General features: G+C 44.2%; 1 protein-coding gene and 1 long non-coding RNA gene across 9 annotated transcripts; both read right to left on the reverse strand.

The window, feature by feature from the left end:
* Positions 1-32,534: 32,534 nt before the first annotated feature.
* On the reverse strand, positions 32,535-33,597 carry LOC124683944. Its single transcript, XM_047218358.1, has 5 exons — positions 33,401-33,597; positions 33,211-33,298; positions 32,839-33,117; positions 32,694-32,759; positions 32,535-32,618 (listed from the first exon to the last, which is right to left on the reverse strand). The coding sequence occupies exons 1-5, from the start codon at positions 33,529-33,531 to the stop codon at positions 32,535-32,537; spliced, it is 648 nt and encodes a 215-aa protein (XP_047074314.1). The 5' UTR covers positions 33,532-33,597.
* A 7,669-nt stretch (positions 33,598-41,266) lies between these two features.
* Positions 41,267-47,945, reverse strand: LOC124696282. Of its 8 annotated transcripts, XR_007000674.1 has the most exons (4): positions 47,603-47,934; positions 47,103-47,166; positions 44,945-46,803; positions 41,267-41,927 (listed from the first exon to the last, which is right to left on the reverse strand). It is a non-coding gene; the product is annotated as an uncharacterized LOC124696282 (long non-coding RNA). The 8 variants fall into 8 exon arrangements; XR_007000666.1 differs by having other exon boundaries at positions 44,945-47,779; positions 47,861-47,945; XR_007000671.1 differs by having other exon boundaries at positions 44,945-47,166.
* Positions 47,946-63,300: the final 15,355 nt, after the last annotated feature.

Raw genomic sequence — 63,300 nt, forward strand, 5'->3', positions numbered from 1 at the left:
ATCATCTCGCTTGCCGACGGCGCCCTTCATCTTCACACTCAAGGTTCGCATAAGAAGAGATATCATCTTCTTTCTTCTCCGTCGGCACATATGGAAAATCGCCTTTTATGATGCCGAACATATGGTCTTCAACGTCCGGATCATAGTTGTCCGTAATCGGGTCAGCTCTATCGTCCGCCATATGTCGATCCTGAAAACATGTAGTCAAAATAAATTAATTGTGTATATGCCAGCATTATCATATCTCTTCTACATATAAAGAGAGAGGGCGACGAGGGAGGCGAGAGGGGGGACGCAGTGATCGCGTGACCGAGAGAACGGTGGTGGTGGCGAAAGGGGGATGCAAGTGACCGCGTGACCGAGAGACCGGTGGCGGTGGCGAAAGGGGGACGCAGAGACCGGTGTGGCGGTGACCGAGAGACCGGTGTTGTTCTACATTTTGGACGAAATTCACTACGTATGATGTGTGTAATTGTTGTGTATGAGATTAATTGTTGTGTATGCAAGATAACTCGTGAGTAAATTAACAATGTTAACAATGTAAAATCAATAAGTTTACAACATTAATTTGTTCTACATTTTGGAAAAAATACTACATATGATGTTGTTGTGTATGCAAGAGAACTACTGTAAGTAAAAATAACAACGTTAACAATGTAAAATTTATAAGTTTACAATATTAGTTTTTTTGTATTAATTAATTAGCAACAAAAACAATTTTGTTAAGTTAAGTTAAATTTTTAGTTAAGTTAAAAAAACAAAATTAACAAAATTTAACAAAGTTTACGATTGTTAAATTTGTTAAATTTTAAAATTGTTAAATTTGTTAAATTTTGTTAACTTTGTTAAACTTTACGATTGTTAACAATTGTTAAGTTAAGTTAAATTTTTAGTTAAGTTAAAAAAACAAAAAACAAAAGAGAGAAGGTGGGGCGCCGCCGCTCTCTCTCTCTCTCCCCGCGCCCTCGATCTCTCTCTCCCCGGCCGGGCGCAGCGGGCGGCGGCGGCGGGCAAGCGGCGGGCAGCAGCGGCCGGCGGCGGCGCGAGCGGGGGGCGGCGCGCGCGCGAAGACCGGCGGCGCGCGCGGCGGTTGCGGAGATCGATCGGCGCGACGGGCCGGGGACGCGCGAGGATCGACGAGGGCGACGCACGGCGGCGCGAAGCGCGGCGACGGCGGCGTTCGGGCGGCGGCTCGGCGCGGCGACGGCGGCGTGACGACGGCGGCGACGGCGGCGAGGCGACGGCAGGGCTTCGGCAGCGGAGAAGGAGGCGACGGCAGGGCTTCGGCGAGGAGTCTGTCGCGCGGAGAAGAAGATGGCGCGGCGGCGGTTCGGCGCTGACATTTATAGTCCCCCCCCTTTAGTCGCGGTTGGGGAGGCGACCCGCGACTCAGGGGGTACTTTAGTCGCGGTTGGCCTCGCCAACCGCGACTAAAGGTATTTCGGCGGGTTTTCCCCGTTCCGCGCGCTAGAACTTTAGTCGCGGTTGGCGAGGCCAATCGCGACTAAAGGTATTTTTTCAAATTGCTTTTCTTTTTCAAAATCATAAAATACAAATAATATATCAAAAAAATCAGAAAAATAAAACTAATTCAATTCAAAATTTTAAAAATACAAATTATATATCAAAAAAATCAGAAAAATAAAACTAATTCATTTCAATATGTTAAAAATACAAATTATATATCAAAAAGTTAAGAAAAATAAAACTAATTCAATTCAATATGTTAAAAATACAAATAATATATCAAAAAAATCAGAAAAATAAAACTAATTCAATTCAAAATTTTAAAAATACAAATTATATATCAAAAAAATCAGAAAAATAAAACTAATTCATTTCAATATGTTAAAAATACAAATTATATATCAAAAAATTAAGAAAAATAAAACTAATTCAATTCAATATGTTAAAAATACAAATTATATATCAAAAAATTCATAAAAATAAAACTAATTCAATTCAAAATGTTAAAAATACATATAATATATCAAAAAATTCATAAAAATAAAACTAATTCAATTCAAAATCTTAAAAATACAAATAATATATCAAAAAATTCATAAAAATAAAACTAATTCAATTCAAAAATCTTAAAAATACAAATAATATAACAAAAAATTCATAAAAATAAAACTAATTCAATTCAAAAATTTAAAAATACAAATTATCAAAAATTCATAAAAATAAAACTAATTCAATTCAAAAGTTCGTTGGCCCCTCTTCCCGCCTCTTTCCGCCGACCCCCTCTTCCCTCCTCGTCTTCCCGCCATTTCTTCCCTGTCTTCCCGCCTCTTTCTTCCCGCCAATTGTTTCCCGCCACTTTCTTCCGGCCTCTTTCTTCCCGCCAATTTTTTCCCGCCAATTTCTTCCCGCCACTTTCTCCCCGCCTCTTTCTTCCCGCCTCCCCGTCTTCCCGCTCCCATTTTTCCCGCCATTCGTCACTACATATAGGTAGCCCGGCTTGGCCAGCATCACATCTCTACAATCTCTCATCACTCTCTCATGGCTTCCACCGCACCCACTCTAACCTACCAGCAGGTGGAGGAGCTTTGCGCCCTGAACCACCCTTGCCCTCCGGCTACCGCGGTCCCCGCCGGGCCGGAGCCTGAGCGCCGAGCGGCGTGCCGGTCCCTCCCGTCCCTCGTGGTACCGCACGCCGGCGGCCATCACGAACCACTACTACCTCGACCTCACGCCGGAGCAGCGGATGAATCCCCGCCGGCATCCCGATAACCAGCATACTTGGGACGCCTTCTTCATCAATCGGCGTGAGAGGGCGCCGCTGTGTGAGGAGGACTCGGCTCGCCTCCCGGAAACTTCCACGAGGCCGGCCGTCGGCTATGGTGGTACGGCCGGACTCGCGCAGCGTCATGGACTACATCACGGCCGGCGATATCCCCCGCCCGCGCTACCCTCGCCCGAGCCACGAGCGCCGCCCGACGACTTAGCCGACGACAAGCAGCGACGACGACGCACGCAACTTAGAAGGCGACTGACTACTGCACAACGGCGGCGGCTATGAAGACTACGAGTATGCATATTATACGCCTAGGCAGGAGTATGACTAAATCACTCCAAATTTCATGTATGCGTGGAGTATGACTTAGTCACTCCAAATTTCCTATATGCAGGAGTATGACTTAGTCACTCCAAATTTCATGTATGCATGGAGTATGACTTAGTCACTCCAAATTTCATGTATCATCGCTGCTATCTCGAGTCAATTGAATCATTCGAAAATGGACACCAAACACATCACTGGTAATATAATTCACATGATTCATTCAACAAAGTTTGGTACAATAAATTATTACACATCATTTCTTCCTTGTGTCCCTCGCTTGCTTACGATTGTGCCGTATCCATGGAGCATCCTCATCATTTAACTTAATGCTTGGGTCGGTGTTCACTTTGAAGGGCGGAATTTCAGCAAACATATTATAATCTTCCGACATGTCCGTCTTGTCCTCCACTCCCACGATGTTTCTTTTCCCCGAAAGAACAATGTGGCGCTTTGGATCATCGCATGATGTACCGATCGTTTTCTTATCTTTCCGTTTCCTCGGTTTGCTACTCATGTCCTTCACATAGAAAACCCGAGCGACATCTTTCGCTAGGGACGAATGGTTCGTCAAGGTAACCAAGATTGTTGAAATCCACCATTGTCATTCCGTATTGCTGGTCCACCTTTACCCCACCTCCTCGTTAGCTTGAACCATTTGCACCGAACAAAGGGACCCTAAAGGAGGGTCCATAGTCAAGTTCCCATATCTCCTCTATGTAACCATAATATGTGACCTTTTGCCCATTCTCAATTGTCGCATCAAAGCTTTACACCACTGTTTTGGTTGGTGCTCTTTTTATCTTGGGCGATCGTGTAAAATGTATTCCCATTTATCTCGCACTCTTGGAAAGTCGTTATAGTCGAAGATGGTGTCTTGGCCAACATGTACAACCTGATCTACAACCTTATTGTCACTCATTAAATGTTTTCTCAACCAACCGCCGAAAGTCTCCATGTGGGCCTTCCTAATCCAGGATTCGTGCTTCCTGTGGTTGTCCGAGCGTAAAATATTCTTGTGTTTCTCAAAGTACGGAGCCACCAAGCTGGAATTGGTCGAACCGTGTGGTGTGCTTCGCCGAGAATGGCCGTCCATACATATCATTGATTTCCTTCCGATCGTGCCTTTTCCACTTAGTCTCCTCGAGCCGCGATTGAGGAAGACCAATCGACTTAAGGTCAGGAACAAAGTCAACACAAAACTCAATTACCTCCTCATTTCCATAGCCCTTGGCGATGCTTCCTTCATGCCTAGCACGGTTACGAACATATTTCTTTAATATTCCCATGAACCTCTCGAAGGGGAACATATTGTGTAGAAATACAGGACCGAGAATGGAAATCTCATCGACTAGGTGAACCAGAGGTGCGTCTATAATATTGAAGAAGGATGGCGGGAACACCAACTCGAAACCGACAAGACATTGGATCACATCGTTCCGTAACCGTGGTAGAACTTCCGGATTGATTACCTTCTCGAGAGATTGCATTGAGGAATGCACATAGCTTCACAATGGGCAGTCGAACATTTTTCTGCACAGGAGCCCCCTCAAAGCAACCGAAGCAATTGCGTCATAATCACATGGCGCCGTGAGACTTCGTGTTTTGGAACTTTTTCTCCGCCATGTTTATTATTCCCTTTATATTGGACGAGAATCCTCGACGGGACCTTCATATCGCTTCGTGCATTCAAAAAAGATGACCTTCTCTTCTTTGGTCGAGCGTAGCCGGCACGACCTTGAAACCGTTCCTGATGCCGGCCATCGTGGTCTTTCAAACTTTGCCGGTCCTCGCCGTGCTTCCTTTGTATCATTTGACTTCCCATACACGCCCAAGAAGCTTAGGATGTTCACGCAAATATTCTTCGTAACGTGCATCACGTCGATTGCGTAGCGGACTTCTAGGGACTTTCCAATATTCTAGCTCCCGTAATATAGATTTCTTCTTCCACATGGCTACGTGCTCCGTCAGCCTTCCTTCGAACCGATTGTCCGCCAGGACCCTTTCCAAAGATGACTTTCAAACCCTTGACCATATCAAATACCTCAGCACCAAGCAGTGTTCCGCAGTCTTCGGCCGGTGATCTCGCCTTGCCGTTGAAATGCTTGCCTTTCTTTCTTACCGATGACCTTTCTAAGAAATCGACGATGCCCAAGGTACACGTTCTTCTTACAATTTGGCAAATGTACACTTTCGCCTCATGTAAGCAGTAGCGTGCATGCATTGTATCCCTTATTTGACGGTCCCGAAAGGTTACTAAGAGCAAGCCAATCGTTGATGGTTACGAAAAGCAACGCCGTAGGTCAAATTCCTCTTCTTTGTGCTCATCCCACACACGGACACTGTGTCTGCCCCACGAACTCGTAAAAGTTCATCAACTAATGGCCTTAGGTACACATCGATGTCGTTGCCGGGTTGCTTCGACCTTGGATGAGCACTGGCATCATAATGAACTTCCGCTTCATGCACAACCAAGGAGGAAGGTTGTAGATGCATAGAGTCACGGGCTGTGTACTATGGCCGGAGCTCGCTCACAAAAGGATTCATACCATCCGTACTTAGACCAAATCTTATGTTCCTTGCGTCAGCTGCAAAATCTTTGAACTCTCCGTCGATCTTTCTCCATTGCGTTCCATCTCGCGGGTGTCTCAACTCCCCGTCCGACTTACGGTCCTCTTTGTGCCATCGCAACAACTTGGCATGCTCTTTGTTCCCGAACAGACACGCTTCAACCGTGGTATTATAGGAGCATACCACATCACCTTGGCGGGAACCCTCTTCCCGGGTTTCTGGCCCTCAACATCGTCACTCGTGGTCATCGCCCGATCTTATAACGCAATGCAGTGCATACCGGGTATTCATTCAAATTCTCGTATTCACCGCAGTAGAGGATGCACAAGTTGATGCATGGCATGTATCTTCGTAACCTCTAAACCTAGAGGGCGGACAACCTTCTTTGCTTCGTACGTAGTGGCGGCAACTCGTTATTCTTTGGAAACATATTCTTCAACATTTTCAAGCAAGTTTTCAAATGCCGAGTCACCTAGCACCTGCCTCGTGCCTTCCATCTCAAAGAAACTAAGTAGTAGCCCAATTTTTCGTGACCATCATCGCATCCGGTACAGCGCTTTCCCGTGATCCTCTAACATGCGATCCAAATTCTCCCTCTCTTTTCAGCTTCGAAGAACGTCTCCGTGCATCAGCAATGGTCCGACCAAGATCATCAACGGATCATCACGTGCCTCTTCTTCACCTTCCCCTTCACCTTCAAAGATCCTTCATGAAAGTATCACCGAAATGAGCAAGATAGCTTTCATCATTGAAATCATCCCCTTCTTCATCTTCTTCCATTATAACCCTCTTTCTCCATGCTTGGTCCAACAATTATAGCTTGGCATGAAACCGTGCCGAAGCTGTGCATGTGAACATCGCTTGAGGAAGAGTAACCATTCCGATTCTTACATTTAACACATGGACAGATAACAAAACCCCCTCGCTTTGTTCGCATTGGCCACTACGAGGAAATCTTTCAAACCCGCACCGAACTCGCCGGAGAGTCGGTTACCGTACATCCATTGTCGATTCATCCGCATTATTATAATATAAAATATATAATTAACCATCATGCATTTGTTAAACTAACTAGCTACAAACAATATAAATTAAACAATGAACTACACACACATGCACATTTTATCAACAGTACATCAAAGGTTCAAGTTGCTAACCGCGATCGAGGAGGAAAATAAATGAGAAAGCTCAAGTGTGGCTCCAACACTTCATATCATGTTTGTTTCATGCTCTTGGGGCATTTCATCAAACACCTTATGTGCATAAGAGGAACCAAAAGCAAAACCTAACACCCACTTGTGAAGCTTGTGAAGAGAATGGCACCAAATGGCTAAGTGTTGGTTGCTGGATGGGTATATATAGGGGAGGGCTTAGCCGCGTTAGCCCGGCCAACCGCGACTAAAAGCCTTCGGCAGAGCCAACCGCGACTAAAGCCCCCCACGTGCACCAGCCCGGCCACCGTGCGCCCCGGGGCCATGCTTTGGTCGCGGTTCGCCAGACGAACCGCGACTAAAGACCCCATTAGTCGCGGTTCCTTTACCTTCGCGACTTATGGGGCTTCCCGGAAGCCTGTTTTTCCACCAGTGAAGGTGAAGCTGGATGGCATGGTGGGCAAGGATAGAGGGGAAGGAAGGGAGAGATAGCATGTGCATGGTGAGCATGGCCGGCATGGCATGGCATTGCCATGTCTAGCCCTTTCTAGGGCTGGGCAGCAGGGGCATTTGGTGTTAGAGGGGACCAGGGGACAGGGTTGAGCAAGTGGAACCAAAATTTGGCCAAACACTATTTGAAATAGTGAAGTTTGGATTTGGTTTGATTTTGCTCACAAGGTGTTTGACAATATGGCCGCATGAAATAAATTTTGAAAATTTTGAATGATCTTTGGTGGACTTGATTCAAATAATCAAGGACACACAATGGTGGTGGCGGTGTTCAAAATTAAATTGATTTGTGAAATTTCAAATTTAACACTAACTAGAATCTGTTAAAAAGTTCCAACTTTGCTTGAGCATAACTTTTGATATAGCAAGAATTTGCAGGGGTGTGCTTTACCAAAGTTGTTCACCTTGATGTGGTCTTGGATGAGGTGCAAAGAGTTGGATTTGTTTGGTTTGAAAATCTCCTAATACAGAGGCTCAAAGTAGGCATCAGGCTAAAATTGGCAGTTTTGATCATTAGTGCATGTGAGCACAATTTGATTTCAAATTTGAGTTGATTTGAGTTTCTTTGATTCCAAAAGAGCTAATAACTGTTTAGTCACATTCTCCAACCATTGGTGCAAGCCAAAATGGTCTAGGTTGAAGATTTGCAAAAATGGCATAAACCATATGTGAGGGTTTTGTGATTTTTCTATTTTATTTCTTTTCTTCCTTTTTGATTTTCTTTGTGATCTTCAAAGGATCAAGTTAGGGTTTTAGGTTGTAGCACAAGCACACAAACACTCATCATGGCAATCACACAAAGAATTGAGTATGAGCACTATGTATAGCCCATGTATTAATAAAAGTTTTGTTGGTTCTAAAATTTGAGTAATTGAAATTCTTCTCCTTCATTGATTTGAAATTTGGGATGTTACAGACGGGGAGTGATAGGAAAGTACCATACCACTTTTCGAGGTACCTTCTTGTTCCCAACCTTGTACCGTCCGTGGCCGCACACCGGACATGTGGTTCTGTCCTTGTACTCGCCCCGATAAATCACGCAATCATTGATGCAGGCGTGGTATTTTTCTTGCGGTAGGTCAAGAGCGCACACGACTTTCTTGGCCTTCTCGGTACTACTTGGCAATGTGTTCCCCTCCGGGAGACGATCGTGCCAGAATTTCAAGTTCTTGCTGAAGCTGGAGTCGGTCCACTTGTTCTGCGTCTTCATCTGCAGATAATCAAGCGTTACATGCAAGCGCGTATCCTGCGGACGGCACCCAGGAAAGACCGGAGTCATCCCGTCTTTCTCCAGTTGCGACAGCTTGGTTCTCTCTCTGGTTGCAGCTCTGTCGTTGCTTGTCTCCTGGAGGAGCAGATCTTGAACATGAGAGCCCCGCAAGGCCGAAATTAGCGGGGTCGCGCCGGAATCTTCTTCATCATCATGATGATCTTCTCCACCGGTGATGAAGATACGCCCTAGGGGGCCCATCACCCAGCTCACTCGCCAATTGAGAAGAGCGCAGGACAGCCCCAGTCGGCGGGCGACTGGGCCAAGCGCCCTAGCGACTGAAGCCAGGAGCGACTCGATCTGCACAAGGCCCATGAAGGAAGCGTAGTGGCCCAAGAGGCCTTATACCTGTAAACCCTAGGTAGCTCCATATATAAAGCCACCAGGGGAACCCCCACATATCAGCTCTCAGATTAGATACAATCTCCCCCTCCGCCTCCGACTGCTACTACAAAGCAAGTCGCCTAATGCTGGCGACAGTATGATCATAGTGATTTATAGCAGGACGTAGCGATCGTCCACCGAGGGGACGTGAACCTGGGTACATCGTGTGCCACACTCGTTTCCGGAATCTCCTACGCCGTCTTGCTCCACACCTCTCATGTGCTACCCCGTAGCATCTGCTGTGGTCAAAACCTCGACAGTGGCGCCCACCGTGGGGCAAACGGAGCTTGAAGTGGTGATCCGGGCGGGATCCCTCGTCATCAACAACCATCACGATCTCATCTGGGAATCATCCACTTCAACCTCACGCGCAGCGGTATGGAATTTGTCGTCAATGTTATCAGATCTAATCTAGCAATGCAGCCCCCAGTCGCTACAGTCGCCGCGGACGTACGGCCGTCATGTGCAGTTCATAGCACGGCAGCGAGTCCGCTCGACCTGCATGCGACTTCGCATCGTGAGGAAAAAAGCTACAGGTTCCGTGCCTCTGCATGATCTTGTTCCCAAGGCTATCATGCACGCACCACTGATCGGTTTATATTTATCTTATCATCTCTCCTTATTTACGTAGTTAATCGACTACTTCATTGAATGATTTACTTGAATTGATTCTAATCTCCAAACACATGTATCTTTATTTTCTATGCATGTCTAATGGCCCTGGCATTGGTGGCCTGCCGCGGACTCGCTCGGCGCTGACTCGTCATGTTCGGGAAGTCGCCACGCTCCGTACATCGTCAATTGCTAGTCTGTCTTCTCGCCACTCGCGACGCTTGAGGACTCTCCAGTCGTCAGTCTCCGCGGCCTCACCTAAACGCGGCCTCGCCTACCGCGGGCTCGGTAGACACCATCTTCATCCCGATCGTGGCGAACACTGCTGGCTGCGTGTACGCCGCCAAAGACTCCGACCGACGCGTGAACTCGCCCAGCGTGGACCCGTCATCGCGCACTCGCCTGCCGCCTACTCGCCAGGCTCAGGGCCTCGTTCGCCGTGGATTCGTCACCACCGGTTCGCCACGCTCGGGAGATCGCCCGCCGCGGACTCGTCATTATCGGCTCGCCGCGCTTGGCGGCTCACCCGCCACGTCGACTCTACCAGCATTTAACAGCTAAGTTTATTTATATTCGTACATGTTATATAAGTCCAAAATATACTCGCCTCTTGGTTCAATATACAAAGCCGATCACGCAGTCGCCTACAACCCTCTAAGGAACTACAAAACCATAATTGAGATCGGTTTCGGTTTTGTCTCCTGCTTATTCGCGTCCGGTCGAAGTAGTGAGACTGGGTACCAAAAGGCCAACCTTGTCTCTGGGTTCAACGGCTGGCATCGCGTCCCTGTTACCCGGCAAGCGTTTGATGCTGGAGGTCTACCTACTCATGAAAATACACGCATAAATCTTTCATGCTGCTAACTGATCCATTTAACAATGCACGTTTTATCTACAAGTCGCATGTCTTTACAAGTGTTTATTATATTTCATAAATACACCTTATTGCAGTTGTACTTGTTTCTCCTTCTCAGCAAAACGGTCTGGTGTCTTCCTCGCCACCCGCCACGCTCGGGAACTCGGCGCGCTACAGACAGCGCTACTCGCCGATCGCCCGTCGCCGCTCACCGCGCTCAGGGGACTCGGCGCGCTACAGACGGCGCTCCTCGACGGTCGCCCCACCTCGCCATTCGCCACGCTCGGGGACTCGGCGCGCTACAGACAGCGTTCCTCGCCGGTCGCCCGACCTCGCCTTTCACCACGCTCGGGGACTCGGCGCGCTATAGACCGCGCTCCTCGCCGGTCGCCCAACCTCGCCATTCGCCACGCTCGGGGACTCGGCGCGCTACAGACATCGCCACTCACCGGTCGCCCGAGCTCGCCAGTCACCACGCTCGGGGACTCGGCGCGCTCCATACAGCGCCTCTCGCCGGTCGCACGAGCTCGCCAGTCGCCACGCTCGGGGACTCGGCGCGCTCCAGACAGCGCCGGTCGCCGGTCGCCCGAGCTCGCCATTCGCCACGCTCGGGGACTCGGCGCGCTCCAGACATCGCCTCTCGCCGGTCGCCTGAGCTCGCCACTCGCCGACTGGCTCACGCCGACTGGGTCTCACCGACTGGCTCACGCTAACTGGTTCACGCCGGTTTGCCTACGCCACAGTCCATCGCCAAGACTCTCCGCGCCCTGCCTCAAGCCCGCGCCGAATCCACGATGCGCTCGGGGACTACTGATGGGGATACTCCCTAGGGGGCCCATCACCCAGCTCACTCGCCAGTTAAGAAGAGCGCAGGACAGCCCCAGTCGGCGGGTGACTGGGCCAAGCGCCCTAGCGACTGAAGCCAGGAGCGACTCGATCTGCACAAGGCCCATGAAGGAAGCGTAGTGGCCCAAGAGGCCTTATACCTGTAAACCCTAGGTGGATCCATATATAAAGCCACCAGGGGAACCCCCCAATATCAGCTCTCAGATTAGATACAATCTCCCCTCCGCCTCCGACGGCTACCACAAAGAAAATCGCCTAATGCTGGCGACAGTATGATCATAGTGATTTATAGCAGGACGTAGCGATCCTCCACCGAGGGGACGTGAACCTAGGTACATCGTGTGCCACACTCGTTTCCGGAATCTCCTACGCCGCCTTGCTCTACACCTCTCATGTGCTACCCCGTAGCATCTGCCGTGGTCAAAACCTCGACAGCCGGCATCTTCTTCTTCATGATGACCTTCTCCGCCGATTTCTTCTTCATGATGATAGTCTTCGTCGTCTCGCTCAGCATGGTCTTCATGCGCACCATTTGATGGGGCCGGCCGCGCCAGGTTGTCTTGCATGAAACCGCGCCTCAGCAGGTGCTCCTCCAGTTGTCCGGAATCAGGGTTGATCCAGCGCTCGAGTTTGCATGATCGACACGGACATCTTATCTGGCGCCGATTGTTCCGAATCATGTCCTCCTTCGCGTCTATCTTGTATCTAGAGATTCGAGCGGAACTCATCGAGAGGACCATGCTTGCCTGCCAATGGTACACATCGAACATGAAATTAGAACCGCAACACATGCACACACATGCATGGGTTGTACCTCTCCTCAAGGTATACATGGAGCGGAAAAATTCGGCATGACCTCTCCTCAAGGTAGGACATATGGGTAGTGCAAAAATTTGCCAAAAAGGAAATGAATCAATATTTCGGCAAACATTCATGCCCCACACCGGCACACACAAGCGCTTCACCTGCAACAAGCATCCATACACACGACGGCCACACAAGATCTACAAGCATATGCATGTCTCCTCCAAGCATATGTATGTCACCTTGTAGATTCGATACCGAGACGAGACCGCGTTCGATGAGTTGGAGAGGAGGAGAGAGTATGGAGATCCTTCTCCTCAACACCAATTATGTGCATTGATGTCTACGCACGCTTCTATTCCTATAGACAGTGTTGGGCCTCCAAGAGCAGAGGTTTGTAGAACAGCAGCAAGTTTCCCTTAAGTGAATCACCCAAGGTTTATCGAACTCAGGGAGGTAGAGGCCAAATATATCCCTATCAAGCAACCCTGCAATTAAGATACAAGAAGTCTCTTGTGTCCCCAACACACCTAATACACTTGTCAGATGTATATGTGCACTAGTTCGGCGAAGAGATAGTGAAATACAAGTAATATGGATGATTATAAGTACTAATTGCAATCTGAAATAAAAATGGCAGCAAGCGAACATGTAGCAGAACTTGTTGGAAACGGTGTTTCAATGCTTAGAAACAAGGCCTAGGGATCATACTTTCACTAGTGGACACTCTCAACAATGATCACATAACTGAATAAATAAATGCTACTCTTAAACACTCTCTTGTTGGATAACAAACACCATTCATTGTGTAGGGCTATAAAAGCACACCTCAAGCCGGAGTAAACAAGCTCCACAACTTCATAAAGGAATCACACACGATGCGCACACTGTCACCATCACACCGTGGAGAGTGAATCCGGAGTTCATATTAAAGTAACCTCTAGAGTGCATAATAGACCGTTGCAATTTAGACCGAGTACTAACATAGCATACACACTCGTCAACAATAGCTATGAAAGGGGGAATAGATCACATCAATACTATCATAGTAATAGTTAACTTCATAATCTACAAGATATTACAATCATAACCTACGCCAAGTACTACATGATGCACACACTGTCAACATTACATCATGGAGGAGGAATAGAATACTTCAATAACATCACTAGAGTAGCACATAGATTAATAGTGATACAAAGCTCCTGATCACATAAAGATCACACCATGGAAGAGAGAGATGAACCACATAGCTACCGGTAGAGCCCTCAGCCTCGGGGGAGAACTACTCCCTCCTCATCATGGGAGACAGCAATGGCGATGAAGATGGCGGTGGTGTCGATGGAGATGACTTCCGGGGGCACTTCCCCGTCCCGGCGGCGTGCCGGAACAGAGACTTTTGTCCCCCGAAACTTGTCTTCGCGATGGAGGCGGCTACGGAACTCTTCGTGGAATATCGTCGATTGTTTTAGGGTTTTCGCGATGGAAGGAATATATAGGCGAAGGGGCGATATCGGTGGAGTCCCGAGGGGCCCACACCACATGGCGCCGCGGCCAGGGGTGGGGCCACGCCCCCCTAGGGTGTGGCCGCCTCGTAGCTCCTCTTCTTCTCCTCTTCGGTGTTCTGGAAGCCTCCGTGGAAAATAAGACTGTGGGCTTTTGTTTCGTCCAATTCCGAGAATATTTCCTGTGTAGGATTTCTGAAACCAAAAACAGCAGAAAACAGGAACTGGCGCTTCGGCATCTTGTTAATAGGTTAGTACCTGATAGCGTGTATTTCACACGTTCGTTGGGCAACCCCAAGAGGAAGGTATGATGCGCACAGCAGCAAGTTTTCCCTCAGAAAGAAACCAAGGTTTATCGAACCAGGAGGAGCCAAGAAGCACGTTGAAGGTTGATGGCGGCGGGATATAGTGCGGCGCAACACCGGAGATTCCGGCGCCAACGTGGAACCTGCACAACACAACCAAAGTACTTTGCCCCAACGAAACAGTGAGGTTGTCAATCTCACCGGCTTGCTCGTAACAAAGGATTAACCGTATTGTGTGGAAGATGATTGTTTGCAGAGAAAACAGTAAAACAAGTATTGCGACGAGATTTGTATTTCAGTATTAAAGAATGGACCGGGGTCCACAGCTCACTAGAGGTGTCTCTCCCATAAGATAAAAGCATGTTGGGTGAACAAATTACAGTCGGGCAATTGACAAATAGAGAGAGCATAACAATGCACATACATGACATGATAAGTATAGTGAGATTTAATTGGGCATTACGACAAAGTACATAGACCGCCATCCAACTGCATCTATGCCTAAAAAGTCCACCTTCGAGGTTATCATCCGAACCCCTCCAGTATTAAGTTGCTAAACAACGGACAATTGCATTAAGTATGGTGCGTAATGTAATCAACAACTACATCCTCGGACATAGCGCCAATGTTTTATCCCTAGTGGCAACAGCACAACACAACCTTAGAACTTTCTGTCACTGTCCCACGTGTCAATGCAGGCATGAACCCACTATCGAGCATAAGTACTCCCTCTTGGAGTTAAAAGTAAAAACTTGGCCAGAGCCTCTACTAGAAACGGAGAGCATGCAAGATCATAAACAACACATGTATAATAACTTGATAATTAACATGAAATAGTATTCTCTATCCATCGGATCCCGACAAACACAACATAGAGTATTACAGATAGATGATCTTGATCATGTTAGGCAGCTCACAAGATCCGACAATGATAGCACAATGGGGAGAAGACAACCATCTAGCTACTGCTATGGACCCATAGTCCAGGGGTAGACTACTCACTCATCACTCCGGAGGCGACCATGGCGGTGTAGAGTCCTCCGGGAGATGATTCCCCTCTCCGGCGGGGTGCCGGAGGCGATCTCCTGGATCCCCCGAGATGGGATCGGCGGCGACGGCGTCTCTGGAAGGTTTTCCGTATCGTGGCTCTCGGTACTGGGGGTTTCGTCACGGAGGCTTTAAGTAGGCGGAAGGGCAAGTCGAGAGACGGCACGGGGGGCCCACACCATAGGCCGGCGCGGCCAGGGGTGGGGCCGCGCCGCCCTAGGGTTTGGCCACCCCGTGGCCCCTCTTTGTCTCGTCTTCGGACTTCTGGAAGCTTCGTGGAAAAATAGGCCCCTGGGCTTTGATTTCGTCCAATTCCGAGAATATTTCCTTACTAGGATTTCTGAAACCAAAAACAGCAGAAAACAGAAGCGGCTCTTCGGCATCTTGTTAATAGGTTAGTTCCGAGAAAATGCACGAATATGACATAAAGTGTGCATAAAACATGTAGGTATCATCAATAATATGGCATAGAACATAAGAAATTATCGATACGTCGGAGACGTATCAAGCATCCCCAAGCTTAGTTCCGCTTCGTCCCGAGCGGGTAAAACGATAACAAAGATAATTTCGAAGTGATATGCCATCATAACCTTGATCATACTATTTGTAAACATATGTAGTGGATGCAGCGATCATAACAATGGTGATGACATGAGTAAACAAGTGAATCATAAAGCAAAGACTTTTCATGAATAGTACTTCAAGACAAGCATTAATAAGTCTTGCATAAGAGTTAACTCATAAAGCAATAAATCAAAGTAAAGGTATTGAAACAACACAAAGGAAGATTAAGTTTCAGCGGTTGCTTTCAACTTGTAACATGTATATCTCATGGATAATTGTCAACATAGAGTAATATAACAAGTACAATATGCAAGTATGTAAGAATCAATGCACGGTTCACACAAGTGTTTGCTTCTTGAGGTGGAGAGAAATAGGTGAACTGACTCAACATAAAAGTAAAGAGAATGGTCCTTCAAAGAGGAAAGCATCGATTGCTATATTTGTGCTAGAGCTTTTATTTTGAAAACATGAAACAATTTTGTCAACGGTAGTAATAAAGCATATGAGTTATGAAAGTTATATCTTACAAGTTGCAAGTCTCATGCATAGTATGCTAATAGTGCCCGCACCTTGTCCTAATTAACTTGGACTACCGGATCTTTGCAATGCACATGTTTTGACCAAGTGTCACAATGGGGTACCTCCATGCCGCTTTGTACAAAGGTCTAAGGAGAAAGCTCGCATTTTGGATTTCTCGCTTTTGATTATTCTCAACTTAGACATCCATACCGGGACAACATGGACAACAGATAATGGACTCCTCTTTTATGCATAAGCATGTGGCAACAATTATTATTCTCATATGAGATTGAGGATATGTGTCCAAGCTGAAACTTCCACCATGAATCATGGCTTTAGTTAGCGGCCCAAAGTTCTTCTCTAACAATATGCATGCTCCAACCATGAAGGTGGTAGATCTCTCTTGCTTCAGACAAGACGGACATGCATAGCAACTCACATGATATCCAACAAAGAATAGTTGATGGCATCCCCAGAAACATGGTTACCGCTCAAAAAGCAACTTAATAAGAGATAAAGTGCATAAGTACATATTCAATACTACAATAGTTTTTAAGCTATTTGTCCCATGAGCTATATATTGCAAAGGTGAATGATGGAATTTTTAAAGGTAGCACTCAAGCAATTTACTTTGGAATGGCGGATAAATACCATGTAGTAGGTAGGTATGGTGGACACAAATGGCATGGTGGTTGGCTCAAGGATTTTGGATGCATGAGAAGTATTCCCTCTCGATACAAGGTTTAGGCTAGCAAGGTTATTTGAAACAAACACAAGGATGAACGGTACAGCAAAACTCACATAAAAGACATATGGTAAACATTATAAGACTCCATACCGTCTTCCTTGTTGTTCAAAACTCAATACTAGATGTTATCTAGACTCTAGAGAAACCAAATATGCAAACCAAATTAGCAAGCTCTAAGTATTTCTTCATTAATGGGTGCAAAGTATATGATGCAAGAGCTTAAACATGAGCACAACAATTGCCAAGTATCAAATTATCCAAGACATTATAGAGTTACTACATGTAGCATTTTCCAATTCCAACCATATAACAATTTAACGAAGAAGAAACTTCGCCATGAATACTATGAGTAGAACCTAAGGACATATTTGTCCATATGCAACAGCGGATCGTGTCTCTCTCCCATAAAGTGAATGATAGGATCCATTTTATTCAAACAAAACAAAAACAAAAACAAACCGACGCTCCAAGCAAAGTACATAAGATGTGGCCGAATAAAAATATAGTTTCGGGGAGGAACTCGATAATGTTGTCGATGAAGAAGGGGATGCCTTGGGCATCCCCAAGCTTAGACGCTTGAGTCTTCTTAATATATGCAGGGGTGAACCACCGGGGCATCCCCAAGCTTAGAGCTTTCACTCTCCTTGATCGTATTGCATCATACTCCTCTCTTGATCCTTGAAAACTTCCTCCACACCAAACTCGAAACAACTCATTAGAGGGTTAGTGCATAATAAAAATTCACATGTTCAGAGGTGACACAATCATTCTTAACACTTCTGGACATTGTATAAAGCTACTGGACATTAATGGATCAAAGAAATTCATCCAACATAGCAAAAGAGGCAATGCGAAATAAAAGACAGAATCTGTCAAAACAGAACAGTCCGTAAAGATGGATTTTATTAGGCCACCAGACTTGCTCAAACGAAAATGCTCAAATTGAATGAAAGTTGCGTACATATCTGAGGATCACTCACGTAAATTGGCATAATTTTCTGAGTTACCTACAGAGAATTAGACCCAGATTCGTGACAGCAAAGAAATCTGTTTTGCGCAGTAATCCAAATCTAGTACTTACTTTTCTATCAAAGACTTTACTTGGCACAACAAAACATAAAACTAAGATAAGGAGAGGTTGCTACAGTAGTGAACAACTTCCAAGACACAAATATAAAACAAAAATACTGTAGTAAAAACATGGGTTGTCTCCCATAAGCGCTTTTCTTTAACGCCTTTCAGCTAGGCGCAGAAAGTGTGTCTCAAGTATTATCAAAGGGTGGTGCACCTACAGCGGGGTTTGGAGTTTTCTCAACCATGCATAGTATATTAGATACATAAGTTTCAGCGTCTCCCTTTTCATTAGTCTTGGGCTTGCTACTCTCATCAAACAAATTTTCAGGAACAAGCCAAGCATAGTTATGTTCTAGTGCATCATTCATAGCTAGGAGTTTACATGGTATTGGTGCTTTGATCTCCCCACCATCATTAACATTATTAGTGTACCTTATCCTATCCATATCCATTTTTTCAAGGAGACCAACAAAATTAGTATGAGAACCAAGCATATTAAATTTAGCAAAGACCTTTCTAGCCTCTCTTGCTAGACCACCAAATTCTCTAAGAAGGGTTTCTAAAACAAAATCTTTCTTTTCCCCCTCCTCCATATCACCAAGTGTAAGAAACATGTGTTGGATTATAGGATTTAGATTAACAAATTTAGTTTCCAACAAGCGAACTAAAGCAGCAGCAGCAATTTCATAAGTGGGAGCAAGTTCTACCAAGTGTCTATCTTCAAAATCTTCAACGGTACTAACATGGGTGAAAAATTCTTCTATATTGTTCCTCCCAACTATAGACCCTTGTCCTACCGGTATGTTCTTTGTGGTAAAATTAAAAGGAAACATGATGAAATAAGTAAAGTAAATGCAAGTAACTAATTTTTTTGTGTTTTTGATATAGCAAACAAGACGGTAAATAAAGTAAAGCTAGCAACTAATTTTTTTGTGTTTTGATATAATGCAGCAAACAAAGTAGTAAATAAAATAAAGCAAGACAAAAACAAAGTAAAGAGATTGAGAAGTGGAGACTCCCCTTGCAGCGTGTCTTGATCTCCCAGGCAACGGCGCCAGAAAATATGCTTGATGACGTGTATTTCACACGTTCGTTGGGCAAACCCAAGAGGAAGGTATGATGCGCACAGCAGCAAGTTTTCCTCGAAAGAAACCAAGGTTTATCGAACCGGGAGGAGCCAAGAAGCACGTTGAAGGTTGATGGCGGCGGGATATAGTGCGGCGCAACACCGGAGATTCCGGCGCCAACGTGGAACCTGCACAACACAACCAAAGTACTTTGCCCCAACGAAACGAGTGAGGTTGTCAATCTCACCGGCTTGCTCGTAACAAAGGATTAACCGTATTGTGTGGAAGATGATTGTTTGCGAGAGAAAACGATAAAACAAGTATTGCAGCAGATTTGTATTTCGAGTATTAAAGAATGGACCGGGGTCCACAGTTCACTAGAGGTGTCTCTCCCATAAGATAAAAGCATGTTGGGTGAACAAATTACGGTCGGGCAATTGACAAATAGAGAGAGCATAACAATGCACATACATGACATGATAAGTATAGTGAGATTTAATTGGGCATTACGACAAAGTACATAGACCGCCATCCAACTGCATCTATGCCTAAAAAGTCCACCTTCGAGGTTATCATCCGAACCCCCTCCGGTATTAAGTTGCTAAACAACGAGACAATTGCATTAAGTATGGTGCGTAATGTAATCAACAACTACATCCTCGGACATAGCGCCAATGTTTTATCCCTAGTGGCAACAGCACAACACAACCTTAGAACTTTCTCGTCATCGTCCCGGTGTCAATGCGGGCATGAACCCACTATCGAGCATAAGTACTCCCTCTTGGAGTTAAAAGTAAAAACTTGGCCAGAGCCTCTACTAGAAACGGAGAGCATGCAAGATCATAAACAACACATGTATAATAACTTGATAATTAACATGACATAGTATTCTCTATCCATCGGATCCCGACAAACACAACATAGAGTATTACAGATAGATGATCTTGATCATGTTAGGCAGCTCACAAGATCCGACAATGATAGCACAATGGGGAGAAGACAACCATCTAGCTACTGCTATGGACCCATAGTCCGGGGGTAGACTACTCACTCATCACTCCGGAGGCGACCATGGCGGTGTAGAGTCCTCCGGGAGATGATTCCCCTCTCCGGCAGGGTGCGGAGGCGATCTCCTGGATCCCCCGAGATGGGATCGGCGGCGACGGCGTCTCCGGAAGGTTTTCCGTATCGTGGCTCTCGCGTCTGGGGGTTTCGTCATGGAGGCTTTAAGTAGGCGGAAGGGCAAGTCGAGAGGCGGCACGGGGGCCCACACCATAGGCCGGCGCGGCCGGGGTGGGGCCGCGCCGCCCTAGGGTTTGGCCACCCCGTGGCCCCTCTTTGTCTCGTCTTCGGACTTCGGAAGCTTCGTGGAAAAATAGGCCCCCGGGCTTTGATTTCGTCCAATTCCGAGAATATTTCCTTACTAGGATTTACGAAACCAAAAACAGCAGAAACGACAAGCGGCACTTCGGCATCTTGTTAATAGGTTAGTTCCAGAAAATGCACGAATATGACATAAAGTGTGCATAAAACATGTAGGTATCATCAATAATATGGCATAGAACATAAGAATTTATCGATACGTCGGAGACGTATCAGTACCGGAAAATGCATCAAAATGATATAAAGTGTATATAAAACATGTAGGTATTGTCATAAAACTAGCATGGAACATAAGAAATTATAGATACGTTAGAGACGTATCAAGCATCCCCAAGCTTAGTTCCTACTCGCCCTCGAGTAGGTGAACGATAAAAAGGATAATTTTTGAAGTGACATGCTACCGACATAATCTTGATCAATACTATTGTAAAGCATATGAGATGAATGAAGTGATTCAAAGCAATGGTAAAGATAATGACTAAACAACTGAATCATATAGCAAAGACTTTTCATGAATAGTACTTTCAAGACAAGCATCAACAAGTCTTGCATAAGAGTTAACTCATAAAGCAATAGATTCTTAATAGAAGGTTTTGAAGCAACACAAAGTAAGATATAAGTTTCAGCAGTTGCTTTCAACTTTCAACATGTATATCTCATGGATAATTTTCAATACAAAGTAATATGATGAGTGCAAATAAGCAAGTATGTAAGAATCAATGCACACAGTTGACACAAGTGTTTGCTTCTAAGATAGAAAGAAGTAGATAAACTGACTCAACATAAAGTAAAAGAAAAGGCCTTCGCAGAGGGAAGCATGGATTACTCATGTGCTAGAGCTTTTTATTTTGAAAACATGGAAACAATTTTGTCAACGGTAGTAATAATTCATATGTGTTATTCATAAAACCTCCTATAAGTTGCAAGCCTCGTGCATCGAATACTAATAGTGCCCGCTCCTTGTCCTAATTAGCTCGGATTTCCATGGATTATCATTGCATTACATATGTTTCAACCAAGTGTCACAAAGGGGTACCTCTATGCCACCTGTACAAAGGTCCAAGGAGATAAATCGCATTTGATTTCTCGATTTTGATAGATCTCAACTTGAGGACATCCATACCGGGACAACATAGAAAACAGATAATGGACTCCTCTTTAACGCTTTAAGCATTCAACAACAAATAATATTCTCATAAGAGATTTGAGGATTAATGTCCAAGCTGGAACTTCCACCATTATACATGGCTTTGGTTGGCGGCCCAATGTTCTTCTCTAACAATATGCATACTCAAACCATTCAAATCATGGCAAATCTCCCTTACTTCAGACAAGACGAACATGCATAGCAACTCACATGATATTCAACAAAGGTGTAACAGGTTGATGGCGTCCCCAGAAACACGGTTACCGCTCAACAAGCAACTTATAAGAACTAAGATACATAAGCAACATATTCTTTACTACAATAGTTTTTTAGGCTACTTTCCCATGAGCTATGTATTGCAAAGACAAGGAATGAAATTTTAAAGGTAGCACGCAAGCAATTTACTTGGAATGGCAGAGAAATACCACATAGTAGGTAGTTATGGTGGACACAAATGGCATAAGTTTTGGCTCAAGGTTTTGGATGCACGAGAAGCATTCCCTCTCGGTACAAGGCTTTGGCTAGCAAGGTTGTTTGAAGCAAACACAAGTATGAACCGGTACAGACAAAACTTACATAAGAACATGTTGCAAGCATTATAAGATTCTACACTTGTCTTCCTTGTTGTTCAAACACTTTTACCGAGAAAATATCTAGACTTTAGAGAGACCAATCATGCAAACCAAATTTCAACAAGCTCTACGGTAGTTCTCCACTAATAGGTTCAAACTACATGATGCAAGAGCTTAAACATGATCTACTTGAGAACTCAAAACAATTGCCAAGCATCAAATTATTCAAGACAATATACCAATTACCACATGAAGCATTTTCTGTTTCCAACCAAATAGCAATAAATGCAGCAGCTTTTAACTTTTGCCATGAACATTAAAAGTAAAACTAAGAACACCAGTGTTCAATATGAAAAAGCGGAGCGTGTCTCTCTCCCACACAAGGATTGCTAGGATCCGAATTTATTCGAGAGAATGAAAATAACAAAACGAAAATAAAAGCACACGAGATGCTCGCAAGTAAAGCACATAAGATGTGACGGAATAAAAATATAGTTTCACTAGAGGTGACCTGATAAGTTGTTGATGAAGAAGGGGATGCCTTGGGCATCCCCAAGCTTAGATGCTTGAGTATTCTTGAAATATGCAGGTATGAACCACGGGGGAATCCCCAAGCTTAGACTTTTCACTCTTCTTGATCATATTATATCATCCTCCTCTCTTGATCCTTGAAAATTTCCTCCACACCAAACTCAAAACAATCTCATTAGAGGATTAGTGCATAATCAAAAATTCACATGTTCAGAGAGGACACAATCATTCCCAACACTTCTGGTCATTACCCAAGGCTACTGAAATTTAATGGAGCAAATAAATCCACTCAAACACAGTAAAAGAGGCAATGTGAAATAAAATGCAGAATCTGTTAAAACAGAACAGTCCGTAAAGACGAATTTTTTCGAGGCACTTAACATGCTCAGATGAAGAAGCTCAAATTGAATGAAAGTTGCGCACATATCTGAGGATCACTCATGAATTTTTGCAGATTTTTTGGACTATACTACAGAGATATCAACTCAAATTCGCAACAACTAAAAATCTGTTTCTGCGCAGAAATCCAAATCTAGTATCAACTTTACTATCAAAGACTTTACTTGGCACAACAATGCAATAAAATAAAGATAAGGATAGGTTGCCACAATAGTAACAACTTCCAAGAAACAACAAAACAGTAGCAAAATAAAAACATGGGTTATCTCCCAAGAAGTGCTTTCTTTATAGCCATTAAGATGAGCTCAGGAATTTTAATGATGCTCACATAAGGATGAGTGTTGAAGCAAAGAGAGCATCAAAAAGCAAGTATGAAACAAATTTAAGCCTAACCCGCTTCCTATGCATAGGAATCTTGTACACAAATAAATTCATGAAGATCAAAGTGACAAGCATTGGAAGATAAAACACGAGTAACTTCAAAATTTTCAGCATGTAGAGAGGTGTTTTAGTACCATGAAAATTTCTACAACCATATTTTCCTCTCTCATAATAATTTCCAATAGCATCATGAACAAACTCAACAATATAACTATCACATAAAGCATTCTTATTCACATGCATAAAAGTATCATTACTCTCCACATAAGCATAATCAATTTTATTAGTAATAGTGAGAGTAAAACTATCACAACCATCATTGTAATCATCATAAATTGCAGGCATGGTATAATCATAATAAACATTATCCTCCATAGTAGGTGGCACCAAAATACCACTATCATTATAATCATCAATGGGAGGCAAAGTATCATCAAAGAAAATTTTCTCCTCAAAACTTGGGGGACTAAAAATATCACAACCAGCTTCCCCAAGCTTAAATTCTTCCATAGCATTAGCAATAATAGTGTTCAAAGAGTTCATGCTAATAACATTGCTACAACTATTTTGCAAACAAAGTTCCATGGGTTTTTTAATTCTCTCTTCAAACACATCGTGTCTTAATTCAATATAAATTTCATAAAGATCTCTAGTTTTGTTGTTGTTTTCCATTAAGCCTAACTAGTGAAAAATAAAAAAAGAAATAAAAAGGTATAATTGCAGGATCTAAAGGAAATAGCTTCGAGCACTCACACACCGACAACAGTGCTAGGAAATAGCTTAGTAGTCGGAGGATGTGAATACCTTTTACCTTACCTCCCCGACAACGGCGCCGAGAAAATAGCTTGATGTCTACGCACGCTTCTATTCCTGTAGACGGTGTTGGGCCTCCAAGAGCGAGAGGTTTGTAGAACAGCAGCAAGTTTCCCTTAAGTGAATCACCCAAGGTTTATCAAACTCGGGGAGGTAGAGGTCAAAGATATCCCTCTCAAGCAACCCTGCAATTAAGATACAAGAAGTCTCTTGTGTCCCCAACACACCTAATACACTTGTCGGATGTATAGGTGCACTAGTTCGGCGAAGAGATAGTGAAATACAAGTAATATGGATGATTATAAGTAGTAATTGCAATCTGAAATAAAAATGGCAGCAAGCGAACATGTAGCAGAACTTGTTGGAAACGGTGTTTCAATGCTTAGAAACAAGGCCTAAGGATCATACTTTTACTAGTGGACACTCTCAACAATGATAACATAACTGAATAAATAAATGCTACTCTTAAACACTCTCTTGTTGGATAACAAACACCATTCATTGTGTAGGGCTATAAAAGCACACCTCAAGCTGGAGTAAACAAGCTCCACAACTTCATAAAGGAATCACACACGATGCGCACACTGTCACCATCACAACATGGAGAGTGAATCCGGAGTTCATATTAAAGTAACCTCTAGAGTGCATAATAGACCGTTGCAATTTAGACCGAGTACTAATATAGCATACACACTATCAATAATAGCTATGAAAGGGGGAATAGATCACATCAATACTATCATAGTAATAGTTAACTTCATAATCTTCAAGAGATTACACACAGTCAACATTACATCATGGAGAAGGAATAGAATACTTTAATAACATCACTAGAGTAGCACATAGATTAATTGTGATACAAAGCTCATGATCACATAAAGATCACACCATGGGAGAGAGAGATGAACCACATAGCTACCGGTAGAGCCCTCAGCCTCGAGGGATAACTACTCCCTCCTCATCATGGGAGACAGCAATGGCGATGAAGATGGCGGTGGTGTCGATGGAGATGACTTCCGGGGGCACTTCCCCGTCCCGGCGGCATGCCGGAACAGAGACTTCTGTCCCCCCGAAACTTGTCTTCGCGATAGCGGCGGCTATGAAACTCTTCGTGGAATATCGTCGATTGTTTTAGGGTTTTCGCGACGGAAGGAATATATAGGCGAAGGGGCGATGTCGGTGGAGTCCCGAGGGGCCCACACCACATGGCGGCGCGGCCAGGGGTGGGGCCGCGCCCCCCTAGGGTGTGGCCGCCTCGTGGCTCATCTTCGTCTCCTCTTCGGTGTTCCGGAAGCCTCCGGTGGAAAATAAGACCGTGGGCTTTTGTTTCATCCAATTCCGAGAATATTTCCGTGTAGGATTTCGAAACCAAAAACAGCAGAAAATAGGAACTGGCGCTTCGGCATCTTGTTAATAGGTTAGTACCGGAAAATGCATCAAAATGATATAAAGTGTATATAAAACATGTAGGTATTGTCATAAAACTAGCATGGAACATAAGAAATTATAGATACGTTTGAGACGTATCATGCACCAACATGATCAGATGCAAGATGTGATAGATCAGGCCAAGAGAAGCTTTTAGCATCCTTTCTTTATGGAAGTTATGATGGTGGCATGCTGGAACATTTGGATAATCAGAAATGAGAAGATTTTCAGAAGCGAAAGGAGCTCCTTCGCTAAGTGGAGAAGCAAGTTCATCCATGATATCACTTTACTGCAATATAGGATTAAAGACAAACATAGAGATAGTCTTCTTTCTTGGATAAAGTCTCTACCTTAGAGGCTGATTTCCTGGGTTTTTTAGCTTTTTGAGTTTTTTCTTAGCTTTTTCTCTTCTTTTGTATATATTGCAGACTTTTTCTCTGCTTTAAATAAAGGAAAAAAATGTTGTGGGGCTTTTACCTCACAGTACAGGGTAAAAAAAACACCAATTATGTGCAATAGGTACCCAAGCAAGTAAAAAGTATGGCCAAAATGGTATGAGAGAGAAGGGGGGACGAGCTAAATGGAGGAAGAATGGCTTGGGTAGTGTGGTAGGTGGGAGGTTGGCTCTACTTTTGTTTATCTGGTTCGCTAATTCTGTGGCGCACAGGACACAGTGCGCCACAGAATACATTATTTTTGTGGCGCACCGGAGCCAGTGCGCCACAGAATAACTTATTTTTGTGGCGCACCAATGCCAGTGCGCCACAGAATAACTTATTTCTGTGGCGCACCAAGCACAGTGCGCCATAGAAATAGTGAAACCAATGATTGAGGGTGGCAGGGTGTGAGCCCAACCTAGTTTCTGTGGCGCATGGATCCTTGGTGCGCCACAAAATTAAGCTATTTTTGTGGCGCACCGTGCCATGTGCGCCACAAAATAACTTTCTGTGGCGCATTGTTGGGTGGTGCGCCACAAAACTAAGATCTCACATATAAGGCTTTTCCTACTAGTGTTGGCCCACAGAACCGCCATGAAAGCAGACTTGTGCATGCGACACCGCCAAGGCTTGGCTGAAACAACGGACATGGAAAGCAGGCTGGAACCCCAACGACCTGGCGAACAGAGAGAGGCGGCTAGGTACAGCACCGCACGCTGCACCGCCAAGGCTTGGCTTGGCTCAGGTGCACAGACATGGGTTCCAGGAGGGCTGGGACTGCTTGTCCCGCGGAACCGTCATGAAAGGCCGGGCAAGCACCATAGCAAGACGGGCAGTCTACTTGCAGACAACAACACCTCAAGTCACTCTCTGTTCGATAGCCAGGACAACATCAAGGTACAGCAACAAAAAGTGGTTGGCATTTCGTCGAACATCTTGCCCGCGCACTATTTCTTCCTCTATGTCAGCCTACACCTTCCTTGTTGACCAATCAAACTAGTGCGCCCAGCCTCCACGGAGCACCTTAATGCCAGAGCGGACCACCACATCTTGCAGCACTCTGGGCGGGCAAGGGAGGACGAGCACGCCGACATGCACCGCACAGGCGAGACTGGGCTCAAGCGTGCGGACGCCAGCGACGCAAAGACCTCTGCCTCCTCCCCTCGGGCAGGCAAAGCGTGGGCCGAGGAACCGCCGAACCGAAGAATTTAAATGGGCGGCGGCGATTCTTCGCCAGCGTGCGGCGCGTAGCCTAGGGTGGGCTCAGGCGCACATACATGGGAGCCATGATGAGAGGAGGAGAGCTGACTAGGTCAAGGTTGGCAAAAAAGCAATGGAGTGCGCAGCCGCCATCTCCTTGAATCGCGCCACCGCACCCGGAATTCCCTAGCCCTACCTGGATTCGCGCCCCTCCCCACACCGATGGGAGTCGCCTCAGCCGCCACCCGTTGCCTGTTGCCAACGAAGAGAGAGGAGCGGCCAGATTGGAGAGCAAAGCCGCCGCAGCCGGCAAGACCAGCCAGCGGACAAAGAGAGGATCGGCCGGAATCGAGAGGAACCAAGCGGCAACCAAAGAAGAAAGACCACCATGAATCGAGAATGCGGTCAGTCAAACCCCCCACCCAACACCAACGGAAAGGATAGAGCAGGCCCGAACAGAGCATGCGTCGACCATGCAGCACGGTGTGTGGCCAGAGCCGAACGGCAGCCCACACACCGACAATGGGCCCCATGGCGAAGCGAGCACCGTCCAAACGCGAGGATGCTGGGATCGCAACAGCCTTAACCTTTTTAAAGATGTTATTTACTAGTTCCTGCATTTATTTTTGGTACCTGTAAGATATGACGCAAAATCTTCCTCTGCCCAATGCGAAGGCGAAACATGCTGTCTATGTTTCCATTCCTAGCCGGGATAGAAAGATCTATATGAACAACGCACGTACACGTATATATCCAAAAGGCCTGCTTAATCTTCTTCATACTGTTCCCTAAAGACGATCTATGCGTGTGTGGTGTCCATTCTTCGTTCTCCACTGAACCAAACATAGAGGAAAGCAGATAAGAACCATACATAGATATAAGGAAATAAAATGTATAGCTATGATTTACCTAACACCTTACGTAACACACATTAATTTGACGTGTAACAATATGTCACATTTGACATAACCAAGTCTAAGTAACAAGTAATGAGACGTCAGCTTCAAAAAAAAAAGCAAAGACGTGAGCTACATGAACTGTTTTTAAACCAAAAAAAAAGTACATATATAGTATTTCCTCCGTTCCATATTAGTTGTCGCAGATGTGGATGTATCTATACATAAAATTTGTCTAAATACATCTTTATCAGTGACACCTAATATAAGCAGAGCGACGTACATAAGTGTTGATCAATATTGTGTGTGTATGTCTCATGGCACAATAAAATGTGTCTAAGTACATCTATATCAAGCCTTATCCCAATTCCCAATAGAACTCTCATGGCACAAAAAAAAAAGAATAGTCTAGCATCAGCCGTTGCCATATTCTGCACCAACACAATCCTATACTAAATGATCATAGAGGTTTTAGTTGACTAGTTATAGTCATAACATGGTATAAGCATGCACCAAGTCAACCCAATAAAGCATTAAAGGAGAATACCACAATATTATGCTTTTATGGTGGAACCAACACATGATTCTTTCAATGACACATTATGCACTCTCAACTATTTGAAACAAGTCATGTTACAACAATAAATACTAAGCATATAACAAGAATAACATCCAACATGACATGCCAAAATCTATACCACAGTCTAGGCAAGCTCCCTTTTTGCATCACTATAGTCGTGAAACATTTTATTCGTATCTAACACCAAACAACTTATTTGAAATAGCTCTCAGAGATGAAATACAATATGGACCAGAGAGCTAATCATACATAAATAATGAATACTAACGAGCTCTAAACAAAATCCGAATGAAAGAACAAGAGCAAAACGCAGTACCAGAAAACTAGAATACTCGCAGAACAATAACAGCGAAAACTAGAGCGATCTATACAATTAAAATGGAGCGGGTGTTTCTGCAAAATAGATGTGCCAGGATCCAACATATGCTACAGCAAAAAAAACAAAAAAACAAAGACAAAAAAAACAAAAATAAAGACGCTGCAAAAACAACACATAGCGTATGAAACAATAAAAATATAGCGCATAGAGAGATGACCTGTTGCTTTGTTGATGAAGAGGGGATGCCTTAGGCATCTCCAAGATTTGACGCTTGTACCTCTTTAATATTTCATGGGGCGCAGGGGCATCCCCAAGTTTAAGCTTTTGTCCATTCTTCACCTCATCACATCATTCTTGGGTTGATTTCTAACATATACCAAACCTCTATTAAATAATTATGTACTGTAGCAACTCTTCAAAAAAATCTTTGATCAAAATAACTTAAAAAGAAAGAGATTTGAGAGGAAAATTCAAATAGTGTAGAAATCTGTCAAAACAGAACAGCAGGTAAAGATAGATTTTTCTGAAAATCCTCTCTTACTCATATCGAAAAGTGGTCAACTAACGAAAGTTAGATAATAACCTGGGGCATAAGCATTAAAAATGGCAGCTCAAAATTCCGCTCTGGCCATTTGTACGAAGTTTTATGGTGACAGCACGGAATCTGTTTTCAGGACAGCAACTTCCCTAAATCTTACTTTCTTCCTATTAAAGGCTATTCTTGGCACGAAAATAAAATAAAAATAATAAGGAGAGGTTATTACAGAGGTAATAAATTTCAAGACTCAACAAAATAAAAATTACAGTAAATAAACATGGGTTATCTCCCAAGAGTATTTTTCTTTAACGCCTTTTAGCTGGGCGCAGAAAAAGAGCAAGTATCAAGTATTATCAAGTGAAGAAGCATTAACATCATAATTTTTCCTAACAATAGAGTCATAAGGTGACTTCTTTCTTTTCCGAGGGAAGTGTTCCATACATTTCTTGAGTGGGAATTGATATTTAATAATCCCATCTCTCATATCAATAGCAGCACCAACAGTTCTAAGAAACGGTCTTCCCAACATAATTGGACAAGAAGCATTGCATTCAATATCCAAAACAACAAAATCAACGGGGACAAGGTTATTGTTAACCATAATAAGAACATTATTAACTCTTCCCAAAAGTTTCTTTGCAACAATATCAACAAGATGAACATCTAAATAATATTGTTCCAATGGTGGCAATTCAAGCATATCATAGATTTTTCGAGGCATAACAAAAAATACTTGCACCAAGATCACATAAAGCGTTGCAATCAAAGCCATCTATTTTTCATCTTAATGATGGGCTCCCAGCCATCTTCTAACTTTTTAGAAATAGAAGCTTCACGTTTTAATTTCTCTTCTCTAATTTGCATAAGAGCATTTGTAATATGCTTTGTAAAAGCCATATTTATAACACTAGCACTAAGACTTCTAGTAAGCTTTTGTAAGAACTTAGAGATATTGCAATCATCAAAATAAAACTCATTATTATCAAAAGTAAAAGGACTCCATACTCCGAAAAATTTCAGCATACTTATCAGGAGCAGTTTCAGTTGTTCTAAGCAATTTTGTATAAGGAGCAGGGACTTTTCCTACAATAATTATTTTACCATTAATAGTAGAAGAGTGACTAGCATTTGAAACTTCATTATTGCTGGTGGTGGTGATGGTACAAACTTTAGTCAAATTATTATTTGTAGCAATTTCATCTTCTCTTTCCCACCTAGCATGCAATTCCACCAACATCCTAACATTTTTATCAATTCTAACTTGAATGGAATTTGTAGTAGAAAAGGGATTTTCTCTATCTCTTTCCGTTCAGCTTCTATTTATTGTCTACGTACACACCCGCATCTTTAAAATATCGGCCTAGATTAGTGTAACATATTTTCTCTCCACTTTTTTTATGTTAGATTCAACCACGCTATCTGCCTTCCATAAAAAAAAATACCTGTAAGCTATAAATACACGCTAGCTTCAACCATAAAATTGTAGCTAGGTTGAACGTGATGAAGAATGTATGGTACGACGTATAAATTAATGAATATACCTATATGAATTCGAGTATGTGGTATACATATGTGTATTTATGATTTGGTATACCAAATATAGTTGGAGAAAACACATTTTTTTAGTTTAGTACAAAACATGCAAAGGAATACTAATGTTTCAAAAATGTATTTTCTAAGATATTTACCGTATCCAAGAGTTTGAAACTTCTCGCCGCTATACCCAAATGACCTTAAAGGACCGAAATATTCCAATTTGCCGATGAAAAGTTCTTCCTTGGAGGGGTTTCTAAATTTTCTAAAATTTTAATCATCTATTGGCTATCAGTATAAAGAACAAAATATATAAATTAAGCTTAGGTTAATTTCTACTTATATTTATGTTTATTACTGTTAATTTAAGATAAATATTCATATACGAAACAATGCACTTATTGGAACATTGAATACGCGTTCAGCATATACGTTTTTTAGATGAGTATCATGTATTTAAAACGGGTATAGAAAATGATACAAAGAAAATTTCACACAAAGCAATACCATTTCGCATTTGTTACTTGCCCTAATTGTTAACAAATGGTAAATTATTTTATATTAATTGCATCATGGAAAAATTACTTTGCTATTGTATTCATAAAATTATTACACATTAAAGATGATACATGTAACATATAGACTTACTTTTCACACAAACACTACAATTATGCCCTCGCATATGCGAAGGCCATCTTGCTAGTTTATATAGAAATAAGATCAATATAAAGCATGTCAAAGGCTAAGAAGTCACATATTTCACAAAGGAGGATGAGCACCACATAATCCAGAACAGATGTAGTACAAGAGATAAAGATAGATCTGCACAAAATACAACATTAATTCTTGGCATGCCTATTAAATACTATATGATTTTTTGCCCGCTCGGTTGCCAAGAAAACCATGACAAAGATCTTCCTACTCCTCAGGTGGACCGTTATTATTATTTCAACCGTGACATATAGAATGTCATGGTAATCTGAACATTATTATCACATAATTATCTACTTGACTTCACACTATTGGCTAGCTCATAGTTTTAGCATTAGTACAACCTACTGATATAATATCTGGTACAGTATATGATGTTCAATGAAATGACATAGCAATCATTCGTCCCAAAATTAAGATTGTTTCCAACGCAAATGATATTGCTAGCTCATAGTTTTAGCATTAGTACATTTTTGTCGGTTGGAGATATATGATTTTGCGTGTACAACATAAATACATATAAAACCATCTCTTTATTGGTAGGCCATTTTCGACACATAACAGACGATGCCCTCGCTGTGACGCGCGTAATATGGCGCCAGCAGATACACACACGAGCCTAATATGGCTTTGTTTCAAACGCCGGCCGTTGCTTTTCTATTGTACTGGCAGCTGTGTGCCAATTAAGCGTATCTTGCATATGCAAGCCAAACCCATACATAATTAAGTAGCGGTCGTCCCCCGTTTTCTCGATCGGCCCCGCTCGCTCTCACAGCTCCGGCAGCGCCTCCCTGATGCTGTGGATGCTCTCAATCGAGTGATCTGCACCGATCACACGCTGAGAGGTGCCGACCTGTGGAGCACAGACCGTCACAACTTTGCACACTGCAAATTAAAGATTCAGATAAGCAGGATATGCCTGACGTACCAGCACCGTGCGCAGCCCGATCTGTTTTCCGGCCTGGATGTTCCGCACGCTGTCGTCGAAGAAAACCTGCAGCACGCACGCATGTAAGCAAGGCTTGGTCAGCAGCACACGGCCAGGCACAAAATTAATCGCACCGAAAACGTACCGCCGTGGAGGGGTTCACGTCGAAGATTCTTAGCGCCGCCTGCATGGCGTCGACGCTGGGCTTGCACAGGACGGGCGTCTTGGGCAGCTTGCCAATCCTGCCCCCTGACCAGGCGAGATGCCCTGCGATGTCGAAGATCTCGGTTCCGGCCATGTCCCACGGCTGCAGCGGGCAAGGCTTGTTCAGACTCTCGAAACATATGATGTCCTCGAAGCAGTCCTGCAGGCCCAGCCGCTTGAGGGCTCTCACCGTATGTGCCCTGTCGCTGTTGGTAAAAATCTGAAAGCATGTGTGTCAAAACACGTTAGCTAGCCTTTTATTCTTGCTGATAATTAATGTGCTTGAAATTGAAATTAACAGGAGGACACGTACTAGCTTCCGGATGCGAATGCTCTTGAGCATGTGTTTCAGAGCTGGGTCAGGCTTGATGTTGTGGTAAGGAAGGCTTCCATGGACGAAGCTGCATGCCAGACAGAGAAGGTATTGCTCCAGCATAGTACTCGTAGTAGAGAGAATTGACACGAGGAAGGGGTTTTTGATGTGGTGTTCATGATGCACGTACCTGTGGTAGTCGTCGTAATCAAGCTTGTATCCGATCGCCCTGAGGCCGGCCAAAGTTGTTCCGTAGTTCTTGTACAGAATGCCGCAGAGCTTTTCGACCTTGCTCTCTTCTATACCCAGCTTTTCCACCATGTAACACTCGATATTCTTCCCGGTATTATGTGCGATCCCGGAGTTGTGAGGATAGATCGTATCGTCCAGATCTGCATGTTTTCGTGGCAGAGAAACGTCAGAATGCAGAACCTTCGCATTTCGTTAAAAAGGAAAATGTTAAGAGTGGCGCAGTGGGTTACCGAAGAGGGCACACTCCATGGTACGCTGAGAGGAACGACGGATCGATAGGGAGGAGGAGGTGGATGGAGTAGAAATGAAGTGCCTGGATGGGTTTAAATAGGCTGGAGTGCCATGGGAGGGAGAGGGAGAGAGCCCGGTACGCATCTCTTCCCACAGATAGCTGTCTTTTTCATTTATAAATGTATAGAGAGTCGATACATGAACAAGGATAGAGAGATATTTGTGCAGAACACAGCTGATGTTCCATCTGTTCCGCTGGAAGAAGGCAATAACCTTGGCAATTTGGGACGAGGTGCTGCTCCCCAGTAGCGCTGACCGGTACCTTTCTGCTTTGGCTACTTTCCTGACCTTTCGCTGCTTGGATTTGAATTCCATGTGCTGCTCCTGCTCGTATCTTTGCATACTAGTTTTCGTGGTGAAATAAGAACTCTTTGGTTCCACTATATTCTTTCTGGTTTGTATTGTTTTGTAATCTTTCATGGTCCCGGGCGAGCCACAATACAACACCAATTCCCGTCAGGTCAAAATGTTAGATAGCTCCTCCACTTCTTGAAATGGCAGAAACAAAGAACTCACGCAATTAGAAAATATCAAAGCACCAATCATCCAGGCTCCAGCCATAATGATGTTCGTAACAGCCAGCCAAAAAAAAAAAACTGGCAGCAACTTCAACCTACAGCTTGACCCAGGATTTGCACACAGATGTAGCGCATTAACTCTGTTCTTTCCGAGTGCATTCCTTATGGTTTCAGCACGAGTGACCAAGCAGGGCTAGACTGTTGGTTGCTACTATAAAAGTGAGTGGCAGTACAAGCCACCCAATATTCGCTTGATCCCTTGATCTGATGGTACTCCCATCTCCATATGGCCCGATATGCTAAATCCACACGGGAGTCCACCGTCGTGCCCATTTCGATGGTGTGTTCCCCGTCCTTCTACAGATCACGCTTCTTTTTTGTTCTTCTTTCTCTTCTTTAATCACTCTTTATCTTTTTTTCAGATCCAATTTGAGAAGGACGGCTAGCAGATCGACGGCGCGGAGGATGGCTGGCAGAAGGCGCGGAGGCTCGCAGATGTTGGACGCGGAGGACAGCCAGCAGATGTTCGACTCGAATGACGACATGCACATAGACATAGTCCAAGACAAAGACAAAGACACAAACTCAACTATAGAGATGCAGCGTTCTATAACTTTCCTAAATAATTTTGAGATGAATAAAAGTAACAAATACGCAGCACCCCTTTGCCTAGCTATATCACGTGCCTCTAATTTATGTGATGACTTGGAGGATGATGAGGAACATATTATTGCTGATCAACTGGATGTAGTAATGCCACAAACAAGATACAAGCAAAAACGTAAAAAAAAAATGGTCTTATGACAAGCCGAATGTTAGGAGGAGTGACCAAATTAAGTTTAGAAGAAATAATAAATAGGTTTAAATGGAAGGTGTTGTTAGACAATGTAATAGGTCTCTCTCTCTCTCCGTATACCATACGTATTGTGTATTGGATACATTATACAATGTACTTGTGTCCCACTATATAACATGCAACCCGTACCAGCTCCACGTACGGTTCCCGTGACAAAGTTCCACATGGTATCAGAGCGACTTCTTCCCTGACCTAGCTGCCAAGCCGATCGCCGCCGCCGCTGGTTATCAGCCGCCGCCGCCGCCATCCGAAATCTCTGCCGCCGCCGCAAGCCATCTGCTGCCGCACACATACACGTCCAAATTCCAAAGCCCCACAATCAAACTCGCCGCTGCTGCTCCTTAGCCGCCGCCCAAAACCCTAAACCTTCCAGACAACAAATCTGCTGCTGCTGCTCATCTAGCCGCCGCCGCCCAAAACCCCAACTCCCAGAAACCAAAACATGTCGTCACTGCTCTTCTAGCTGCCGCCGCCCAAAACCTAGACATCAAAACCCATCGCTGCTGCTCATCTAGCCGCAGCCGACAGAACCCGCCGATAAATACCCCGATCTTCGATGGCTTCGTCCTCCTCCGCAACCGCTCTGGCTGCTGCTCTGGGTGCTCCTCCGACCCAGCTTCTCACACGGGACAATGCGCTCATCTGGAAGGCGCTGGTTGTCCCTACCCTCCGAGGTGCCTGTGTTCTTGAACTAGTTGAAGGTGAAGACAAGGCTCCTGAAGAAGTCCTTGAAACGGAAGATTCCAACGGCAAGAAGGTGACTATACAGAATCCCCACTATGCCTCCTGGATTGCTCGTGATCAACAAGTTCTTCGCTGGCTGTTGAATGCTTTGTCCCCGGATGTGCTAGCTCATGTCATTGGTCTTGAAACGTCTGCTGAAGTTTGGGAGGCTCTCAACACTCATGTCTCTGCCTCGTCAAAATCCCATGTGCAACATCTAAGGACAACACTTGTTGAGACAAAGAAGAACACCATGTCTGCTGAAAAATATTTCTCCAAGATGAAGACCATTGCTCAGGAGCTTGCTGCTGCCGGAAGCCCATAGATGGTGATGAACTTGTGTGGTATGTGCTGAAGAATCTCAGTGGGGAATATAACAATTTGATCACCGCTGTCCGTGCCAACCCAAGCACCACCCTTCCTGATTTGTTTGGCCAAGTTCAGGCGTTTGACAGAATGCACAAGACAGAAGATACAAGCTTCACCTCCTCTGCCCACCTTGCTCACCGTGGTGGTGGTGCTCCATCCCGGGGCCAGGATCGGTGGCATGATGACCGTGGTGGCCAGGACAGGTGGCGTGATGATCGCCCACACCGTCGTGATGATGGAGATCAGCGTGATGATGGGTGTGGCCGTGGTGGTGGTGGTCATCGTGGTGGCTACCAAGGCCGTGACAATGGTGGTTATCAAGACCGCCACCGTGATGATGATCGTCCCCATCACCGTGATGATGGAGATCGGCGTGATGATGGTGGGCGCTGTCGCGATCGCCAGCCCACCCGCTTTGTTGACACCACTTGTCAAATATGCACAATTTATGGTCACCCTGCAAAAGATTGTTGGTGGCGTTATGAGGAGGATCGTGAGTGTCGTGACAATGGAGATCATGGCCACAAGGATGCAAATTTTTCTTCTCATGGAGTTGATACAAACTGGCATTATGATACATGCACTACTGATCACATCATTGGTGAACTGATTAAGCTTTCCACTCATGATGACTACAATGGTCGCGATCAAGTCCGCACTGCTGAAGGCACAGGTATGCATATTAGTCATATTGGTCATTCAACTTTGCGCACTCCTCATGCTTCGTTTGATCTCAATGATATACTACATGTTTCTAGTGCATCTAAAAATCTTTTATCCGTTCATAAGTTCACTCTTGATAATCACGTGTTCATTGAGTTTCATCCTTTCTTTTTTGTCATCAAGGACCAAGAAACTCGACGCGTCCTCTTTAGAGGCCCATGCTATGGAGGCCTATATCCATTGATGCCCATTTCCACTGCGTCCTCCAAGCATGCATACATCACAATAAAGCCATCATCCTCTATATGGCACCGCCGTTTAGGACATCCCTCTTCGTTTGTGGTTCAACAAGTACTTAGGAAAAATAAGATAGCTTACACCCCAGAAAGTACCCCATATGTGTGTGATTCATGTCAATTGGCAAAGAGTCATCAATTGCCATATCCTATTTCTAGTAGTAGATCTACTGTTCCCTTAGAGCAAGTTTTTTCTGATGTATGGGGTCCTGCACCTCTCTCTGCTAGGAAACATTCATACTATGTAAGCTTTATTGATGATTTTAGCAAGTTCACTTGGATTTATTTGCTCAAAAGTCGTGCTGATGTTCAAAAATATGTTGAGCGTAAGTTTGATAGAAAAAATATAACAATGCAAACTGACTGGGGTGGTGAATATGAAAATCTCAAATCCTTCTTTCAAACATTTGGTATCACTCACCATGTCTCATGTCCTCATGCTCATCAACAAAATGACTCTGCTGAACGAAAACATCGTCATATAGTCGAAGTTGGTCTAGCTTTGCTTGCAAATGCATCTATGTCTCAAGTACTGGGATGAAGCTTTTCTTACTGCCACATTTCTTATAAACTTACTTCCCAGTAAAGTCATCAACTTTGAAACCCCAGCTGAACGTCTTCTTCATATGACACCAAACTATGATGCTCTTCGAGTTTTTGGTTGTGCTTGTTGACCCAACCTTCGTCCTTACAACACTCGCAAGCTTGCTTTCTGTTCCACTCGTTGTGTGTTTCTTGGTTATAGTCCTCTTCACAAGGGTGTAAAGTGTCTAGACATAAATATTGGACGAGTGTATATCTCTGGTGATGTTGTGTTTGATGAAAATGTGTTTCCTTTGCCTCATTGCATCCTAATGTTGGCCCTCTTCTTAGGAGAGAAATTCTTCTTCTTCCATCATTCACATATGAGTCTAATGAGGGTGCAAATAATGTTGAGGATCATGTGCATATTGTGCCTATTACTAATGTGTTGCGAGTTGCATAAAATACTGATGAAAATTTCAGACAAAACAGAGTTGAAATTCCTGCAGAAAATGAACTTGAACATGCGGCAAAAGAAGACAAAATCAGCGCTGAAATCCATGCAGATTCTGCTGCAGATTTGTCCGATCACGAGGAACCTCAGCCCGAGGCTTATTCTCCCGCCGTCGGGTCGCGCGGAGATGCTCCGGCTGCGTCTGTCGGCCACACGCCCCCGGCTCGTCCTGGCGCTCCACCTGGCGAGCGGTCCCCGGCGCTCTCGGCTGCGCGTGGTGGTCACGCGCCCTCGCCCAGCCCTAGTGCGCCATCTGGCAGCTCGTCTGCGTCGCCCGCCTCGAGTGCGACGCATGTTGTCTCCCCGCAGCCTGTTGCTGATCCTGTCCTCTCTGGATCGTCTGCGGCCGGCGATAGTGCGGACGATTCTGCGGTATCTTCAGAACATGAACAAGAGCAAGATCAGCCTACACCACATGCTTCTCATGCTGTTTCACCTCCGCGCATTCGTACTCGATTGCAGCAAGGTATAAGACAGCCTAAAAAGTATACTGATGGCACAGTTCGATATGGCTTGTTTTCTTCTACAGGAGAACCATCCACTCTTTCTGAGGCACTTGATGACTCACACTGGCGTCAGGCAATGGATGAGGAATATAATGCGTTGATGGAAAATAAAACATGGCATCTTGTTCCCCCAAGCAAAAACAAGAACTTGATTGATTGCAAGTGGGTATTAGTTAACAGTAAAACTCACCTAGCTAGGAGCCTTGACAGCGTTTTGCAGCTATCAGCCGTCCGATCAGGCCTATGCACACTCGGGATTGTTCGGCCGTTCCACAACTTCGCTTACGTCTCTGCCTCAGCTAGAGAGGCTGGCAATATATATCTGGGCCGCTACTCTGCAGGCCGACCTGGACGTCTTTACATTAATTGGGCTGACTAGCTGTGAAATATGTTGGATGGGCCGATGAGCTATGTACACGAGGCCCCTGTGCTTTTTCTGTTTCTCTTCCTTCGTACGGGAAGGCGAAGTGGCGGCAGGCGGTGGAGGAGGCCATGGAGAGGCTGCCGCAATTTATGAGAGAGAATTTATTGGCGCTATTAATGGAAACTTCCATTTTCTTTCCTCCCGGTGATGGTGGTGGACTACCGTTTTATAGATGCCCTCTCTCCAATTTCTCATATAAAGGTGCGCATAAATTTTCCTCTCTCCCTCTCTTCTGGCTGTCGACCTCCCAATCTCCCATCCCCATGTTCTTCGCCTGGTTAGTAGAAGTGCGGGTGGTGGGCGAATGGCGGCGGCTGTTCTCTCGCCAAACTACGGCTGTCGCCAAACATATTCATCTTACCCTGCTGACTGAGGAAGACCGTGGAGGTGTGAATAAGATGCAACAACCATCTAGATCCGCGGCCCGTCTTAACATAAAGCTGCATCCATCCATGGAAGATGAGGCCTCTGCAATCCGTGATGCCCGTGTTATCCAGCCATGAGCCATCTGTCTTCTCAAGCTCGTTGTTTTCAGCAGTCCAAACTGGCTACCTGCATGTGTAGGGATTGGAGTTACAGTAAGTGTTTGTTTATTCTGCATAAATCTTGGTTCGCTCTCCTTTGTTAATTTCTACTAATGAATATGCTAATGTCCGTGTTATCTTCTCAAATGATTTTCATTTCTTATATTCTTTTATCTTTTGTTCAGATGAATAGATTTTTGCAAAATGCGACTTCATGGAATGCTGCATCAGATTATTCTTGTGAGGACTACTGGTGAGCTTATGTGCAACACCTCTCTACCACCCCGAGAACACAATTAGTCTGCTCATCTACCTATTAATTATAGAACAGATCTTCGTAATTAGTATTATTCTCTTCTAGAATTATTCACATGAACAAATGGAGGTCCATATGGCATGAGGAATGTTCAAGGATGCCACTCTGATCGTTGCTCAGCTGGTAGGAACCTCTGATCCTTACTTAGTTGGTAACCTATATTTATGTCTTATCAAACAAGATATATGTATTTAAATATTTTGAGCATGCTAATTTTGGTTGCTTATTTCTATTCATGGATTGGCTCATCAGTCATGCTAATTCATAAAATTGCAGGATTTGTGCATCAGTTTATGCCTAGGATGGAGAGGCATTTCTGCATCAAAATTGCAGGCTTTTTCACACGAGTTTATGACCAGGTCGGGTGAGGCATTTCTGAATCGTTTAACCATTGGTAATACTAGCAAAGGCAGGCGCGGCGGCACGCCGCGCCCTTGCTGTAGCCAATAAATGAAAATTCTTTTGTAAGCGTGATTGGTTATTGCCGCCGCGCCCTTGCTGTGGCCAATAAATGAAAATTCTTTTGTAAGCGTGATTGGTTATTTTGGAACTGGTGGAACATGTTTTACTGGCCGGTAGAGTTGGGAAAGATGGTTTAAGTTCCGTGAGATGCTATGGGCATATTTTCTATAGCAAGGCATTGGTACAATTTGCATATAGGTCGAAATAGTTGCAGAGCTGACTGTGAACACTTCAGAGATGGAAAGTGACGGACAACATGGAAGCAGATAGTAGATGGTCATATAATGAACATGGTTTCACCAAGATGGTCCGATTAACAGAATTCAAATTCTAGTGGTGGTAATGCAGTCACCTTGCTGCTGAACCTTGTATGGCCCGTGGAGCAAAAGCAAGTAACTCCATCAATATGACATTCAGGAACACCATGATGCTAATCTTTTTTTTTTGAAGTAAAAGCAAATAACTTGGTATGGCACAGGGAGCAAAAGCAAATAACTTCAATGGCACGTAGCCACATATTGATGTCTAGGAAGACAAAATCAAATAGCTTGATGTTGACTAAATATACCAACAGGAGTTGCAATCCATTGCTTCGATGAAGTGGCTCACGGGATGTGGCCGATTTCTTAGATATAGGATATACATTTTAAGATTTCTGCAATTATTCTGTGTATAAGAGGACCACTTTTTTCTGAAAAAAAAAGTTGTTCACTTTTACCTATCATAGACTGTTAGAGAACATTCGACCACAACATCAAGCGGCACATGTTAGAAGTAAAGTTGGCTTTTCACCCTACTCCGAAGTCTAAACCGTAGTACATTGCATATTGTACCTTCATTGAGGAAAGAGTTCAGAGGCACAACACATCTAAACTTAAATAACTTCATTCAGTTAAACAACCAGTAGTATTTACAATGAAAATATGTAGCATCTAACTTGAACAAACAAAGTGCTTCAATAATCTCCAGCCATCAGTGCTCTCCACAAGAAAGCAACACTTAAACTTCTCGCGTAATTGACCGATTTCTGATACCTATTGACTAATATTCATCAGCGAATGCGACACCCTGCACATCTCAACCTACCTACAGTATAATCATGGTGTGGTAACACAGTCGCTAGCATCTACAACTAAGACTAAGCTGCTTATTTCGGATTCAGTTGCCCAAGAAATTTATGCACCAAGGTCCAGATAGAAAAGCTGCTTAGTCTTACTTATTGAGTAATTACAAATGGGGGTAGCAAACTAAAGACCAAGAAATCTCACCAATAGCAGCGCATGGCACACACATGCAAATGGTCTCTGATGACGGCAATGGCAAGGCCGGCCAACAGTATGTCCCAGTCTCCTTTTATAAGTTTTATCAGCTTGCAAGATAATTTCTTCCAAGAAGATAAAAACTGCAATGAATAGGGAGTGTTGTTGCCTGAATTGCTGGTGTTGTTATCTCCCATAGTCTTGATGACCCATTGCAACCTACTACAGAAAGGGCAGAATAGTTCAGAGTAAAATGTTCCTATGCACTGTTAGAAGAAAAACCATTCTAGGTTATAAGATAAGAGGTTAATAGCTGGGAGAAGGAAGCAAAGAAGCATGCGGAGCAGGCTATTTTATCAGGTGCAATAGATGGTCTGCTGGTGCAATGAAGGTATTTTAACTATCTGATGGACCCCACAAAATGAGAAAGTTACTGAAAAATGAAAGTTCCGAATCCATACCACTTACAGCTAGCATGCATTCATGATTCTCTACATATAAGATGCGTGCATCTTCTGTGATGGCAGAATAGTGCAAGTACCCATTTTAAGCATAAGCACCAGGCTAGCTCTGGGGACTTATATGGGCATGTTATGTGGCTGCTAGGGTTTGGGAGGGAGAGAGAGGGCTGCGAGGGCGCGAGAGGGCCGGCCGGGGGCCTTGCCCACGGCCGGTGGCAAGAGGGAAGGGATTTCCTTCTTAATTCTTGCTTGATTAGATTGATACATCTCCTCTCCATATATGAGAGGTTTACTTGACTCCCAAGCAAGGCTTACTTGACCCCTAAGCAAACCATAAGACTAACGGGCCCAGACCCATGACGTACTCTAACACTACACCCCACCTGGACATGCAGCTCGTCCTCGAGCTGCAACCTAAACAAACCATGACTCGACGCAACACAACCCTAACACCTAAAAACGAGCCTTTTACATCTCGGCTTGTTTTATTACTCTCAACCTGAAATAGATTGGGACGCTTTATTGTTGACCCCTGAACATAAAGTGGACACCATCCGCCCGTCGGACGTGCACCTGTACAACCACCTGGATCCCATGGAAACCAGCGGGACAAAAGGAGCTCGCGCGGCGGCCGGCGGCAGAATGCAGTGGTGCTACACGGTGCGCTCCTGTCGGTGACACCATGCCTTCTCCCCGCTGGATGACTGTCGATGGCGCAGACTTTGAGGTCGCTGCCCGCGGGAGAAACAGCATGTCCGCCGCCCGTGGGGGAAACCGCACGCCCAAGATCCTCGATGCGGCGGACGAGATCGAGGTCCCTTGCGCAACGAGCGCAACTTGGAGGAGGCTGCAGCTGCGGATCACGCATCTCCCGCACACGCCGACTCACTAGGAGGCCGCGCGCGGCAGCACGCAGCCTCGCCGCCGCCGATGCGTGGCGGATAGTGATCCAAGCCGGAAGCGGTGACGGCGACGGAGGAAGCGGACCTGGTGGAAGGGCATCCCGGGGCGGTGTCGATGTAGAGCCGGGGCCAAGGTCGCTCCCACACCGTCGAAAGGCGGGGACGACGTCGGTGGCGGCGGCGAGCCGCTGCTGCGGTGTTGGTGGCGACGGCAGCTGCTGCTGCTGCTGTTGTTGCAGCTGCCCACCGAACGGCGAGGGACAGCGTCGGTGAGGACAGCAGCTGCAGCGGCGTTGGTGGCGGCGGCAGCAGCTGCTGTTGTTGTAGCGTCCCGGTGGGGAAGAAGGCGGCCGACTGCCGGAGAAGAGGGACCCCGGGCGCCGAGGTAGGGCCCGGCCCGAAGATGGTGGACAGCGGCAGCGGGGACTGCAGCAGCCCGACGTCGGGTGGCGGCGACGACAGCAGCAGCGTCGGCTGCAGCGGCCCGGCGATCACAGCGGAGGCCGCCTGGTGCGTCGGCTGCCACGGCAGCAGCGCCGCCGGCGGCGGCGGCCTGTAGGGACCGGCCAGGAAGAGGCGGATCTCCTGGACAGCAGTGGTGAGATCGCGGAGGGCTGCGGAGATCTCCGCCGGGGAGAGAACGGCGGGGACGTCGGAGTGCGGCGGCGGCGGGTGGGAAGAACTCGGTGGAGGGTTGGACATGATCGAACGAGAGCTATCTGATACCAAGTGTTATGTGGCTGCTAGGGTTTGGGAGGGAGAGAGAGGGCTGCGAGGGCGCGAGAGGGCCGGCCGGGGGCCTTGCCCACGGCCGGTGGCAAGAGGGAAGGGATTTCCTTCTTAATTCTTGCTTGATTAGATTGATACATCTCCTCTCCATATATAGAGAGGTTTACTTGACTCCCAAGCAAGGCTTACTTGACCCCTAAGCAAACCATAAGACTAACGGGCCCAGACCCATGACGTACTCTAACAGGGCATAACCAAATCCAGTATTTATTTGTCTTGTTAGCACAACAAAACAGCAAGTTCTAAATCTGTAAACTTACTGGACTGAAAACTTCATAACAAACATGTTTTGTATAGCTCATATATAATTTCTGTAAATATATCTAGTAGCTCGGCAGTGAGTGGGTACATGTATCAACCTAAACTACCCAAATATTTAGAAGTTGCAGTTAGTTCGTGTATTCTAGAAATGGTTATTTATTCAGCAGGAGAGGAATTTTCAGAAATGCTATATCCATACAATGATAAGAATTAATCAGTTGGATAACAAACTTATTTTTCATAATTCACATCTAATTCTGTAAATCTAGTAGGTGGGCTATTAGTGCATACATGTATCAACCTAAATAACCTAAATAGTTAGAAGTTACAGCTTGTGTAGTGTAAAAACGGTTACTTATTAAGTTCGGGAGGAAATTGCTAATGCAAACAGCCGTAGTTATCAACTAAGTATATACAACTGATAAGGTTCCTGGAACCCGAAGACTTCGCAAAGTTCAATAATCCCAGTTAATCAATTACTCATGCAGAGAAGGAACCTAGGCACAGGCAACAAACCAAATAGGAATGCAGTGCAATCAAACCATTCACAATGCACTTCCCCAATATTCATAGAAAGATTCAATATTTGAAATTACTCATGTCCTAAATGGAAAGGCATACTAACACAACCTATATAGAGAAGGAACTTGAGCAAAGGAAATACAATAAGTAGAAACGGGTGTGCCGTTTGCACATTTCTTTACTACCAAAAGTACCAATAGTGTCAAAGATAAAACGACACTAATCCTTCTCAGGAGAACATGTGGTTTCATGTATTTTTTTATGACATAGTAAACCACATGAATATAAATTATGAGTGCCTAACCTTTGTATTAGAATATCATTGGCATATTTTCACAGATTTCTTGTACTTTCCATCTTGCAGTGTATTTGCAAATGCCAACTATACTTCATCTTGCCATTGAAACACAATCAAATGCTAATTAGAAAGGAAAACGGGATTACAAAGAGAGCATAAACTCAAATAGAATCAAAGCTTGACCTCTTTTTCACCAATGGCTTCCTTTTGCGGAATAAAATATCGCACTTCTAGAGAGGAAGAAAACATTGGCATGGTCAATTTCACTGATACTATCATAATACTGAACCGAGAATATAGCTACCATTTATGATATGTCTCTCCAATCTACTTCACTAAAACTACAAATGGAGAGCCAAACGCCCAAACCTAATGTCCATACAACAACATTGAAAAATCATTAAACAATGCATAGAAAAGGAGAATAGAGGCAGTCTTCAAGATCCAAGGAGAAAATAAACGAAGTAACCAAGATCCAAGCAGACCAATGAGAACATTTTGCAAGCTAAGTTCTTATTTTCTGAATTTTTGAGGATACACATCAGAAGCATTCGCAAAAAAATCAATAAGAAACGGAAACAGCGAGTTCAGTACAGAAATGAGCATCTTGGGACATGTACAGTAAAGAGTTGATTGACTAATGAAATAAATAAAATTATGCCATCATTGTATGACTCCCTGCTGCTTCATAGCATCCTGAGAATTTCTCAGAACTAAGAGTGATTGGAAGTGCATTGTCTTGTCAAATAAACAATACTTCAGTAAACTAAGATCAAAAGGTCATTTTTCTTTGGCAAATCCAAGTCTTCCTATAAAATTCTACAAACCTTCTGCTTACACATCAAAGTACAGAAATCTGCGTAAAAATGGATATGGTAACTACCTCTGTATCAGTCCCTTTTTGCATATCAATATTGTTCCTGCATAGAGCTTATCGGGAGTCAGGCCAAGACAAAAAAAAATCAACCTAAGAGATAGAAATACTTCTTATCGTTCCTTCTTTTCAGACATGTATGAGAGCTCACTTTTGCATGAGTTAGAAATGGTGTTTTAACCACATATGCTTCAGAAAATCCATGGCGCAAAACAACCAAGATGGGTGTCTCACAGCTCTAATAGGAACAGTATGTGATGATAATCAATAGTTATTGCAGCATTGCCATTCAACCCCTCAAAATTTTAATTAGCAGATCACCATTTGCAGATCTAAAGTTACCAACTTCATGATATAGCAGATTTTCCCTTTTCAAAACCAGTAAAGGTTACGTGCTTACAGTACTATAGCCTCTTGCTTTTTTCTTTTTATAGAGTGGTAAGTTAGTGCTGTTCTAAGGAAGTGGTAGCTGTTCCAGTACACAAAGAAGGGAGATTTGTGTAACCCGAGCTCTTTGATCAAGACGGTGTGGCCAAAGTCAATCCTTTGAGATAAAAGTCATGTATAGTGAACTGCCTGGAAGGTTTCATGTTTGTACATCTGTTTGATCGCAACCACGAGATTATGGTAGATAGCATAGATAATTGTTTACCTGTGAGACGACTTGCATGACATCGCCCTGGGCAGCCCCGTTGTTCGCGGGGTGGATCCAAAGCCTACTTGCTGCCCTGGGAGGATGGGATCCCTTGAGGCTTGGACTCGTTCTCGGCCATCCACCTAATGAAGAAATCCTCCTTGCTGGTCGCCGATACCTCCAGCTCTTCCTTGGTCTACATGTCCTGGGTGGACCTGGACATGGTCGGCTGCCTCCCCGAGTCGACTCCGGCGTTACCAGCTTGACGGCAAGGTCGGAGAAGCCGCCGCCGCCGCCATGCTCCTGTAACGCTGCTGTTGAGAAGAGTCGTACATCCATCGGGAAGACGACGACAACCTAAAAAAATGCACCTGGTTTGAACGAAGGAACTAAAACCGAATGTCACTCAAACTTAGGAGTAACTGAAATATACACTGTTGGCTCGGAAGCTTCATGTCAGCAGGTCAACTTCATAAAAGGCTCATGCCAGCACGTCAAACAGATCAGCAAATATAAATTATCATAAAAGGAGTTGGCTGACATAACTAAATAGGAAGTTCCTCTTCAGTAGCAAAAGAATGTTTGCTGCGAACAGTTTAAATTCAACTTGAGAAGTACACAAGCTGTAAAAAGAAAATAAATGTAGATGTACTCACAGCTCTAGAGCAACGACGGTTTCTGGAACATCTTCAAGTAGTCAACGGCCAGGTCGCTGTAAACCTGTGTCATGTTGGATATATGGTCAGAGCAATGCAACAATCATATACTTACTTTTACTACAGATGAATTAGTAAAAGCGGATGTTTCCACAATTTCACATGATCATACAAGGTAAACATAGTAGATTTATTATAACAAGGTAATGACAAACGATCCCAAAAAACCGATGTCCTGGTCGGATCAGCCAACTATGGACAGAGTTAAAGTAAACCAATTTTCGGCAGGCAAGAAACACGACTCTTCTCATCCTTCGCAGTTGGTAGTAGTATAGGACATGTAAATAGAAACCACGTAACCGAGATTACCACCCAATGATGAGAGGGTCGTCCGCAGACGTCGGCCTCATCCCGCTCGACGAAGCCAAATACAAAGCCGGGAATCTCCAGGCTGCTGCCACTGCTAAATACAACGCTGGACATAGGCGAGAGAACCTCACTTGGTGCACATAACCATGGAGCTCTGGCTCCTCCGTTAGGGAGCTCGGCGGCTAGCTCGGGATCGCCCCTTTCTCAGAAGCACGCCACGCCACTGTTGACCATGAGAACCATGTGCGGGGAGGCTGCAAAGGTGGAGATCGCGACCGCCACACTAAGATCCTCCTAGATCACCGTCTCTGCGCACACAAACGAAATCAGACGGCAACCAAGGACATGGCAAACAAAAAAAATAGGCTGTGAGGTGAGCGTCGGTGCACCAAAGGAGGCGTGCTGGGCAGTCGCACGCCCAGATTTGGCCCAGGCGCCAGTGCGCCACACGAGTCGGCATCCAGAAGGGCGATAGGGCAGGGGCTAAGCCGGCCTCGACAGCCGCCACGCCGCCCCGTCCCCTACCACAGAGACCGCCGCCGCTGCAGCCCGCTCGAATCCGGCATCGGGCGCCTCTTCCCGGTCAGCCACGACGTGGGAATTAGGGGGGTGCCGGCGACGGTGGCGCGGTGAAAGCAGTGAGGCGCGGGGCGCCCAGCGGTAGGGACGATTTGGGGCGTGGTGGCGTCGGCGTCGGCGTCGGCGTGTCGTGCTTCCGCGCTGGGGCAGGAGGCGGCGCCGGATTGTTTCTGCGCTAGGCGGTGCAGGTTGGCCATAGGGGGCCTGCCGGCGACGGAGTTGACCATGCCACCGGCGGGCTCGGGCTTCGCCTGCCCGTGGTGAAGTCAGCCCGTTCTTGACGGGATCCCCACGAGGCAAGGAGGTGGCGCCTGGTAAGTGGTCGTGCCGGCGGTGAAGAAGGCGACACGAGGGGAGGAGACGGCCGAGGATGAGGATGGTGCGGGTGCCGGCGCAGAAGTTGTCGGGGGGAGGAAGTAGGAGTGGTGGTGGTGGGGATTTGGTGGGGTGAGAGAGTGATGGGGCGTGTGCTTGGTGGATTTCATCGAGACCCGACGAGACCACCGGGGAGAGCAGGAAGAGATATCCCGCAAGCAAACCACTGTCGGTCATGAGGCGCGCCGCCCCGGTAGCCACGCCCGGAATCCTGAGCTCGCGCGCCTCTCCCCTTCTTTCCCGGAAGTTCCGGCCATGGCTGGCGGCGGTGGGGAGCTGGGGAAATTGACGGCCCAGCCGGCGGCGGAAGAGGCCTTGGGTAGACGACGGGGATGGGGATCAGGAGAAGAAGATCCAAGGTAGGTGATGCACGGAGAAATCCACAGCAGAGGAGCCGGCGGTTTCTCGCACGACGGAAGCTTTCTTTTTTTTGAGATGACGGAAGCTTTCTCGAGTGAACATAGACCGAAAGTCAAAGCGGTGCCGACAATACTCTAGTAAAACTGATGCTGGCCTACCGTAAACAGCAAAAGTCACATGATAAGTGACCAAAAAACGTAATAGCAATCTCACCGCGCAAGCACCTGCGCGAGCCACATAACCCATAAAATTGCTAGAGAGCACCAAAGCTGTACACAGCAAAATTCAATGAAAACTAAACAACCCAAATAGCATACGTGTCATCTCCATATTAATTCCCAGCAAGTCTCAAAATTATGAGAAAAAAGATGTTTGTTGCCATTTAATTTTATGTTTTCATTTTCATTAGAGCTCTATCGGTTGCCATCCCCATCCCTACCAAGATCATGCCTCCTCTGGGTTTACTGTGTATTGTCAATTTTACCCTGCTGCTCTTTAGGGAGGGTTCACTATGAAGGATATCAGAGGAGATGACATATGCAGCCACAAGGCCGTTCTATTGTTTCTGTTGTAAGTTGACTCCAGTTGTAATCAATTTGGTGGCTAAATGTTGTCACTAGCGCTCTATATGCTGCATCGAGAGCGTGCGAGCATAGGCCGATATTTGCATACTGCCACCGTATAGCCGACCATGTGATGCACCACGTCAAGTATTATGTCAAAAAAAAATTCCAAATATTTCCCTCTGTTTTTTCCACACGTTTGTTATTTCAATTCACCATATACAAATATTACTTATATTACTTTGACCTCGAAAATTTTCACATTTAATATTTTTCTAGAGCTTAGTACATAATCATTGTAAATTGGTAGTCAAGGTGAAATTTGGTAATTAGCATCTGTCGAGAGCATTGTACAAAATCATTTCTAGATATTTTCCTTGAGGATGTTTGATTGCTGCCATGAGCAAAACAAGCTTGCCTGGCTGAAGCGTGCTTGTTTTCAAGGCTGGTTTACTTCGTTGCCTATGTTTCTTATGTACATACTGCTTTTTCTCTATGTAATTGTGTGCAGCTGAAGCAAATAAAACAGATGAGCTCTCCAGCAGACTACAAGTGCAATTTGTCAAACAATTAAGTTATAATTTAAATTGTTCCAGCATTTTACAATGATTTTTTAAAATCTGTGTTAACTGATTTTTTTTCACACATGGGATTGACAACGTGGATGATTAACTAAAATTAACAACAAAACAAAATGATGGAATACATTTTGTTCTTTTACGGGATTATGTATTCTAAACATTATAGAAGTGACATTTCCAGTCCGCAGAGTGTAAAATAACTCAATCAAATGACCTATGCCAGTGTTGCCATATCGTTATGTCATGCAATATCACGATAGCTCACTGCACCAACGATATTTTGAATCAATTTGGAATTTATCTTCTTGACATGAATTCCTTGTTATTTTTTTACAGTGCAACTACCTGATTTTGTAAACAAATATGCCCCACAATCATATCCAAACACCATAATAAAAAATGGTCAAATCGAACTTTGCATCTCAAGTATTTTCATTGTTTCTATCAATATTTCTGTTAATTAAAAACCCATAACCTTTTGGAGATGGGCGGGCTCGGTAACGCGTGCATTTATGGTCTAGTACAGAATTAAGAGAAGAGCATATGGGTCTATTGAGAGATACAAAGCAAGATTAGTTGCAACAGGATTCAAACAAAGGTATGGCATTGATTATGAGGACACTTTTAGTCATGTGGTTAAAATTGCTACTATCAGAGTTGTTTTATATGTTGTTGTTTCTCCTGGATGGAATCTAAGGCAGCTAGATGTCAAGAACGTGTTTCTTCATGGTGTTCTGGAAGAGGAAGTCTATATGAGACAACCTCCTGGATTTGAAGATCCACATGCACCACATCATGTTTGCAGACTTGATAAAGCATTGTATGGTCTGAAACAAGCACCAAGAGCATGGTACTCCAGATTAAGTTCCAAATTATCTGCACTTAGTTTTACACCCTCAAAGGCTGATACATCACTATTTCTCTTTAACAAGTCAGGCATCACTATATTTGTTCTCATATATGTTGATGATATCATAGTAACAAGTTCTTCCAGTTATGCTATCACAGCTCTTCTTCGAGATCTAAATGAGAACTTTGCTATCAAGGATCTTGGTGATCTACATTTCTTTCTTGGTATTGAGGTTAAAGAGGTGAACAATGGTTTGCTCTTGACACAGGAAAAATATGCTATAGATTTACTCAAGAAGGTTGGCATGCAACACTGTAAGTCAGCTCCAACACCTTTGTCTACTTCTAAACAACTGTCTCTCACAAGTGGTACACCTCTTGGCTCTGATGACTGTACTCAGTTTAGAAAAATAGTTGGAGCCTTACAGTACCTGAGATTGACTCGACCTGATTTGGCCTTCTCAGTAAAAAAGTTTGTCAGTATCTTCATGCTCCAACCACTGAACATTGGATAGCTGCAAAACGTATTCTCAGATATATCAAGGATACAATAAAACTTGGAACTACTTTCGTACCATCATCATCCACCTTTTTGAGTGCATTTCCTAATGCAGATTGGGCAGGAGACATTGATGATCGACGCTCTACAGGTGGTTTTGCTATCTTTGTTGGACCAAATTTGGTCTCATGGAGTGCAAGGAAACAGGCAACAGTGTCTAGATCTAGCACAGAGGCTGAATATAAAGCATTAGCCAATGCTACTGCTGAATTGATTTTGGTTGAAGCTCTTCTCACTGAACTTGGAGTAAGATTGAGACAAAAGCCAACTATTTGGTGTGATAATCTGGGTGCCACTTATCTCTCAGTTAATCCTATGTTCCATGCTCGTACCAAGCATATTGAAATTACTTTGTCGGAGAAAGGGTTGCAAACAATCAGTTAGCCATTCACTTTGTTTCAAGCAATCAATTTGCGGATGGATTTACTAAACCACTTCCAGTTAAGAAGATTGTTGAGTTAAGAAGATTGTTGAATTCAAGCGTAATCTCAACCTGTCAACGGGTTGAGATTAAGGGAGGGTGTTGGACAATGTAATAGGTCTCTCTCTCTCTGTATACCATACGTATTGTGTATTGGATACATTATACAATGTACTTGTATCCACTATATAACATGCAACTCGTACCAGCCCCACGTACGGTTCCCGTGACAAACTTCCACAAGTGTGAGAGGTTTAACGTGGAATAGCAAAAGTTTCAAGGATCCGGGTAAGCATCTTTTTGTGAAAGAGGCGATTCGGGACCATTGTCTAGACTTTACTGAATAGGGAGATCCAATTATTCTGTTCCCTTTCTAACCAATCTTTTGGCGTGTAAGGATTTTGCTTGGTTTTTCTTACCACCACATGGCAGGTCGGGGGGGGGGGGGGATTCTTGTAGAGATTAATACCCAAACTCTTAATATAGAAAATGTTGATAATGGCGATTTCTGTGTAAAACCCCATATTCTATCTAAATTGGATGGGTTTGAGTGGGTCTTGGTTCTGTTTACGGTACAGCGCACAGGATGCTCATAAAGCAGAGTTATTTTCTGAATTAGTGTGTACGTGTTAGGCCGAACCTTTGCCAATGCTTTTAGCAGGAGATTTCTATATTTTGCGAAGAAAAGAAGAAAAATGTAATAACAATTTTAATCCTCAATGGCCCTTTATTTTCAATGCTATCATTGAGAATTTGAACTTAAGAGAGATTGCTCTCGATGGAAGACAGTTTATTTGGGCTAGCCCAAGACAACATCCGACATATAAAAAATTAGATAGGGTTTAGGCCACCGTTGAGTGGGAACAAAAATTTCCTCTTTTTTCAATAAGGGGCAGCACCACCCTCTGCATCAATTAATGCATACGCATTTTTATTACCTTATTAAAAAAATCAAATTTCAAAACCATTACAAATCACGGATCAGTCAAAGTCTCAACATGGATAAGCCAAAGGAAAATGGAAAAAAGTACTAGGTGCCACAAGATCTTCATGTAAGCCGCCTCTTAGAACACCAGCCGCACTGGCTGTATAAATCTGTGGTACCATCGCCAAGCGGTTGCACCGAATATCCATGTCCTGGGCACATCATCTGGCTGGAGATAAGACCACAAATGGATCCAATGGGTAACCAAAGGAACGACCTATAGAAAAGATGGGAAACTCTTTTTCTTAAAATAAAATCATTGCGTACATTCCAGATCGCCCATAATAAAGCCAACACACCCACTTGAATGTGTTATTTATCCTTCTTAGACACCAAAATATCATCTTGTCACTCTGAGGACGCTAACTAGAGCTTGTTCGGATCATACTCATTTGTTAATTGATACTGGACATCATGCTCACCACAGGAACAAGCCTAGATTTTCTTTTGAGCTTTCCTAGTTTCAACTAGAGGGGTTTCATGAAATGATAGTTGTCGAATGGGCTGATGTGTCTAATGGGACTGTTGGGGTTTCGTATCGCAAAAGAACACGGGTACCTCGACGAGACCCTTAAGGTTATCAGACCACACTGGGCTAGAAGGAACGCTCCAAGTTCACCGTGACCATGGCGACATCGGAGAACGTGTTGGAGATATGTCCGAGAGGCAATAATAAAATAGTTATTATCATATCTTTGTGTTTATGATAAATGCTTGCATACCATGCTATAATTGTATTAACCGAAATATTGATACATGTGTGTTATGTAAACAACAAGAAGTCCCTAGTAAGCCTCTTGTATAACTAGCTTGTTGATTAATAGATGATCATGGTTTCGTAATCATGAACATTGGATGTTGTTAATAACAAGGTTATGTCATTGGATGAATGATATAATGGACACACACACAAATAAGCGTAGCATGAGATCAAGTCATTAAGTTCAACTTGCTATAAGCTTTCAATACATAGTTACCTAGTCCTTCGACCATGAGATCATGTAAATCTCTTACACCGGAAGGATGCTTTGATTACATCAAACGCCATTGCGTAAATGGGTGGTTATAAAGATGGGATTGAGTATTCGGAAAGTATGAGTTGAGGCATATGGATCAAGAGTGGGATTGGTCCATCCCGATGACGGATAGATATACTCTGGGCCCTCTCGGTGGAATATCGTCTAATTAGCTTGCAAGCATGTGACAAGGTCACAAGAGATGACATACCGTACGATTAAAGATTACTTGTCGGTAACGAGGTTGAACTAGGTATGAAGATACCGATGATCGAATCTCGGACAAGTAGAGTATCACGTGACAAAGGGAATCAGTACCATATGTATATGATTCATTCGATCACAAAGTTCATCGTTGAATATGTAGGAGTCATTACGGATCTCCAGGTCCCGTTGATGATTATTGGTCGAAGAGGCGTCTCGATCATGTTTGCACATTCTCGAACCGTAGGGTGACACACTTAATATTTCGATGTTGCTAGGGGTAGTTTCGGGATTAAAGAAGTAGTTTTGAAGAGTTACGGAATTGTTCCGAGAAGATGATTAATGATTTATTAATTAATTGAATTAGTAAATATTAATATTAATTTATTTAGTAGAAATAAATGTGGGGCTAAAAGTAGTCTATGAGAAGTTTTGCTAATGGACTAATTAAGTAGCTCATGTAGACAAACTATTAAAGAAAAGAGGCAAAAGAAAAGGAAAAAAATGAGGCAAGGCTCGGCCAGCTGGGCCGGCCTGCCGGCCATGCACACGAGGCTAAGGGCCAATGCGGGGAGTTGCTCACGCGAGCAAGGGCCAAGGCGGGCTAGCAAGATGGCCATGTGTTTGCATGGAAGGAAAGGCAAAACTTGCCTTGCAGGCTGCAGCGATCGATCCGATCGATCGTTTTTTTGTGTGTTTCACGCCAACCATCAACCGCCTTCTATATCTATATACCTAATAATAAAGAAAATAAGGTTTCTTGTTCGTCCTTCTGTTTTTGCCCTTAATTTTTTTGCCTAAATTACAGATCATGCCACTGCCAGTCAAAGAGAAAAAAAAAGCTTCCGTGCTGAAGTCGAGTTGAGGCCTATTGAGTCCATCCCTGGCCCGTCGTCCGTTCACCAAAATCTGGCTTGGAAACAGAAATCCAATCTACCTCTTCCCAACCGCACACCACTGGAAGCAGATGCCACGGCATGGCGAGGCAGGACCCGCGCGGCCGTAGCAGCTGCAAATCCAGGGAGAACGACGGCGTTACGCCGACGATCTCCACGAACAGCACAGCACCTGGGGACGACGGCACAGGCGCTGCCAGCACCCGCGCCAAGACAATCCTAGGAGCAAGCTAGCGTCGACGACGAGGTCCACAGCTCGCCGGAGACCACCAATCGCCGGAGGCGATTCACTTCCAGATCTGGTCGGGTGGCGATCTGGAGGAGGAGGAAGCATTCGCAGAAACCGTGCGAATAGATCGATAGATCGTTGCACGGCGGTTCAGGCGGTGTCGGCGGCGAGGTCAGGGGCGGCCGGAGTTGGCTGGAGCATGGCGGCGACCATGGCAGCGACGCTATCGCCTCGCGGTCGCTAGAGAGATTAGGGTTTCATGAGAGAGAGGACCGAGTGAGTGAGTGAAGTGGGCCGGACCGGTTCGGTTCCACCGAACCGTTTTGGAAAGACCTTAATGGGCTGTCCAAATGGGCCTAGTTAGTGGGCTGGCCCAATTGGTCCAGGGGGTATTTTTGTCTTTTCAAAATTTGAATTAATCTTTGAATTCAACCAAATTGTAAATAATAAAATACACCCCTAAAAATCCAATAAAAATTGGTTTAGTGAATGAAAAATTATTCTTAACTAGAATAAAATAAGAAATAGAATTAAGAAAACAAATTCAAATTTTGGAATTTTTGAATTTGAATTTAAACTTGGAATTTTTAATTTGTAATTTTCCTTGGATTTAAAAAATCAAGGAAAAATTTCAAATAAGTTCAAATATTTGTTTTCAAATATTTTCAAAAGAAAATTCTATTATTCCAAGTCATTTCCTTTAACAAAATATTTTCCAAAAGGAAAATATTCTATTATTCCTATTTCTTTTATTTCTAAAATAAAATAAAATTCTATTATTTCAAATTATATTTGAAATAAATAATTTCCGAAAGGAAAATTCTATTACTCTTAAACTCTTTTCTTTATAAAGAGAAATTGATGTTAATGACTTTATAGTAATTATAAATTACTGCCAAAGGCACAAATCCTTAACTCAACCCTAAATCTTAAAACTCATATTGGGGTAAGGGTTTCAACAGAAAATAATACATCCATGCATGCATTATTTGGATTTTATAATATTGTCCTTACCGGATAATGATGCTTCTTTACAGAACCCGAGGTCCAGGTTCCATCCACTACATTGAACTGCACTATCTCGCAGACACCAGGCAAGTTCACCATAGCTCATGTCACCTTGATTATTTTATATCAATTTAACTGCAAAAGTACTATACTTATCATTCCTGCGTTTAAAATCAAATGTTACTTTTCCAATTATGAGTATGACTGTATGGTGGGCAATGGAACCATGGTATGTGTTGATATGGTGGAGGTTACATTGCAAGGGTTCTATTAATCTAGGACTAATCATCAATGCCGTCTAGTGATTCTAGCGTCGTACAATTCGCGTTAACCATAAGATCTACAATGGCTATGGGGAAGCCAGCTGTATCTTTTCCCTCCTGCACACCAACGGACTTGATAGGGTCTGGCGGGGTGTTGGGATAACACCGCCATAGGTTGGGAAATCCTTTTAAATCCCCATCTGTGTGGATGAGAGGCTCTACCGTCTATGAAGGATTGTCCGACGTACATCGGGGGTAAAGCCGTATGATCGGGAGATGTCTACCGGGGATGTACCGGTGGACAAAATGGTGGGTTTGCAGGATCGCGGAGAAGGCGGTGTGGGGTTGGTTCTTATTCCTGGCCTCACACCAAGGAAGTGTGAACGGAGACGAATTCTTCCGGTTGGCAAAAAGGATGAGTTCTCTTATGGGAAAAGTAACGCACCTCTGCAGAGTGTATCAAATTTGTGGGAAACTACGAACGCGGCAGGAAAGGAACTCCGTGAAGTTCTGGTCAACCTGTGAAGACGGGCGGGCATAGTTTTCAATGTAAAATCAATCTTTTGAAGAAATGTTTTCGAAACATGCATTGACCTTAGATTTTCTGATCAATGGTCGTAGCTAGTGCATCAAACACATTTTTCCTTTTGAGCTTGCTGAGTACCTCTGTACTCACTTTCTTTCGACACCCTTTCTAGACTGTGAAAATGAAGTGGAGGCTACCGACGGAGCACCGGAAGGCGACTACGAGCTGGTCTATGAAGAACCTGATCTGTCCGGAGGAGTGGAAGGCGTGGACTATGGGTTAGTCTGTGGGCCCGACAATAATGAGGCGGAGGAGTAGTGACATACCCTAGTATCATAGAGCTGAGCAGCGTAGAACTTACCTAAATAAATTGCTGAGCTCAGTTTTCTATTTATGCTGGTTTGTAATAACTTTAGTAGTATCTTAGGGTGTTCTCATGGGACCTGTGAGAATACCAACTTGTTAAGTCTGTGATTGTAATAATAGCTCGAGTGTTATGACCTGCAATATTTCTGTTGTACCACTCTGAGGGATGTGATATTTGTGAAGAAGTACCTTCATGAAGATCATATCAACGACTTGTATACTACAACATGCAGTGGTATGCTTGGTCATCGCACTCCAGGTACTGTATCAAGCTTAGACTTTGACATTGGGTTAAGCGTATTATAAAATAAGTGTAAAATTAACCAGTCCTTCATTCCATTCCTTGGACATTTCATGATGGCTTCTTTCATCCTTTCTCATGCAAGCGCTAGTGGCTCGCGGTCTTCTTGTCTAAAAACATGTAACGTTAGAATGGATCTGCATAGTCTTTGCCGGTGAAAAAAACTTAGTCATGAATATATTAATACATTCATCCCATGAAGTAACAGTGCCTTTAGGCAAAGCTAGCAACCAGTATTTTGCTTTTCCTCTTAGTGAAAAAGGAAACAAGCGTAATTTTACCACATTGGGGTCAACATATGTAATATGCATCATGTCACATATTTCAGTAAATGTATTCTAGTGCATACCTGAATACTCAGCGGCTGAGCCTCCAAATTGGTTCTGCTGAACCAAACTCAAATGGTTAGGCTTAATTTCATAGTTCTCCATTGTAACAGTGGGTTGAGGTATGGGTGCACGAATAAAATCATCATTGGAGATAGCGTATTCCCCAAGATTCTTTTCTGTCATGGTGATTATCTTTTTGGTATTTTCTCCTATGATTGTAAAAGAACAAGTAACTATTTTTTGGGTTTTCAAATAGAGAATAAAACATAAACTAATAACAATAAATAAAAACATAAAACCAAACTAAAACTGACTAACAAGGTCTCTAGTAACCTTATTGTTTCCCCGACAATGGCGACAATGTGATTTTATGTTTACCAGACCTATCTAGTTTACTTTTAAAGGGGTTGTGTTCAATGATGGAAAATATGCTAGGGTTAAGGTTTCTCCTGCAGCTATGCATACATATATAATTGAAGCTAGATGATTGTGTCATGATCCCGAATAAATCACTAAACATGTACCGTTACTTTCCCCTTTCTGTCACTGAGGTTTCACGGTAGCACGCCGTTCTCCACTCATCCCACCTCTTTCCTTGGTCGATCTGAATGATATGGGTACCTGCAGATCATCGAAACGTGGAAAGGAGACAGGGATATAAGATTGCAAAACTCATATTCAATCCTTACACATATTATAAGATTAGATGCACATAAATGCTGCGAGGATTCACCCCAAACCGCAGCCCTTGAGGACTACTCACACATAATATCAAGATCAATAACAAAGATAGAAATCATTGTGGAAAATACTTGGATTTAAATCACAATATTCTTATAATGGTCGCCAAGTCTCAAGGAAATCTCTATTACAATGGTGATGGCTATGAAGGAGATTGGAGATGGAATGGATGAACTATGGTGGTGGATCTTCTTCGGTGTGGTGGTAGATGGATCTGATGGATGACGGCTCTCTTTGGCGATGAATGACTCTGTTTTTGGCATCGGGGACCTTCATAGAACTTATAGGGTTTGACCCCGGAAAGGCTGCGGCACATGGTACGGGCGCATGGTACAGGCGGGGCTTGCCCGTACCGATGCCCGTTAAAGTCCTTGGAACCGCCTCTTCGACCGTAGTCAACTTTGTCGTACTCTTGATGCTATTTTCTTCAGTAATTGCAGGTCAATTTGTTATTATGACGTGATTTCCTACACACCATTCAAAGATAGAAGAGATTGCACATCTTTTCATTAATTAGTCATTAGTAGAAAATTGAGAGATAAACTTAGTCAATTTCTTGACTTAGATAAGGGTTTAAACGCGAGAAAAAGTGGCGTATTTCACAGCCATAACTTTGCCTCCAGGCACAAAGATCCAACCAGGCAAACAGATCCAACTATTTTTTGACCCGGGAGATCCAACTATTTAACCGTATTTCTTCTAGGGCCGCATTCAAGTATGATCCTTCCTACCGAGGCTGAGGAATCGCCCGTTTTCCGCCAATATAGTGGGTACGAAGCTCCCTAGTATGTTTCCATCGTCATGCCGTAGTTTCTTTACCTTTTGACTGGCTAGCAGATCCAATTATTTGATTGTCTTTCTTCCCGAGTCGCTTGTTCAAGTCTCGCTCTTTCTACAGGGCTGAGAAATCGCATGTGTTTATCAACGATTTTTTGTACGAACCTTCCTGTTATGTTACCATCGCCATGTCGTACTTTCTTTGCCTTCTAGCTGGCTAGCGGATCAAACTATTTAACCGTCTTTCTTCCAGGGACGACGATTCTAGCGTCACTCTTCCACCCAGGCTGAGAATTCGCATGTGTTTTGCCAAGATGGTGGGTACGAAGATCCCTGATATGTTCCCATCGACATCTGGCAAGTGAAGCCAACTAAACCGTCATTCTTCTAGGGCGACAGTTCTAGCATCCTGCTTTCTACAGCAGGATCCAGTTTGCAATTTGCTATGGATGACCCATTGTTTGACGAGCACTTGTTAGATTTCAGCAGAATTAGTAATGTATGCACTATCCATTGATTTGTTTGTCTTCCTCTTCATCTCCACACTGCATGATTCATTACTGGTGAATTTACGATGCAGGATGCGATTGTGAGATTATCTGCGGGATCCACAGAGATCAAGGGCAACAACACCAGCCTTCAGAACAGAAACATCCAACTCTTGGATAGGTGTGGTATCCTCAATGCATAATCAGAGGCGAATGCTCAGTATGCGAGAGAGGAGCTGCCAGTGCGCGTGTGCGCATCTTTGACCGTGTATGTTTCCATCGTCGTGCCACAGTTTCATCGCCCCTTTGCTGGCTGCCAGATCAAACTATTTAACTGTCTTTTATCCAGGGACGACGGTTCCAATGTTTTCCTTCCTACCCAAGTATCAAGTAAGGTGATTTATATGGACAAGGACTTTGCAGTTCTCCGAAAAATTCAATAGGTTGGCACTATATATTGTTTTTTTCTTCCCCTTCATATGTGCACGCATGCCTCATTGCTGATGAATTTGCAATGTAGGATGTGATGGCAAGATTCTCGGCAAAATTGGGCGAGACCAAAGGGCCACAAAACCATCCTTCAGAAGAAAATTTTCCACCTCGTGCATAGGTGTGGTGTCCTCTATGTCGCATCGGAGGTGAATCGTTTTGCGCGATCTTGTATTAAAAAGTACTCAGACGTTCTCGTTGAGTGTAACAACTTGAAGAAGGAAGTCGAGGAGCTCTGCGCCTAGCCACCGAGAGTGTGTTCATTGACAAGAGTGGTTAGTGTGATTGTAACTGTGACCGTGATAGACTCTGAGAGGAATTGGATTTGCATGCCAAATTCACGCAATATTTTGAGATAAAGTACTTGGAAGTTCGCGTTAAGTGCGGTAAGTTGAAAAGAGAAGTCGAGGATCTCCGTGCCAGCCACTGACCAGGGTGATGTCAATCGACCTGGGTGTGTAATGTGCAGCCACAACATTGCAATCGCTAAATCTGACGAAATTTGAATTTGGTTTCGCTGTGCAATATAGGAAGACCTCTTCCTCCTTCTTCGCCTTCGTTTTTTGGCATAATTGCTTTGTATTGAGTCTTAAATCATGAATGCGGCCGTATTGCGTTTTTTTAACTATATATGTGATGCTACAACTTGTATAGTTGTACTGTTTATGATGAATTTGATCATCAGTGTGTGTTGTACAAACATGGTCAAATGTAACAAATTTGACGATACATAGGAAGTACTAATTTGTGTCCAAAAAATTTAATAGACGTGTGGTGGAACAAACACGGCCGATCTCTAAACGCCATGACATTACAGCCCCAATCAACCAAAGCTTATTTAGGTTAGTTCTCGCACCAGCACTACCCACATGAATGGAGAGAACATCTTCCCCATATCCAGGTGGTAGCCTAACCCAGTAGAAAACTTCGGCCAAATTGGGAAGATCCAAACTATGTAACCAAACCTAAGAAATTGCTTCACATTTGCGCTTTCAGTGTCGGTTCACCATTCGTGTGTGGCCAAGCGTGAAGAATTGGCTTGGCTTCATGAAGTTCATCCAAGCTCTTGGTATGCTAGATGCTCTGTCAAAGATTGGTGGCTTGTGATCCACAGGCCTCACCATGAAAGAGAGGCCTTGGCTTTGCTAGCAACATTGATTTCTTGGGAAATTTAGAAGGAACAAAAATTCGCGTGTTTTTGTAAACAATGCTTCCACCGCTATCATACTTGTTTCTAGAATCAAAGATGAGGTCACTTCGTGGAGCAGAGCGGGTGGTAAAACTTTGAGTATGTAATGCTGGGAGAGTAGGCTTTTGCTATTTTTTGACTTTTCGGTCAATTTGGCTTGTAAGACTCTAAACTTTTTTCTCTCTTAATGAAAATGGTAAATCTTTTTTCGCGAAAACGCAAAAGACTTGCGTTTCGATGCATTGATAGAAAAGAAGGTTATATGTACAAGTTCTAGACCGGACGAACACCACGCCGTACAACTCGACCCAAGAAAAGGAAAAACCTAGTCTAGGGGAGCAGAAGGCACACACCCAGGGCTCCCGCGTCCGCCCATTGCCGCGCATCCGCCACGATGTCGTTGAATAGGGTCATCACCGAAGGCCGCGCGTTGTCGAAGACTGCCGCGTTTCGATGATTCCATATCCACCATGCCGTAAGCATGATAACCGACGAAGTGCCTTTGCGCAACTGGCGAGGGACGGTCCGCACCACCAGGGACCACCACTCCGCGAAGTCGCCCTCAGCCGTGGGAGGGCCTGAAGTGGATCGGATCCACGACAACACCTCAAACCAAACCATCCTGGAGAACGAGTAGCCTGTGAGAAGATGGCGCATGGTCTCCGTGGACTGGGTAAATCTTTTGCCTTGTTAAAAAAAAAACTTCAGCCAACAATTCCCATACAAATCGCGCCAAGCTACAGGTAAAAAGGCATATGGTCAGCAGCCTCAACCTGACCACATATATAAACAACAATGATCGCCCAGCCAGCCCCCCTCTTAACTCCCATGGAGAGTCAAATAGGGGTCATCCTTTCTAGCTAAGGAATTATTTACTTTGATCATTGCAGCTTCATCCACGCATAAGACAAAATCTATTGCAATGTAGCTTACTGCTGCTGCGAGACGTCGAGACCTCTTGCCGCGCGCAAAAGATATCCCACACATCATTCATCAACTTTACATACATTCGGATCAGAGAACCCCTGCAGAATCAGCTGGACGAACTGCAAATGGAGAATGATAAGAAAATGGCCAGACAGTATGCAGTACGACGATGAGATCGAATCTGCATAACCTAAAGATTTAAGAGCTGGATTCCATTTGTGGAGACTGGAGTACATGTCGCTGTATCAACCTCCAGAGAAACCCAACACGCAGGTTTCAGCCCTCTAGTGAATTCCACCCCAAAGAGATAGATGTGCATGGATAGAAGGATTACAGGTTGGCAATACTCGTTTTGAGATAACCAGGGTGCAACACTATCCAGAAAAAAGTAACAGATGAACCAGCGAAGCAAGTAGTATGGCATGAGAAGAGTGAACGTCCACGCTGAAGCTAGCATCCCCACGGCATATACTCCAGATCATCTAAATGGTCATTGCCGAATCTGAAGTCCCCTCCGTGCTTCTGAACCTGTGCGCGGTATACATCCAACCCTGACTTGACTCACAGCTTGAACCAGGTTTATTTATCATAGCAAGCTCAAATAAGGAAAACTATATGTTCAACATCCACGACAATCAGAAGTTCGCAAGCACCTAGAGACACAGTTTCTACATAATGTTATACAGTACACCTTTTTTTCTATGTTGCTTATAAAAAATACAGTACCCAAAACACTTCAAGGCTGAATTCAGGATAGTTAACAAAATGCCGGCCTCCAAAGATTTACCAGCTCCAGATCTCCCACTTG

This window comes from Lolium rigidum, chromosome 1, assembly GCF_022539505.1.
Source record: "Lolium rigidum isolate FL_2022 chromosome 1, APGP_CSIRO_Lrig_0.1, whole genome shotgun sequence".
NCBI lineage: Eukaryota > Viridiplantae > Streptophyta > Magnoliopsida > Poales > Poaceae > Lolium > Lolium rigidum.

What these genes read in the sequence shown, in the direction of transcription:
- LOC124683944 (XM_047218358.1), bottom strand. Translation starts at nt 33,531, where the DNA reads ATGGTGGAAAAGCTGGGTATAGAAGAGAGCAAGGTCGAAAAGCTCTGC. An exon ending in GCATTCGCATCCGGAAGCTA is followed by an intron (nt 33,118 to 33,210) that starts GTACGTGTCCTC and finishes ACATGCTTTCAG; the next exon opens with ATTTTTACCAACAGCGACAG. An exon ending in ACGTGAACCCCTCCACGGCG is followed by an intron (nt 32,760 to 32,838) that starts GTACGTTTTCGG and finishes TGCGTGCTGCAG; the next exon opens with GTTTTCTTCGACGACAGCGT.